The sequence below is a fragment of the Helianthus annuus genome, chromosome 3 (genome assembly GCF_002127325.2).
Source record: "Helianthus annuus cultivar XRQ/B chromosome 3, HanXRQr2.0-SUNRISE, whole genome shotgun sequence".
Lineage (NCBI taxonomy): Eukaryota > Viridiplantae > Streptophyta > Magnoliopsida > Asterales > Asteraceae > Helianthus > Helianthus annuus.
Window position 1 is genome coordinate 62,032,073 of NC_035435.2, and position 72,089 is coordinate 62,104,161.

The 72,089-nt window shown below is 41.3% G+C and overlaps 1 protein-coding gene and 1 non-coding gene across 2 annotated transcripts; both read left to right on the top strand.

Moving 5' to 3' along the window:
• Positions 1-35,454: 35,454 nt before the first annotated feature.
• LOC118490912 lies at positions 35,455-35,561 on the top strand. Its single transcript, XR_004890137.1, has one exon. It is a non-coding gene; the product is annotated as a small nucleolar RNA R71 (small nucleolar RNA).
• A 15,278-nt stretch (positions 35,562-50,839) lies between these two features.
• On the top strand, positions 50,840-54,901 carry LOC110929298 (uncharacterized protein YacP). The gene is made up of 10 exons (XM_022172431.2): positions 50,840-51,001; positions 51,496-51,567; positions 51,749-51,876; positions 51,969-52,129; positions 52,238-52,307; positions 52,386-52,440; positions 52,573-52,656; positions 53,416-53,454; positions 54,143-54,189; positions 54,634-54,901. Exons 1-10 carry the CDS (start codon positions 50,891-50,893, stop codon positions 54,731-54,733), a joined length of 867 nt encoding a protein of 288 aa, XP_022028123.1. The 5' UTR covers positions 50,840-50,890; the 3' UTR covers positions 54,734-54,901.
• Positions 54,902-72,089: the final 17,188 nt, after the last annotated feature.

Below are 72,089 nucleotides of genomic sequence, written 5' to 3' on the forward strand. Positions count from 1 at the left end.
TTTGAACTTTAGTACGACTTACCATCCCCAGACAGACGGCCAGAGTGAGCGTACTATTCAAACGTTAGAAGACATGCTGCGAGCATGTGCTATCGATTTAGGTGGTAGTTGGGATAAGAACCTACCCCTAATTGAATTTTCCTACAACAATAGCTACCATACCAGCATAAAGGCTGCGCCTTTCGAGGCATTATATGGTAGGAAGTGTAGATCGCCTGTTTGTTGGGCGGAAGTGGGAGAGGTCCAATTATCAGGACTAGAGATTGTTTTCGAGACAACGGACAAGATTGTCCAGATTCGGGAACGTCTCAAAGCTGCCCGTGATAGGCAGAAAAGTTACGCTGATCCGAAGCGTAAGGATTTTCACTTTGAGGTAGGTGAAAAAGTGTTACTAAAAGTATCACCCTGGAAAGGGGTGATGCGTTTCGGTAAGAAGGGTAAACTGAGCCCGCGATACATAGGACCTTTTGAGGTTATCGAACGTGTCGGGTCAGTTGCCTATAAGTTGAACTTACCGGAAGAGCTCAATGGAATTCATAATGTGTTCCACATCTGCAATCTAAAGAAGTGCTTCGCTGGTGAATCATTAGTGATCCCACACACAGATGTGCATATAGATGAGAGCTTGAAGTTTGTGGAGAAGCCTTTGTCGATTGAAGACCGACAGGTGAAAAAGCTCCGAAGAAAACATGTGCCGATAGTTAAAGTTAAATGGGATGCCCGGAGAGGTCCCGAATTCACGTGGGAAGTTGAATCCATGATGAAAGAGAAGTATCCCTATTTGTTTGAGTAAATCTCGGGTCGAGATTTATTTTAAGGGGGTGAGGATGTAACACCTCGAAATTTTGTGTCCAATAACGTATTGACACGTGTCTTAAGTTTACACGTGGCGTTTCATATTTAATAAAGGACTAATGTTGACAAACCTTGAAAGTATATAAATTCGAGGGTTATAAATGTCAAACAAGAGTAAATATACTGTACAGTAACCCTAATGATGCTCGTACCTTCAAACGAATAAATCATGGATCGTACGGAAGCAAAACGCGGAAGAAAGTGAGAGATTACAAGTTGCGGGGGTTAACTGTGTCAACATGTTTAATTATACCTCTGAGTGACCCTTTGACGTACCCAAGGCTTTGTAACAGTAAAATACGCTCACTGGAATGTACTGTATAAATTCCGCGAAGTTCCGTTTTAAAACGAGAAAGATATGATCAAATTCGTACGAGAAGGGTTAAAAGCGTCAACAATGAAAGTTAAGGCTTTTCGAATAGTTAATAAGATAACCGGGGGCTTGATAGTACGGGTAAATAACACAAGGCCCTTAGTTGTAAATAATCAAGGGCCAAATCGCAAAGTTACCCCTTCAAACCCGAAAGGTCAGGTTATTAATTACCAAAGATTTCGTTACTAATTACAAGATTTTGTTAATCATTTCAAAAGATTGAAAAAGATTTAAAAACATCCTTTACGGACCGCAAGGGTCCTGCCTTACGGACCGTAAAGGGGTGAATGATTAAGTTTGTCTCCGCCACAGGCTTACGGACCACAAGGCCCAAGCCATACGGTCCGTAAGCGATGCCCAGCGACAGAAACTTGGCTGTTGGCTGTTTAAAGCGGTAAAACATTTAAGAATGGGTTTCCCAGAGGTATGGGTGTCCCCTACTCGACCCATAGCACCTTAGGACACATGCCATTCATCCATACTCATTTGTAGTGTGTGTTGTAATGATCTAGAGGCAAGTTATGTACTATAAATAGGCATCCATAGTTCACTATTAGAACACACCTCAAAACACATTCTCTTGATCATCTCTGGAGCTTCCAAGCTTTATTCTACCATCCTAAATCGTGCTCAAGCTTCTGTAAGTTGTTTAAATCCTTTGTGGTTTAGTTTTACTTAGTAATATAGCTAAGAATCAAACCGTCGTAACTACGGTTTGACTTCGAGATTAGTCTATAATGGCTCAGCCATATCTCGAATCAAAAGTAGTTATGTGTTGGTATTTATGTGGGTAACAAACCTCTAAAAGGGTTCCCCCTGATCACCACTCTAACTAGTTCAAATATCGAGTCAAACGTATGCTTAAAAAGTCAACAGAAAGCCGTTTTGCGATTTTGTACATAATCTGTAATGTATATGCTATGAAACCTGTTTGAACACTCATAAAACATGATATTAAGTATATTAACTTGTCTAAGCTCGTTTGATTCGGCCATTTGCCATATTGACCCGGTTCGGAGCCGAAAGTCGCAAAAGTTTGACTTTTGCTTTGACTTCAGTTCTGACCCGTGTTAGTACAATGTAGATATGCCTCAGGACTCTCTTAGGACCAGGTCACGTGATGGTATCACCCTCTGTGACCGGTTCGTTGTTTGTCCGAGTCTTTTACGCATTTCCGTTAATTACTTAAAAGTTGACCGTAACGCCCTTCTTAAAATAAAACGAGTATTTCGGACACGTGAAGGGACCATAACCTTGCTTACTAAATTCTAAGCATGTCCCTAAAGTTTCACGCCAATCCGAGGTCTAGAATGAGAGTTATGCTAAATAGCGCATTTATAAGAAACTTTTGTAATAAACGGCGCAATTAGCATAACGCCTACCTAAACCAAGATTTCGTCACCAAAACTTTTACCCACTGTAGTAAAATAATATTTTGGGATTTTTAGAGATTTTTAATTAATTTTAACCTGCTCATAACCTGCGGTTATGGCTACGGTTCGGTAAATACCGAATATGCCCTTTTCGGCCAAAACTCGAGTTCTACAAGGTCTTTTGACCCGATTCCAGTTGCTACTGATTTTAAATAATAAATAAGATATTTTAGACTTATTAAGCTGATCGGGAAACTCAGGTTTCCTGTAGAACTCAGAAATCCCTTTAAAAGTCTTTAAAATGACCGGAAAACCCCTACGGGGCGTATAATGAACTAAAACTCGTTACGGGAATTATGGAAGGTATCCTACTGATACCACAACCTCTTTAAAGTATATTGACTTAGGAAAACAGTGTAGGACTCCTACGGTTACCAGTTGCGCCTATTGCGCGTACGGTTCGGCTTATGTAACTAGTTTACATAAATTAGCCGATACGGGTCAAACCATATCATTTTGACCCCAAGATTCAGAGTATGAATATTAAACCCGTATAAAACAAGTCTCCGAACTTGTTGGGTCAGAATCACATTCCATTCTCGGTTTTCGCCTTTCACGCGATTAAACCGTATCTATCCCTCGAAACTAACCGGTCTAGGCTACGGCTAATATAAAGACCCGTTAGGATTCTAATAGGTTATTTTAAAACCTTCGTTCCAGAATAGGAGCCCCAGTAAAAGATATCTGTGATTTAACTGATTAAGGACAATACTTGCAAAGGTAAATACTTTTAACTTATTTTCCCTTATACGGGCTTGGGTTACGGTATATAACATACCGCTTGATTGAGCATCAAATCTTCCATCGCTTAGGTGGTTAATTGAATAATTTGATCGGCTCATTTAAACAGTCTTGTTACTTAAAAGCCTTTGGGGGGTTAATGACCATGTCCCGGATATCCTTGGCATCATTCAAAGAAATGACCACGACCTTGACAGTCGGGTGTAGGCGTACACCCAGTATTATGTCTATACTATTAAAAGACGTAGCCGATGGTTCACCCACCTCGGTTTTACGCAATGTGGTGTGTCTATTGATCTTTAACCCGGACAGGATCCGGGCTACTGAACGCATAGAAGGAACATGTAATTCGTTCACAAGATTATAATTTTAAATAATTCTCCCAAGTTATAAAAGAATTTGTGCCTCGTGCATTCAAATCAATTTTATTAAACATTTTACAAAAGTGTCGGTTGAATGTATTTACCAGTGTAAACTGACGTATTTTCCCAAAAAGATTAAGTGCAGGTACTACACGTAATCGGCTGGCAATAGCTCCTTAGCATCTTAAGAAGTCTCGCAAGCTTGATGTCTTATCTGTTGAACAACAATTTTATTTTATTTTGATCCCTCCTGTGGATACTATTCAACTATATGTGATACACTCGATATTACAATAAATGGTTGGGATAATATTTATCTTTATGCTTCCGCTGTGCATTTATATATTGTGGTTTGACTATATTGTTGCCAACTACGTCACGGTAATCCCCCACCGGGCCCACCGGTGATACACGTGGAAATCGGGGTGTGACAGCTCCGTTCTTGTGTCATCGACTTTGGTGGTAATTGGGATGTACATTTACCATTGATCGAGTTCTCGTACAACAACAGCTACCATTCCAGTATTTAGATGGCTCCTTTCGAAGCTTTATACGGTCGCAAGTGCCGATCTCCCATCAGTTGGCATGAGATTGGTGACAAGCAACTTACTGGCCCTGAGATCATTCAAGAGATGACGGATAATAAACCATGTCACTTCCCCTTGATTGTAGAATGGTGTTCCACCACTCTAAAACTTCATCCTTGAAAAGATTAGAAGCATACATGATCTTATCCTAATCTGCACACTTACTTATTTTTAAGACTGCTTCAGTCTTTTCTATACAGCGTAAAGCTGATATGGCTCCTTCATTACCTGATAATTCTATTGGTTTGCATGATAAAAGTTCCTTGTAAGAACAACCATGTGAGATGGTTCTCTTTCTTTTTGGGATTGGAGCTTTGATGAGAAGTTTGTGGTCTCCATTCACACTGTGACTTGGCTCGTAGTGAGTACGTTTACTACCTATTATGGTATTATTATTTTCTACCTTTTTATTAAGAGTGTCGATAATAAATGACATGGCATCTATGATTCCTTGAGCTAGTATGTGTTCTATAGCACTTTTATCCACTTGGTTCCCGTTATCATTATTTTTCTGGACTTCCTGATTTACTTTGTTTGACATCTGAATTGTAAACATTATCAGGTATTATTATCACAGAATAAATTAAACAAATAGATACTCAAGCATATTGAACCAAATCGTCGAGCATTGCGACGTTTACTCTTTTTCATAAATATGCATCTAGTACAAACTATAACTGAAATTTAAACGTTAGTAATTATGCATCGATACATATATATATGTGATATATATTATATATTTTTAGTGGATATCTTTATATATATACTAGTAATTTACCTGCACGATGCGGCGGGAAATATATCACTTAGGTTGGTGAGTTTAAGGCTATGTACGGGGGTTTTTTATAGTTAATTTATCAATCACTTCGTAATTTACTGTATAGTACGCCCGTATCTTTTTGGTTCCTTAGAGTACTTTGCCATGTTCAGATACTTCTTATGAATTTTCAGTGCTTCTGTCAAAGCCTTTTTTGCATTCAAGCTTCCGGTTATATCACCCATGAAACAATAAACGATTATAAATTCCAAAATACCAAAAAGAAATAAGAGTCCTTTTGTTTTAGTGGTTTTAACCACTTGAGTCCAAAATCAAAATGTTTAACGCCCTGAGTCCCTATAGCCACTTTTCTTAACCATTTGAGTCTAAATTTTTAACACTGTTAGAATTTTTTTTGTTAACTATTGTTAAATGACTAAATTACCCCTAGTTATAAAAAGTAATTTATTATCTTTTTCTCCCTTTTCTCTATACAAAAACCTGCAACTTTCTATCTCATTTTTCTCTCTAAACCACCTTCATCTTCCCACCACCACACCTCCACCATTAACATCACAACTTTCTATCTCCTTTTTCTCTCTAAAAGACCTCGTATCATCTGAGCATGTCTAGAGAGAGAGTGTGCAATGTGAAATTGATTTAAGAGTTATACTTTCAGTTGCATAAATATTCATTCATTCACACTTGATATCTGCATATCGAACCAACAAATCTCCTTCAAAATCCAAATCAAAACAACAACTCACCCTCAATTTTGTCACACAAAAGGTATGTCAACTCAATTTTGAATTCAACTTTGACTTTGTATATGTTCCCACTATGCTTAATGTTCTGCACCTTTTTCCGGTCCCGTTCTGGCTCCTTGAACGCCTTGATTACCAACGCAGCGGCTGACGGCATCACCGAGACCTTCGCTTGACAGTTTTGGACGGTCAGTTTGACAGTGACACGTAGGCCTTTCCAGTCTTTTGTAGTTTCTTTTGCTATGTTTTCTATGATTCTCTTTGGGGAGAGACCGAGTGGGCTAATTTTTGGGTCGAAATTTGGCAACACTGTTGTTGGTGAGGAGAGATGTTAGGGTTTGCAGGTGGAAATAGAGGTGTACAAAAAAACCGGTTTTAGAACCGAAAACGGTTTATCTTAACCGGTTTTTTTTATAACCGGTTTTACAACCGAACCAAACCACCAGTTGTAGACCGGTTAGGATTCTTGATCTGAAAATCTGATTAATAACCGAAACCGGTTTTAAAAAACCGGTTAAACCGGTTATTGTTTTGGACTTGAAAAACTGGTTGGTAACCGAAACCGGTTATAAAAAAACCGATTTTCGTTTTGGATGAAAAAAACCGGTTTGGTTAATAACCAAAACCGGTTTTTGAAAAAAACCTGATTTGTACACCTCTAGGTGGAAATGAAATGATGGAAAGTGTGGATTTCATAAATGTTAGGGTTTTGCAAAATTGGGGTTTTCATAAATCAGAAAGAACATGGTGGTAGGGTTGGTGTTACTGTGGAGGGGTTGGTCTGGTGGTGGTGTAGTTGGTGCGGTGGTGGTGATGGTAGTGCGATGGTGGTGCAGTGGGGGTGTGGTGGCGGTTACTGGTAGAATGTCTAGAGAGAGAGAAACTCCAGTGTGATTATGTGAAATGTGTGTACACTTTGTTTTATATGTATAATATTAAAATCCTTATACATTAAAGAGTTGTTTCTTATATTTTTGTGCATATAGGAGTTGTACTTTATGTGTAAATGACTAAATTGCCCTTGTAGTTAACTGACTTTGTGGATGAAGTTAGAAATTTGGACTCAAATGGTTAAGAAAAGTGGCTATAGAGACTCAGGGCGTTAAACATTTTGATTTTGGACTCAAGTGGTTAAAATCACTAAAACACACGGATTCAAAAAGTAGTTTACCCTAAGAGTAAAGTTGAGGTTTGAACCAAGTGCCCCTGCTATTATAACATCTCAAATTTATTAGCACATCGGGTTGGGTCAAGTGGGGTGGCGGGTCAGGATGTGTTCAGGCCAGGATAGGCCTGGATATAAAAAACCATCTGTTTGGGTGCCTCGCCGTGAGGCGCTCCTCAAGGTTCAAATTGCAAGTTTAAATTCAAGTCAACAATTTTTAGTCAAAGCCTATTGTAAATAAAATCTACACCATGCTCAATAACAGTTTGATTTGTAACCTTAATTGCCAAATAGGACAGATAAGATCAAACAATAAGATAAAAACGATTGATCGAAAACAATAAGATCAAACACAATAAAAACGAACACCAAACCGGCACCAACGTTGTTCGGTTTGTATCTGTCTGGTTCGTTTCATTACTTCTACGGTATCAGCAATCGTTATATTTGACAAACGCACATGATTTAAAGTATAAGGGTGTGATAAGGTTATATTAACAATTGATATAGTTAACAAACACAAAATTTAAGTAAGGGAGAATGAAGCATCATGCACTATTAAATATTTTCAAATAGAATTGAAGCCCAAATAGAAACATACTACAAAAGTCAACATTCTGTTTGGGCATTACATGACCCATTAAGGTGCTCCATATTCTGATTCTAATCATTAATTCCTAAGCCTCAAACTTGCCATTGTCAAAAGAGCTCAAACTTACCATTGTCAAAAGAGTTTCATCTTGGTGTTGATCTTCCTTTTGGAGTTGGAGTAACCGGCACCGGGTACTGTAAAAATTTTAAAAAGGTTAATTAACATTTTTACTGCTAAATGCTAATTGCTGTATATAAGATGATGAAAAAATCTTTTTGAAGACAGAAACTTTGACCCATTTACTTGTGAACAGGTCAATGTGTATTATGTTTTCTCTCTAAAGGGTCAACTGGATAAAACAAACAAATATTAGCATAAAAACAGTTACAGGCATCAAAAGTCCTAAATTGTTATTATTTTAAAAATATTGGATTATCTCTGGTATAATATTATTTTTGTAATTATAGTTAGACACCACAATACCTTGAAAAATCTAAAATATTGTATCCAAAAGTGTTTTGGTTGAACTCCACCAGTCCATACCATAAATTACCTGTTAGTTTGCCTGACAAGCCCGTTTGCCAGCTTTACTATACGTGTTTACTTTTTAAGGATTAAGGAAATAGAGCAAATGTAAATATACATTACCGGCATTGTCGGGTGTTCATCGAATCGAATATCGAATTTTCGAATTATTCGAATAATTTTTATTTTTCCTTGAATTCGAATTCGATTAAAACCTGCCCAATTCGATTCGAATAAAAAACCCAATTCGTATTCGATTAAAAATTCGAATTCGAATCGAATTCGAATAAATTCGATTTGATTCGGATTCTTTTAAAACATGTAGAAAAACTATGAAAATGAAACATTAATTTTAAAGCAGCCATAAAGCACAATATCAAAATAAAAAGTTTCAAGTAAAGTACCATAAGTCTAACACTCAAAACGAGAAGTCGGTAATAACCACTCCATATTAGAAGTTAATATTTTTAGCGTTAGAAATCTATTGATAGATTTGTTACTTAGGTTTTAATTATGAGTCATATAGTGGGTTTGGTATTGGGTAATTTTAATACTTGGAATAAATTTTAAAAATAATTTATAATACAGCCGAATAAAAGTTATATATGTATTATATATAAAAATAATAAATAAAAATGTATAATTTTTATTCGAATTTCGAATCGAATCGAATTTGAAATTATAAATTGGTATTCGATTCGTATTCGATTTACTTGACTCGAATTGAATCGAATTCGAATTCGAATTCTTATAATCAAAACGAATTCTAGATAATCGAATTTAATCGAATTTTGAATTTTTTAAATTCAAAACGAATTCTGAACACCCCTAGTATGGAGAACTTTGTGCCATAAAACCAAGAAAGTCTTGCTTCTCGACTTAAAAATTGTACTTTACATGGGATAACAAGGCTTCTTCCCGTTGTATATCTTCCATCATTCTTTCCCTTTTCCATTTAAGCTCTTTCATTTCCTTTTCAACTTCAATGCAGGCCACGGGCAGATAAGAAACCCCAGATGTTATCGGGAATTTCACATCAATCTCTTCCCTAGAAAAAAGATAATTTAGGAGATTCAAAATCAAATAATCACTTTGATAACTCAGAATAACAATATTTAGCTTACCGGGTGCCAAGGGAATACACTCCGTTACCCTTAATCATTCGTCCATCCAACGAGATGGCTCCGTCATATATGCAAGGAAGGGCTTGAATCATTTCTGTCCTTCTATTATAATTTATAAACTTGCAGCCTCGAAAAGAGAGTATAGAAAATGGTCTCTCTTAAGCCATTGCCATCATTTGTGAGATGGAACAAATTTGTATCATCAATATGAATCATATTCACAGCAAACCCGATAAACCCTGCCATAGTTTCTCCGTTTGGTAATCTTGGTTTCGAAAGATCAAGCCCTCTTTGTGGGTCGTTAGGCATAAATTCGCCAACATAAGGCCTAAATTCATACTCGTAAGTAGAAAGAAAGAACAATCCCCCACACATACCTCAAATTTTCAAGACAGATAACACTAAATATTCCGTCCAAAGGTTGTCCTATGGCAGTTCCAAGACCATAAAGACCAGAATTTTTATTTATAGAACCATCTTTATCATAGGTTACCAATGCTTTAATACCGTCATATGTTATGCAAACTAATGACAACATATTTTCCAACCCAAGGTACTCTGATAGAAGCCTGCACAAAATAAAATTAACAAGAACAAATAAGTGTTGTGAAGATCATATTATAAATCCATATCAAGGTGTTATGTTTGGTTCTAAAGGTGAGAAATTTTAACCATTTACCTAATAATGGGTTGACTATGGCTGTATTTCAGATCAAATAGGTAAAGTTTATAGACTTGACTAAAACTGGAGTCTGGAACACGGGATCAAATAGGTAAAGTTTATAGACTTAAGCGCCGCTATTCACCACTGTTTTTGACATCTCGAACCACCGTCGCCTCCAGCTTGTGTGGTGGAACCACTCAAGCATACGGACCAATCAACATTTTAAGAAGTTGTACCACATGTTTTTTTTTTTTGTTTAAGAGGGCATGGAGGTCTCTATATGATGAAGGTGGAATGATCATATGATTCTACTTCACTGCATATGCCTGCCATGTACTTTAAAAGTATCCTCAAACTCCTGAACCAAAGTAAAAATCATTTATTAATCTAACTGGAAAAGTGTAAATCCTTATGAATTGGTCGATTTCGGTTATGGTTTACGGTTCAAATAAAAAAATGTAGCTAAAAAGGGAACCCACATTATTCTTTTAATGTATACAACCTCTCAGGTCTTTTATATGCAAATTATTCAACCCACTTGACCTGAGCCCATTTTAACTCCACCTACCGACAATCACTCTTGCTGCGGCTGCGCTAGCTCGTTCGCTGCAGCTGCGCTCGCTGCGGTGTTGCTCAAAGTGGTGACACATAGAATTCATACTAACAACAGAGGGCGCGGCAGAAGAAAAACAAAAGAAAAAAGTTGAAAACGAATATACCTGCATATCTGATGCGTATGACGCCTTTGAATCTTCCTCATTGGCAGCATTCTTGTCAACCACAACTTCTTGCTTTACAGCGTCTCGTTTCGGCCTGAAGGTAACCGTTTATTGCAAAGGCTCCACCAATGTTAAAACATGTAATAAAAATGATCTATTTCAACTCAAATCTGTGTTGACCCAAGCTATCAAAAGAATAGTCCACTTACCTCAAAGTGGCTATGGAGCCATTTCCTGAAAAAACAACAGGGAGTTGAATTTACAAAGAAAGACATGCAACAAAACTTGACTTGTTTGTTTATTTATTAAGATCTTCTTCCCCGTTTGTTAATTTTTATTTAACTAACATCCCGTAAGGAATAGACACAACTATAAATCTGATCAGGTCACTGATGAAACAATGGTTAACCGGGCAGGGTTAACACACTGGTCTCGTCAAGAAGGGTTAATCCCTTCCTCCCGAGGATCGCTTGCTGGATCGTCCGCCGGTTGATCTCCTGCACAAGTAAACAAGCCGTGACTCGTAACAAGGAGGATGGGGTGGGGGGTGCTCCTTGTTACCACTCTCCGGCGTGAGAATCAGTAATCTGCTCGGGAAGCAAAGTGTGATAGTAGTAGTAGTGAGAGAGTTGTGAAGAGATACCTCAAACCTGGTTTGGGGTTGGTATTTATAGCCGAGGAGGGAAGGAGGAGTTGAAAGGACAGACTGACGACGTCCAGCCCTTATGCAGGTGTGTCAGACTTGTCGGTTGTGGGGGTGAAGCCACATCCTACTGCAGTGTCAGTCTGTTGCTTACGTGTGGTCTGACAGGCGACTGTCATTGGCGCCACTTGCTCTGCGATGTCAGTCCCACTTGCCTCGTGGGCAGGATGCGGTGCCGCGCCGCCTCGCTGCCTGCGGTAATTGCTGTCGTTCCCGCGTTCTCACTATGGCGAAGACTGTGGGATGCGGTGCCAAGCCGCATCGCCACTTGTGGTGACTGTTGCTGTTATCCAGCTCCCTTGTATTGATAGAATTGTTCACTGGATGCGGTACTAGGCCGCATCGCTATGAATACTTCCGTTCTCATACACCAGATGCGGCACCGCGCCGCATTGCTATACCGTTCTCATATTCCAGGTAAGTCCTCTTCCATCATTGGGCAGATTGGATTCGACCGCTGTGTTCGCGCGTACCCGCACGAACACAGATAGATTGTTAGCTAGTGGGGGTTTTGATAAGGGTAATGGTCACTTGCGGTTGTGCTGACGCGAGATCTGGGACCATACCCCTTCAAGTCCCCCCAGTCTAGTGTTGCTGCCATATGCAAGTTGCATGTGGGAGGAGTACTGGACTATGGTGTCTAGAAGGTAGTTTGGAGTCTGGAGAACATTCTAGGCCATGTAGATAGCTCTTGTTCTTCGTAAATCAAGCTGGAGATCTGGTAGAGTCGTGTGACGCCTCTTCCGTACCGGTGAGAAAGTTTCGTCTGATGCAAAATTCTCAGCCTAGGGTTTTGATCTGGTAGCATGGGCTACCTGTTTCTGATGTCATCAGGGTTGGGTGCCACCTGTTGGTGTGTCGAACCAACCTCTGAGATCTTGGTTGGAAGTGTCCACAAACTTCGAACCAACCTCTGAGAGCGTGCTGAAGATGTCCACAAACTTCGAACCAACCTCTGAGATGGTGAATGAAGAAGAGAGTGGTCTTCGGACCAACTTTTGTAATGGTGACGGAAGGTATCCGCAGCCCCAACTCTAAACTCTGCGGCAGCTGATGCAATGGTATGAGTACCTTTGCTCAAGCTCTATGTTCAGCAATTGGACATGTAATGATGATCTCTGTTTTGTGGGGTGTTCATGTTCTTCCAATTAGCTCTCAAGTAACCGCACGTCCTTTGCGGTTACCTCGTTGCTTGGCATTGTTGGCCGCGTTTGGCTGAACAATGTGAGATACTTGCGTCATTGTTCGCTGTGTTTGGTCGAACAATTTGAATCTGGATAATGGTCAAATAAACATGGTCATAGGCATGGTTATGCCCACCATTGTTTATTCTATCCGTCTCACAAGTGGGCAAATAAAGTCATAAGCAGACTTGTTATCACTATGTTGTGCGCTTGTTGCTCGACGAGATCTCTCTATATGATTGGAAATCTCGTTCGCGCTTGTCTTATAGCCACTTTCCTTCACGCTTCAATAGAAAACAGTTTTCTTTGAAGTAGCTTTATTCATCTGCGTGATGACTTAGTCGTGGCTCTTCCGTAGCAACCATTTGCGGGGTTGCGTTTCGCCGCAGCTACTCGTGAGTGTCTGCGGTCTTTTTCAGAAGACTTGCTTCGAAGGAAGGTGTCTCTTTGATGTAGCTCTTGAAGGATCAGGAGTCAGGGTTGCTGATGTGCGGTTGCGTACATTCCCATCCTTTTTCCCTATGGAGAAGCTGTTTGCGCACCCTCTGTGGTTGTGAACCGGACACGAGGGATTTGAAGCTTGAAGAGAATGAAGGCAATGCGGTTTTCCTGTTCCTGAGATGCGGTTCAGTCCAAAGAACAACGCTGGTTCTGAGCATCTGACACACCTGTGCGGGCTCGTGTGTGTCAACTCCGCATATTCCACGTGTGCTCGTGGGTATATGAGGATATATTTATACCCCTTTATATAATGTAGGGATATATTTTTTGCCTTTTTTGAGGGGGTGTAAAAAAACGACATGCGGTACAGGTTATGGTGCGGTATACCAGAGAAACCGCATGCCGCTTGTGTTTGGATAATGTTGTCGCTTTTTGTTGCATACGTGGCTGAGCGCACGTATGAGTTGGTGGAAGTTGGTGAGATTTCCTGGCATGTGCTGAAATGAAAGGACGTTTGCACTGCCCGAGGTCATAAATGCACTGTAGCAGGAGTGTAAACGTCTCCTTTGTTAGGCGCGTGTGCGGCCACGCGCGCGTGGTAACCGTCAACGGAACCGTCGCTGAACACGTGGCGCCGCATAATTCGTTCTTTTTGGACGTGATGATTCAGTTTCCCCTCCGCATTTATTGCGATGAGTATATAAGGGGAAACTGTTTGTGGTTTCCCCTCACTTGTTCCAAAATTTCAAAAATTTCCCGGTGAGAGAGAGAGTTTCTTCATTTTCTCCGATCAGTTTCTTTGAATTTTCCGGTGAGGTTTCCAAGTTCTTTGGGAAGTTGTTGTTTATGGCTGAACCATCGAATCCTCATAATGTGGAGGGTGAAAACCCTGAACAACGGTCGCCGGCGATGGCTGAGGAAGATGAAGATGATGGTGGTGCACCCGGCGGTGGTCTACCGGTACTGAAGTGGTCCAAGGATCAATTTGAGATCCTGATGACCAGTATCCAAATGCCCAAAGAGTTTGGGGCCACTTACCCACAAGAGGGTGACACCGGTGCCGATGCTCCGGCGGGATTCATCACCCTGTGGGTTGAGTTTTTCTATGATGGCAACCTCCGACTGCCATTGACGGTGTTTGTTGCCGAGGTGTTAGAGCATTATCATCTTCATATCTCCCAACTGAGTCCGTTTGGGATGTTCCAGATCAGGAACTTCGAGTATAACTTTCGTGCTCTTGGCTTAGAGGTTTCTGTTGAAAATTTCCGGCGGTTTTACGAGCTGACGGTGAATACCGGCTTCTTCTCCTTAATCAACGGTATGGGAGTACCAAGCTGATGACACCTACCAAGGGTCTGACAAAGTGGAAGAGGAAGTTTTTCTACGTTTGAACTTAGAAGACTGGACAACAATGAACTGTGGGTGCTGCGGATGATGCTGACCAGGCCTGATAGGAGGCCAAGGCCCATTGTGCGGGAAAAGAGTGGCGGTCAGTAAGTTTAGTTTTGCGCAGTTTTTCTCTCTTCTTTGTCGCATGTTACTGAATTGTAAATGTATTATCAGAGGATGCTGCCCTATGGAGGATGTTTGATCCGGATTTCCAGGGAAAGGTCGAGTTGCTTCCGTGCGGGGAACGCGAAGGATTTAACCTGGAGATTGTTGGCAATTTCCGCGTTCCCACACGTGATGTGTTGAATGCACCCATGCCACAAGGCAAAGGTATATTCTAAGACTTCCTTGTTATGTAAAGTTCACCCTTGTGATTTGCTTGCTTGATTTTTCAAACGCATGTAATCTTGGGGCTTTGGGAAAGTTTGAAGCCAAAACTGCCCCCAAGAAACATGCGGAGAAGAAGCATGTGGAAAAGGCCGTGCAGGGTCGTCGCAAGAAAAACCCTAAGGCTACTGTTGCTCCTACTTTGGTGTCGCAGGCAGCAGGTATCTCTCGTTCTCGTTACCGCAGATGTATTTGTAACACCCCGTGTTTTCGAATGTCAAAGTCAAAGTCAAAGTCCAAGTCAACTTTGACTTTCTTTGACTGTAAATAGTCTATTTTATGTTTTATTTGTATTATGTGGAGTAAGTGTTGTAAGCAAGGGAGGATCGAAGTAATCGAATGTGTAATCGACGCGAACCGACTTACGACCGTGAATAGCAGGAAGTAACAATGCGATAAAGTTAACTAATCAGTAATCAAACCGATCTAACTATCATCGAACTTGAATCTCGAATAACGCGAACTTTGGTTGTTGTTATACGTGTGTGTGTGCTTTATGTGTTATCTGTGCGTGTTTACCTTATGTTTTGTGCTTTGTATGGTGATCAATCGAAACTCGAATCGAAACTCGAAACTCAAATCGAATACAATCGAAATCGAACTACGACGAATGGTAACGTTAGGATTAGGTGAATTATAGGTGATTGTATGTTAGATATAGTAGTTGGGACTGAAAGTAATTTGAATAGGAAACTCTAACGTACTCGTAACGCCTTCGATCGAAACCGAAATGTCGAAAATCGTCGCCCGAACCCTCGAACCAGGCTGTTGATCGATCAGGCTATCCGCCGATCGAATAGCCCAGCCGACCGAACAGGCTGTTCGATCGAGCAGGCTATCCGATCGGGGAAGCCTGGCCGATCGGCCAGCCCTTTCCTCTTTTGGAGCCTATAAATAGGGTTGTTATTGTCACTCTTTACCACTTTTGGAAAGTTCTGACCGACCAGCTCGTGCTCCTCCTCTTTCCTCAGATTTCTTCCGATTTCGGTAAGTTTCCAACCTAAATCTTGTACTTTCCTAATCAAAACATGCTCCTACACCTATCTATCTTTCAATTTTTGATTTCTAACTGTGAAATCACCAAGATCTAGGCATTCTTGGGTGATGTCATCATGGTGTTCTTCAAGAACACCATGTCCTGACTTCAATCCACCATGAATAGCCTGGATCTAACCGATTTCCACATAAACAAGCTAAGATCTACCGAAGATCTAAACATTTCCACGATGTGAATGATTGAAAGAAGGAATTCCAAACTTTCTTTCAACTCTTTTACGCTCAATGCCTTCAAACCGGTAGAAACGGAGCTTGAGTCAACTCACCAAATATTCTAGTGGATGAGTGGTTCAAGATTCGGATTCTATTTACGAGGTTCACCGATTTCGGGTTAAACATTAAACTACCGTTCCGAACCGTTCATTGGCCGGATTTGGGTGATTCCTGTCCGAACAGGCGAAACAAGTAAGAATGGAAGTTCCATGGTTTAGCTCGTTGCCAAACTACCTCAATATAACGTCAATTAACCAGAACAGCCAAGTGTTAGACGAACAGGCCGACCAGGTCAGGATGCTGACCGAACGGTTAGGCTGTTCGAACGAACAGCCCAACCGATCGGACAGGTCAGCCGATCGACTAGGCCAGCCGATCGGCTAGCATGTGGCCCCACAACTTGACAAGGTCATGAGGTATGGTATTGAACGAAGTAATGTCCGATCGAAAGACGGATTGGTAAACATTACTCTTCGGATCATGAGATACTATGCTTCAACACTTAATCGATTTTCAACTCGTCCGACGCATTGGAGTGCCACCCGATCGAACATGCTATCAGAACGAACAGGCTGTTCGATCGAATATGCTGCTCGATCGAGTGACATCCTGGTGAGGACTACTACTGAAGTTCCTAACCGATCGGTTAAGCCGACCGATCGAACAGGCCGTTCGATCGATCGACCTGAAAGGTAAGCACACTTCAGTGTTCTCCAATGCTACAACAAAAATGTCAAAAGTTCAAACCATCATACACAAACACATCCTACTCAAAGGAAGAAACAATCCACTCGAACAGTCCAACCGATCGAGCCTACCGGCCGATCGAGCAGGCTGTCCGAACGGATTGCCTAGCCGAACGAACAACCCACTCGAGCGAACCTGCCGTTCGATCGACTAGGATGTTCGACCCACTTACACTTGTTCCCATTCTACGTGTATTCATCGTTATGCTATCGAACTGTTCAGGCTAACCCTACACTCAAGCGCTCCCTTCAATCCACCAATCAACCGCTGTGAGTATACTCGATCCCTTTTTGCTTTTAGCACTTTTGGGTGTTACATACGTTACTTATCAAAATCACCATCGAACACACTACGCAATTATTTAAACGCTAACCGATTTGCATGTATTACGTGACTAAATGAAGGCTTGTTGATTGTGTTTACACGTGGAATGCTGTCTACCTGCCTTAACGACGTAGTACTATAGTTTGGACTCAGCACCCGTTCACACGGGGGTTGTTAAGGACAATTACTTGCATGGATTACGGTGGTAATCATGTATTGCGAACCGTCTCGGACGGTCAACCCGTAGTCATTGGTATCGATAGATCCATGTCGATAATTAACATGCTTCGTTTTCCTCTGTGTACGTGCTGGTTATGCATAAACTATTCGAACTCTATATGCTATTATCAAACTTGTATGCTCACCTTTACATCATATGTATTGACTTTATTTTAACGTATGTGGCAGGTGTTTAAGATGTTTGCTTGCTAGGAAAGCGAGGCTAGAATAAAGCTCTAGAGGCCCCCAACAAATAGGTGTCTGTCAGGAAAGAGCAACTAGAGCATAGTTGTCTGTAGATCTTGTCAGACTGGGTCTTTTGGAGCATCTGAACAATATTTAGTTGTTTTATTTAAATCTGAGTTGTCGGAACAGAATTACTTGACTAGATGTTATTTGTAATAATTTGTTTTGCCATTTAAGGCACGGTATGGGACATGTTACATAAATTGAATGGTATTGATAGTTGTTATGGAAACTTCTGGACAATCTGTTTCGCTCAGTGCCATGCCCCGATGATTCCGCCATCGGTGGGGTGTGACAGATTGGTATCAGAGCCATAACTATAGGGAATTAGGCAGGACACGACCTAGTCCGGCTCGCTGTCTTAGAGACCTAGACTATAGTTAGGAACCAATAGACCAAGCTTATATGCCTCATTATTCTTGATTTGCACTGCACTGCTATCGCCTAATCATCTAACACCGAACAAGTAATTTGGTCGGGATTAGGTGTGAAAGCCTCGAACTCTCGACTAAATTATTTGTTCAGTCTGCAATTTATTCACAATTGGGAGGAGACTATTCATCGAGAATAGGTGTGAAAACCGCAAACTCTCGACAGAATTATCTGCCCAATCCCTCAAATTTTACTAAACAAGGAAGAAATTGCCAAGCCAAGGGTGAAACCTGAATCTTGGCAACTTATTCCAACTTTTACTCATCTCACCAAAGCCTCGACGGACTCCAACGACCTGAACTCACGAGTATGACCAAGGGAATACGGGTTGAATGCCCAAGAATCGAGGCAGAAACGCGATCCCAAAGGTTGGAAAGTGACGACAAGTCCATTGTGAATAGTCGAATCGCCTTGGGTAGTCAATGTCTATTAGCCGCAGACAATCTATTTCTCGATTTTATGTGTTTCGATTCTGAGCCCGCAACCGCAGACTCTGATGATTTGTTGATTTTATGTGTTTTATGTGTGATTACCTGTTTATGTGCTTTATTTTGATGAATCGTTCGATTTTTGCTATCACTTCGATCGACACACACGACTCGCATTGCTCTTCTATCTCGAAACGGTAACAAGTCGCTGCAATTCTAGACGATACTATGCTAGGATATACACTACACTATGCTGTACTCGACATGTTATACGAATATGTGCTACTATTCGATATACTATACACGGTCGCTATATACGAACGACGCACGAGCTGTGAATAATAGGTTTCTGTATTTTGACTGCATCCGCGATTAAGTGCCTATGTGCTTATGTGCTTCTGTGTTTGTGTGTCTCTGTGCTCTATGTGCCTATGTGCTTCTGTGATTACGTGAATCTATGGTTATGTGCCTACGTGTTTGTGTGATGCGTGATTCGACGTGTTTCTAAGCTTTAGTAAGTAGTAGACGTGTGAGGTGAGATTCGATTTGTTGTGTCTGAGACATACGACGATGTCTGTTGCAGACCATGTCGTCATCTGGACATCGAACCCCACTCACTCGCCAAGAGAAGAGAGACAGGCGTCTCGCTACTATCATCGCCAAGAGTGTGGCAAAAGCTGTAAGCGATGTCTTTGAAAATGCCAGCAAGTCGTCTGAAGAGTCGCGAATCGACGCTCCTAAGGATGCCAACAAGACTGGTTTCAGCTTCAAACAGTTTAAAGCATGCGGACCCAAAGAATTCACCGGAGAGGATGGCCCTACCGCCATGTTTCAATGGTTCGATTCAGTTGAAGTCACTCTGCGCCAAAGCGGTTTTCCTGAGAATCTCGCACCCTCAATACTACAGGCGTCTTCCAGTCCCGAGCTCTAGACTGGTGGACGGCCGAACGGAACAAGCGCGGAAATGATGCAGCTTATGAGCTGACTTGGGAGGAGTTAAAGGCAATTATGATGGACGAATTTTGGCCTCCCCATCAACGCCAAAAGCTGGAGGACGAGTTTTGGAATATCAAGCAGAAGGATGGAGACAACGCTGCTCTAACTGCACGCTTTAAACAGCTCAGCATCATCTGTCCCGATCAGGTCAAGACGACAGACATGGCCATCAAGAAGTATATTCGAGCCCTACCCGATTGTGTTGCCGATTTCGTTCATGCCGCCAAGCCATCATCGATTGAAGAGACCTATCTGCTTGCCGCTGAGATCAATGACAAGCGGGTAAAGTCTGGATTTTGGGATAAGCATACCAAGTCTCTGCACCAAGCCACCGCCACGTCAACCGTCGACACCACCACTGCTCAACCCTCCAAGTCGTCAAGAAGAAAGAAGAAGCACAACAACAACAGCTCCAGCAACAAGAACTGTGCTGTAACAACGACTGCTGCCCCTCTGCAAGCCGTACCGGCACAGCAGCAGTATCACCACCGACAAGCTCCAGTGATCAACGCGCCGCCAGCTAAGTGCGCTTACACAGGTCTCCACCCGCTCTGCCCGACATGCTCATACCATCATCCAGTGGGAATCGCCTGTCGTTTCTGCACCCACTGCAATCTTTATGGGCATTTCACTGCAAACTGCCGCTATGGTCCCCGTCAAGCCCCAGTTCAAGCCGCCGCTCATCAAGCTCTACTTCCAGCCCCTCAAGGCCAACCTGCAGCTCAAGCACCCGCAGTCAATGCTCGAGTCTGCTTTGCATGTGGTGACCCTAACCACTTTGCAAATATGTGCCCGAACAGGGTTGTGAAACAAGAACCCCAGCAACAGCAGCAACAACAGCAAGCAGCCCATGCAAGAACCTTTAACATCAATGCCCGTCAAGCCCAGGCTGACAACAACGTGGTTAATGGTACATTCCTTGTGAATGGTATTTATGCATCCTGTTTGTTTGATACTGGAGCCGATAACTGCTTTGTGTCGTTTGAATTCGAGAAGCTCCTTAGTCGTAAGCGTTCTTATCTTCCTTCGTCATTCGAAGTCGAAGTTGCTACTGGAAGAACCGTCGCTGTTAACTCTGTTCTCCGTGATTGTACCCTCGAGCTCAACAATCACCTCTTTCCAATCGATCTCATTCCGATGCAACTCGGAAGTTTTGACATCATAGTAGGCATGGACTTTCTTCGCGAAAACCATGCTGAAGTTGTATGCTTTGAAAATATGATTCGATTCTCACTCGCGAATGGTGATTTATTGTGTGTGTACGGTGAAACAGCTTCGAAAGGTCTTAAACTTATGTCATGTGTCCAAGCTAGCAAGTATCTCCGCAAGGAATACAACACTTTCTTGGCCAATATTGTAGTAGCGGAGAAGGAAAAGAAAAGGAAGGTTGAAGTCAAGGACGTTCCAGTGGTTCGTAAATTTCCTCAGGTGTTCCCTGATGATCTTCCTGGACTACCGCCAAGTCGTGATATCGATTTTCGTATCGACCTCATTCCTGGAGCTAACCCTGTTGCCAAAGCCCCTTATCGACTCACGCCATCCGAAATGAGGGAACTCTCAAACCAACTCCAGGAGTTACTTGAAAAAGGCTTTATTCGCCCGAGCACCTCTCCTTGGGGCGCGCCAGTCCTTTTCGTCAAAAAGAAGGATGGGTCGTTCAGGATGTGCATCGACTATCGGGAATTGAATAAGCTGACCATCAAGAACCATTACCCTTTGCCTCGAATCGACGACTTATTTGATCAGCTGCAAGGTGCCAAGTGTTTCTCGAAGATCGATCTACGTTCAGGTTATCATCAGTTGCGCATACAAGAGGAAGATATACCTAAAACAGCCTTTCGCACTCGATACGACCACTATGAGTTCGTTGTTATGCCTTTTAGCCTAACCAACGCGCCCGCGGTTTTTATGGATCTGATGAATCGCGTGTGTAAGCCTTATCTTGACCATTTCGTCATTGTGTTCATCGATGATGTCCTGATTTATTCCAAGTCGAAAGCCGAACACGCGCAACATCTACGTTTGGTCCTCGAGTTACTCCAGGGGAACCAACTCTATGCCAAATTCTCCAAGTGCGAATTCTGGTTGGAGGAGGTTCAGTTTCTGGGTCACATCGTGAATAGTCAGGGTATTCATGTCAATCCCGCGAAGATTGAAGCAGTTAAAAGCTGGATTACGCCAAAGAACCCGTCTGAAGTCCGATCATTTCTTGGATTAGCGGGTTATTACCGACGATTTATCGAAGGATTCTCTAAGATCGTTGTGCCGCTTACCGCTCTTACCCATAAAGACAGGTCTTTTGTTTGGGGAACTGAACAAGAGTCTGCTTTTCAAACCCTTAAGCGCAAGCTCTGCAATGCTCCCGTTCTCACATTGCCGGACGGAAACGACGATTTCATTGTCTATTGTGATGCTTCTAACCTTGGTCTTGGCTGTGTCCTCATGCAACGAGACAAGGTTATAGCTTACGCATCTCGTCAGCATAAAATCCACGAGAAGAACTATACAACCCATGACCTTGAGCTAGGCGCAGTTGTTTTTGCATTGAAGATTTGGTGACACTACCTGTATGGTACCAAGTGTACGATCTTCACCGATCACAGGAGTTTACAACACATATTTAATCAGAAAGAACTTAACATGCGTCAACGCCGATGGGCAGAACTTCTTAACGATTACGACTGCGAGACTTGTTATCACCCGGGCAAGGCAAATGTTGTAGCCGACGCACTCAGCAGACGGAGTTATTTGCTCAGTATTCACAATACCCAAGCCCAGCACAATCTCGAAGCTCTCATCCGCGGAGCCCAACATGCTTGCTTTAACGAACGCACCTTGAAGAAGGAGAGAATCTACCATGATGGAGCTCAGCACATGCTTGCTTTAACGAACACACCTTGAAGAAGGAGAGAATCTACCATGATGGAGCTCAGCTTGTAAGCAAAGCAGATGGGATTTTCTATTATCTGGACCGAATCTGGATCCCTAAGCGGACCGATCTGCGAAAGATTATAATGAACGAAGCCCACAAGTCCCGATACTCTATTCATCCCGGTGTCGATAAAATGTACCAGGACCTTCGTTATAAGTACTGGTGGCCGGGTATGAAACGGGATATCGCTCTCTATGTTGGAGGTTGCCTGACTTGTGCAAGAGTCAAGGCTGAACATCAACGATCTTCCGGCTTACTCGAACAACCTCCAATTCCCATATGGAAGTGGGAGAGTATAGCTATGGATTTCATAACCAAACTTCCACCCACGCCATCAGGTCACGACAACATTTGGGTTATAGTAGATCGTCTGACCAAATCAGCCTACTTTCTGCCAATACGGGAAGACTACAAGGTAGAACGACTAGCTCGAATCTACACCGACGAGATCATTCGTAATCATGGTATGCCTCGTGACATCATTTCAGACCGTGACGCTCGGTTTACTTCGCGACTGTGGGAAACGTTTCAAGCGGCCCTTGGTACGTCGCTTAATCTGAGTACTGCATTCCATCCTCAAACTGACGGACAGACTGAAAGAACGATCCGTACTCTTGAAGACATGCTCCGCGCGTGTGTTATAGATTTCGGTGGTAGTTGGAACAAACATCTGCCGCTAGTCGAATTCTTGTACAACAACAGCTATCATGCCAGCATACAAATGGCACCATTCGAGACCCTTCACAATTAACCGGTCCCGAGTTACTACAAGAAACGACTGACAAAATCCTCCAGATCCGCAACAACTTGGCAAAGGCCAGGGATAGACAGAAAAGTTACGCCGATAGAAGACGCAAGCCCCTTGAATTTGACGTTGGCGACTACGTACTCCTAAAGGTATCCCCTTGGAAGGGTGTAGTCAGATTCGGCAAGAAAGGGAAACTAGCGCCTCGATATGTTGGACCTTTTAAGATTCTAGAAAGGATCGGAAAAGTCGCCTACAAACTCGAACTACCGGAGGAACTCAGTAACGTCCACCCGACTTTCCATGTGTCGAACCTCTGAAAATGCCTAGCTGACCACGATTTGATTGTACCTCTCGGCGATCTTCAGGTCAACGAAACGCTACACTTCGTGGAAAAGCCTGTCGAAATCATGGATCGCCAAACCAAGCAACTCAGACGCTCACGCATCCCTATCATAAAGGTCCGATGGGAAGGCAAACGAGGCGCGGAGTTCACTTGGGAACTCGAAAGCGACATGAAGGCCAAGTACCCGCAGTTGTTCAAATGAAGATCTGAAGCGTCAAATTGGTAATTCACGGTGCTGTGCAGCTTCGAGCCTAATTTCGGGACGAAATTCCCTAAACAAGGGGAGGCTGTAACACCCCGTGTTTTCGAATGTCAAAGTCAAAGTCCAAGTCAACTTTGACTTTCTTTGACTGTAAATAGTCTATTTTATGTTTTATTTGTATTATGTGGAGTAAGTGTTGTAATCAAGGGAGGATCGAAGTAATCGAATGTGTAATCGACGCGAACCGACTTATGACTGTGAATAGCAGGAAGTAACAATGCGATAAAGTTAACTAATCAGTAATCAAACCGATCTATCATCGAACTCGAATCTTGAATAACGCGAACTTTGGTTGTTGTTATACGTGTGTGTGTGCCTTATGTGTTATCTGTGCGTGTTTACCTTATGTTTTGTGCTTTGTATGGTGATCAATCGAAACTCGAATCGAAACTAGAAACTCAAATCGAATACAATCGAAATCGAACTACGACGAATGGTAACGTTAGGATAAGGTGAATTATAGGTGTTTGTATGTTAGATATAGTAGTTGGGACTAAAAGTAATTTGAATAGGAAACTCTATCGTACTCGTAACGCCTTCGATCGAAACCGAAATATCGAAAATCGTCGCCCTAACCCTCGAACCAGGCTGTTGATCGATCAGGCTATCCGCCGATCGAACAGCCCAACCGATCGAACAGGCTGTTCGATCGAGCAGGCTGTCCGATCGGGGAAGCCTGGCCGATCGGCCAGCCCTTTCCTCTTTTGGAGCCTATAAATAGGGCTGTCATTGTCACTCTTTACCACTTTTGGAAAGTTCTAACCGACCAGCTCGTGCTCCTCCTCTTTCCTCAGATTTCTTCCGATTTCGGTAAGTTTCCAACCTAAATCTTGTACTTTCCTAATCAAAACATACTCCTACACCTTTCTATCTTTCAATTTTTGATTTCTAACCGTGAAATCACCAAGATCTAGGCATTCTTGGGTGATGTCATCATGGTGTTCTTCAAGAACACCATGTCCTGACTTCAATCCACCATGAATAGCCTGGATCTAACCGATTTCCACATAAACAATCTAAGATCTACCGAAGATCTAAACATTTCCACGATGTGAAGGATTGAAAGAAGGAATTCCAAACTTTCTTTCAACTCTTTTACGCTCAATGCCTTCAAACTGGTAGAAACGGAGCTTGAGTCAACTCACCAAATATTCTAGTGGATGAGTGGTTCAAGATTCGGATTCTATTTACGAGGTTCACCGATTTCGGGTTAAACATTAAACTACCGTTCCGAACCGTTCACTGGCCGGATTTGGGTGATTCCTGTCCGAACAGGCGAAACAAGTAAGAATGGAAGTTCCATGGTTTAGCTCGTTGCCAAACTACCTCGAAATAACGTCAATTAACCAGAACAGCCAAGTGTTAGACGAACAGGCCGACCAGGTCAGGATGCTGACCGAACGGTTAGGCTGTTCGAACGAACAGCCCAACCGATCGGACAGGTCAGCCGATCGACTAGGCCAGCCGATCGGCTAGCATGTGGCCCCACAACTTGACAAGCTCATGAGGTATGGTATTTAACGAAGTAATGTCCGATCGAACGACTGATTGGTAAACATTACTCTTCGGATCATGAGATACTATGCTTCAACACTTAATCGATTTTCAACTCGTCCGACGCATTGGAGTGCCACCCGATCGAACATGCTATCAGAAAGAACAGGCTATTCGATCGAATATGCTGCTCGATCGAGTGACATCCTGCTGAGGACTACTACTGAAGTTCCTAACCGATCGGTTAAGCCGACCGATCGAAGAGGCCGTTCGATCGATCGACCTGAAAGGTAAGCACACTTCAGTGTTCTCCAATGCTACAACAAAAACTTCAAAAGTTCAAACTATCATACACAAACACATCCTACTCAAAGGAAGAAACAATCCACTCGAACAGTCCAACCGATCGAGCCTACCGACCGATCGAGCAGGCTGTCTGAACGGATTGCCTAGCCGAACGAACAACCCACTCGAGCGAACCTGCCGTTCGATTGACCAGGCTGTTCGACCCACTTACACTTGTTCCGATTCTACGTGTATTCATCGTTATGCTATCGAACTGTTCAGGCTAACCCTACACTCAAGCGCTCCCTTCAATCCATCAATCAACCGCTGTGAGTATACTCGATCCCTTTTTGCTTTTAGCACTTTTGGGTGTTACATACGTTACTTATCAAAATCACCATCGAACACACTACGCAATTATTTAAACGCTAACCGATTTGCATGTATTACGTGACTAAATGAATGCTTGTTGATTGTGTTTACACGTGGAATGTTGTCTACCTGCCTTAACGACGTAGTACTATAGTTTGGACTCAGCACCCGTTCACACGGGGGTTGTTAAGGACAATTACTTGCATGGATTACGGTGGTAATCATGTATTGCGAACCGTCTCGGACGGTCAACCCGCAGTCATTGGTATCGATAGATCCATGTCGATAATTAACATGCTTCGTTTTCCTCTGTGTACGTGCTGGTTATGCATAAACTATTCTGGTTAGAAAAAATGTCGGAGAATTCAGACCAAAAGGTCCACTGGTGCGACACAAAAGAAGCCTGCGGTTGTTGCTAGTAAGTGGTTCATAACTTTTACAAGTGTTTTGCCATTGGATTTGTAATTGATAGCTATTTTTGCTCTGTTTGCAGAACCGCAAGACAAAGATTTTTCTATATTTGACGCTCCTCCTTCTCCCCCGCGTGCCACGGCTGCGGATGCGGATGCGGGGGTTAGTAAGGAATTTTCACTTTCTTTTGTCAAGGTGGTGCCCGACCCCTTTGTGCAGGTAGAGGATACTGTGGAGAAGACTGCGTCTTAGATTTTTGACACTGTTGATTCCTCTGATAACCTGATCACTCCAAATGATGCGGATGATTTGGACTTACGGTTTTCGGATGGTGACAAGAGGAAAACTGATGCTGAAAAACACAAGTCTCCTGCCACCGAGAAGGTTTCTGGTTCCGCTTTCGGGGGTGCGGGCTATGAAGGGCCTCCTGTTCAGCCTGGAGAGTCTGAATTGGAGTACTATTATCGCACCTATACGGAGGACCGGGCTGTGACCTATCATCGCCCCCCTTGGAGTGTTTTGCAGGGGGATGATATTTCAAATAATCCTTCTTTCTGCATGGAGATTTTGGGTGGTGTAGGTACCCCTTTCGAAGTTAACCGAGCTCGCGCCTTGCCGCGTGAGCTCCGGGTCAACCAACTCTCTTCTATGCTCGTGGGGAGTTCCATACTGGCGAATGCCATTATGGAGGACTACCAGGCATTGGGTCGCAAGGAGGAGGAAACTGCGCGCCTGCGGGCCGAGGCGGAAAAGTTGGTGAAAGCTGCTCGTGAGGGTGCGGAGCAGCTTGAAAAGGATAAGGTTGCCTTTGAGAAGCATAAGCAGACCGAGGAGCGGGCTGCAACCATTTAGCTTAAACAGGTTCGTACTCTTGCCAAGTTACTTTCTGATGAATGCAAGAGTTGGAATGAAAAACTTTCTGATGAGCGCAAGAGCTGGAAAGTATCTTGGGCCAAACAGAATGAAACGTTGTTTCGTGTTCGTCAGGAGCTGATTAATGTCAAGGCAACGAATGCTGCTTTGGGCAAGGAGAAAGCTGCGGCTGAAGCGGTTGCTGGTAAGGCCCGGGAGGCAGAGGCCCGGGCTGCAAAGGCTCTTAAAGAAGCCAAAGAGGTGGGGCCCGTGCTGCAAAGGTTCTTGAAGAGGCCAAGGAGAGGGAGGGCCGCGTTTCTAAGGCTCTTGAAGAAGCGAATGCTGATCGCACCCGTTTGAAGCAGACCGCTGGGAGCCTCCATGTATGAGTTGCCTTTTCTGTTGAATTTTTCTTTTGCTTTCATGAGTATGTTTGATAATTTTTGTACATACTGTGTTTTTTGTTTTCGAAAGGCTGAAGTGCAGACTCGCGAAGCCATGCTTGTGGACGTTACTGCCCGCGCGACTGAGGCTGAACGGCGGGCTAGCGAGGCTGCTGAGGCTAGAGATAGCCTTACCTCTTCATTCAATCAGCTTGAAACCGACCATGAGTGGATGCAGTGTCACGGTATTGGGCATGTAAGTATCTGGTATCTTTGCTCTTGTTTGGATTTGCTTGTGATAACCTTATTGTCTGTATGTTGCAGATTGTTAAGGCTATCCTGGATGCGCCTGAGACTGCAACTGGTGTAGACCTGATTAAGCAGCGTGCCCGGGATGCTGGCTTTAAAGCTGGTTATAACCGATGCATCAGTCATATGAACATTCTGGCTCAAGGCAAATACACCGATGAACGGTCTGGGTTCCATGGTGTGGATACCGAAGGGCTTCTTGACGCGACCCTTGCATCGTTCTATGATATGTCTATCTCTGCCCTTGAAAAGCTTGACGAATGCTTGGATGCGGAAGATTATGTAGACCGTTTTCGGATGTTGTATGCTGATGCTAAAGAATCGGAAGAGGAAAAGGCTGCTGGTGACGGCAAAGATGGCGCGGGTACCAGCGGTACAAAGTAGGACTAGGTTGGCCTGCGTGCCCTTTTTTGTTTTCCTCTATGTAAATGTTAGAACTTTATGTAAATCCTTTATACACAGCATGGGTGTAAGACTTTTTTGAATATAAAGTTCAATTGTTTTTTGTTCAATTTGTACAAGTGTTTATATTACTTGCGTGTTTGAACTTGTATGAGTTAATGTTATTGTGAATAACACTAAGTCTGAATTTGCCTTTTACATATCTAGGTGATATGCAAGTATGCGCGGCTCAAAGTATGTAACAAACTAGTACTTTCTTTGTGTGAGCGCGTACTTGGATGACTCTGTTGGCTTTGTGAAGCGCAGTTGAGTATACTCTATACCTTTGTCGTATGAGTATTAGTCAATTCCTGTTTTTATCCTGTTAGGATTTAGGAATTGTGTAGGCTTTGTTAAACCCGTATGTGCGTACCCAGCTGGGTAGACATTTGATGTTTTGCCATTGCGGGCCTATTACAATATTTGTGTGTGGTCACCACTTTGTGTAGGTATCGCAAATGAAGATTTTGCCAATCTGTTTTTGTGGATACCGCAAAGTGGAACACGCATTTGTAATAGTAGTAATAAACAATATTGCATTTGAATTGCTTATTTATTTGCTTGCAAATGGCCTGCGGCCTGAACTGTTACATAAAAAAATGTAAAAAACACATGGCTTACATGTAACAACGTCTAAGCTGTTGTGCATTCCATGTGCGTGGGATAGTTTCGCCCTCTAACGTTTGTAGTTTATACGCGCCTTTACCTAAGACCTCTTGGATGAGGTGGGGTCCTTCCCACTTGGGGGCAAGTTTTCCTGGGCGTTCCGCGTTAGATGCTTCATTATCGCGAAGGACGTAGTCTCCCGGGTTAAAGGTACAAACTCGCACGCGTGAATTGTAGTATTTTTCAAGCTTGGTTTTGTACTTGGCCTCGTTGATGGCAGCGTTTTCACGCCTTTCTTGTAGGAGGTCCAAGTCGAGCCTGCGTGCTTTATTGTTGGCTATTTTGTTGATAGCCAACATCCGAGGTGAGGGAAGACCTACTTCCGCCAGGATCACCGCTTCCGAACCATACACCAGGCTGAAGGGTGTCTCGCCGTGACTTGTCTTTGGGCTTGTTCTGTGGGCCAATAAGATACTTGGGAGTTCATCGACCTAGCCGCGTCTGGCTGTTCCCAACCGTGCTTTGATGCCTTCGACTAGGCTCTTATTGATACTCTCAACTTGGCCATTCCCTTGCGGATGCGCCACCGAGGAGAATATGTGTTCAATATGTAGCTCTTCAAGCCATTTTTGAAATTCGTCGGCAACAAAGTTGGTGCCGTTATCGGTAACGATGCACATGGGTAGACCGAAACGGCAGATGATGTGTTCCCAAATGAATTTCCTTGTTATCATAGCAGTGGTTGAGGCGAGTGGTTTTGCCTCTACCCATTTTGTGAAGTAATCGACAGCTACTATGATAAATTTGACCGCACCTGGTGCGTCTGGGAAAGGTCCGACCACGTCAATTGCCCATTTCTGAAAAGGCCATGCGGTGGTGACCGAGATCAAGTTGTTCTTGGGGCACAAAGTCTTGGGAGCATGTCGCTGACAATTAGCACACTTGCGCAATTCTTTGACTGCATCCAGGTGCATGCCGGGCCAGTAATACCCATCATTCATAATTTTAGCCACTACCATGCGTGGACCTGCGTGTATGCCACATATTCCCTCGTGTATCTCTCTGATAAGGTATGTAGCATCTTGGGGATCGACGCAGCGTAGGAGTGGGCCCAGGTATGATTTACGGTATGGGATACCATCTCCCATTTGATAATGGCACGCTTTGTATTGCAACTTACGTGCCTCTGACTTGTTTTCGGGAGTAACACCTGATTGCAAGTATGCAATGATTGGTGTCATCCATGATGTTGTACCGTACTGGATGACATTGACTTGGCGTAGGGGTACTGAGGGATTCTGCAGAATCTCAATGCGTATCTCTTTTTCCAGGTGCTGGAAGCTGGTGGATGCGAGTTTTGACAATGCATCCGTGGATTTGTTTTCACTTCTGTTGATATGACGGATATTGATGGAAGTGAATTTTGATTTTAGTTGCAAGGCTTGCTCGAGGTAGAGGATCATGATATCCCCTTTTGCGGCATTGATGTGCGTGAGTGTGTATATATTTTTAGATATATATTTAAGCCCTTTTTACACTTTTAGCCAAGTTTTAAATTTATAAAACACGATATTTACTAACACTAAACACACATATGGGCAAGTGCACCCATCGTGGACGTAGTATAGTGTTGGTAAGATACCGAGGTCGTCCAAGGACACAAGAGCTTTTAATACCGGTTTATCCTCAACGTCTAATCAAATCAAAAAGTTAGAAAAATGATTTTAAACTAAGAAAAATAAAAACTAACTAAATGCTGAAAAATAAAAATAAAATAAAAACAGATAGACAAGATGAATCACTTGGATCCGACACGTGTATTAGTATAACCTTTGATTATTTTCGCACTTTTGCATTTGTTTAAGAGATTATCTTAGTTATTGTAGTAGGCCCCTCTTTTGAAGGCGACGTTACCCTCAACCCAGTAGTTTGAGTCAGCAAGGATACAATCCTAAAGGGTCGGATTATTGAAAGATAATGAATTAAGTTATTAATGCAAATTGTGGTAGGCCACGCTTCTGGCGGTGACGTTACCCTCGGCTAAGTAGTCTGAGTCAGCAGGGATACAGTCCTAAATAGCCGGGTTATAGTATTAATAGTAGTTAACTTATGAGGGGGTCAAAGAGTTTGGATCCCCGCCATCCAATACCTATGGGCATTGAAGGAGATCCTACTAAATTTGACCCAGGTCCCAAGCAGGACCTCTAAACGCTGAACAAGGGCAAGACCCTTACCAAACCGTTCCCTTAACCCCCGACCAGGTAGCCAACATACCTCCATATAGACCGTGGAGATATGAGTGGTGAAAATCTTTTATTTTATATAGACAGTAAAATAACGCCAAGACACCACGGACAAACGATAAGGAAAGATCACCTTCAACATAAGTAACTAGTTATTAAAGTCATTAATACAAAACCAAATAAAAAGTGCAAAAGATTAAAAATAAAAAGTATTATACTAAACACTTGTCTTCACCAAGTGATGTAAGAGACTTAGGCAAACATGGCCTTGATTGTCAAGAACTCTTACGATCAATCTTGGATCCCGAGACGACTCACACACTCTACGATGGACAATGGATGATGGTGGTGGATGATGGTGTTATGGTGGTGGTGGGTGGTGGATGAGGTGTGAGAGAGGTGGTGTGCCAAGGGATGAGAGAGAATGAAGCCAAGCTCCTCTATTTATAGGCTGAACAGAAGGCTGGACACGGCCCCGTGCCCGCCTGACACTCTCTCTCCTCATTAATTGTAATTGCGAATTACAATTAATGCGCCTGCTGTACTTTCACCACGCCCCCGTGCTCGCTGGACACGGCCCCGTGGTGGGCAATGGAAGCTTCTACTGGTTTGTCTTTTCTGCTGCTTCCTGGGCACGCCCCCGTGTTCGCTGGACACGGGGCGTGTTCAGACTCTGTTTCTTCCTTTTTGCTTTGGGAGGTGCCGTTGAGGGTCCGGGCAGTCTACTTTTGTTCCTTTTCTTGTATTTATGGTAGAATTAGTGGTCTTTTTGCTTCTTTTGTGATTTTGAGCTCATTTCATCCTGAAAATACAAAAGGAAGACAAAAACACTCTTTTTCCAACATTAGTACTTAAAAAGGGTTAGTTTTATGCCTTAATTGATGTGTTTTATATGTTGCATTTTACACACATCAAATACCCCCACACTTGAACTTTTGCTTGTCCTCAAGCAAAACTCTTTAAATGTGGCTTACACTCCCAAATGGAATAGGTAGAAGAGAAGTTTTTTTTTTTTTTTTTTAGCTTGTCCTAGAGTGTCGGGAATCCAAGGTTTTTATAGGTTTTATTTTTATTTATTTACAATCCTATTCGTTATGATTTATTTTTGAACTTTTCATAAGATGAGTTACTTATTTGGGCATAGCATGCCTTATTAAAATTCCATTTATATACAAGTTCACATACCTCACGGGAGATCACTCAACACTCGGCCGAAGGTGTATGTTTTAGTGAATCACTCGAGAGCGGCACGGAACTTATGTCTTCCATAGGCTTGCCAAGCAATCAATCCTCCTCCTTTTTAACTTTTTACCTTTGTAAATATCAAGAGGACTTTTTGGGTGAAGGCTTGGGTTTAAAGGTGGGTGGTTGGTTAGTGGTTAGTAAAAAGGGCGAAAATCGTAACAAGCGTCGGTTTTCGTGAAGTACCTCTTTTTTTTTAGTGACTTTTTATTTTGAAGTATTTCTCCAAACAAGCTTTTATAGCTTTTGTTTGTTTTTGACTTCATCATATATATATATATATATATATATTTTTTTTCGTCACATAAAAAGGTGAGTTTACGAAAAAGCGAACTTGTTACTAAAAAAAAATAAATAAAAAGGTTTTTGGTGGGTAAAAAAGGGTTTTGGGGTAATGAAATGAAAGGTTTAGGCTCAAAGGGGCTATCTAGGGGGATTTTGGGTAGGTAAAAAAAATGAAAAATAATGGTTTTGAAAGAAAAATGGTTAGTCCTAATGCCTCCATCATTTACTTACTTGGGTTTAAGTTGGTAAGGACCGGGAATGTATCGTCGTGGCAAGTTCTAGATTCGTAAGGACCGAGCGGCTATTCACACAAGAAACGAAAAATGAGCATTTGATCTAAATATGTGTATTTTTATGCTCAATAAAGGCTCAAAACTCACTTTTGTGGGAATGGGTTTTTAATGTGACCAAGCATATATAATCGACTTTTAAACTAGACTTGTTATGCCGTTTCATAATTTTCTTATATTGGTTCCTTTTTTATCACGACGCTATCGGTTGTAAACTTGTAAAAATATAACCTTTTTAGAACTTGTTCTTCCCAACTTAAACTAAGACAAGTAAATAAAAAAAATGAAAAAGTTTTTTTTTTAAAAAATTTGGGGTGTTTAGCGGTTCCAATAGAGTTTTGTGTAAGGCTTGTGTTTAGGATTTTGCAAAATTTCAAGGTTTTAGCATCCCCCCCACACTTAAATTACACATTGTCCTCAATGTGTCCAAAAATAATGTTTTTGGTTGATTAGAATGTATAAAAGTGGGTTAAAAAGCAAAGATTTATGTTACTGGCATCCTGGACATGGCCCCGTGCTCACCGGGCATGGCCCCGTGGTCAAGTGCCAGTAACAAAAATTACAGAATTGAAACAGAAGCCTGGACACGGGGGCGTGTCCGCTGAACACGGCCCGTGTCCAGTTACCTGAACTGGGTGATTTTCTGCAGGGGTTCAGCACGGGGCCGTGTTGGTTGGGCACGGCCCGTGTTGAGCCTTCTGTAATGGAGATTTTTGTCAGGTTGCTCTGTTCTTCGTGCATGGTTCCATTTTTCTCGTTCCCTTTTTCATCCATTACCACCATGAGTGTGTTTTATTCTGCAAAAACTAAAAGATTAAACTAAACTAAACTACGGATAGATCCGCGGAATGCCTCCGTGGTGCGCCACGTTTATAAGGGTCCTTGGCTAGACCCGATTTCTGGTTATATATCTTCTGGGTGGAGTGCCTTGCTTCCCAAGTTACACCGTCGGAGAGCGGCATCCAAGCTTGAATCAATAACCTTCATGTAATTGACTGGGTCGTCGTCCTCTATTTTCTTCCCAACTCCGAACTTCACCTTATCGTCCCCATACCTTAAAGTCAGTGTCCCTTCATTCATGTCTACCACTGCTTGTGCTGTGGCAAGGAAGGGTCTCCCTAGGATAAGGGGGACCTCGGTGTCTTCCTCCATGTCAAGTATGACAAAGTCAACGGGATAAACGAATTTGCTTACCCTTACCAAGACATTCTCGATGACACCTTGTGGGAACTTGACTGATCGATCAACGAGTTGTATGCTTATTTTTGTAGGGCTCGTGGTTCCCAAGCCAAGCCTTTTGAACATCGATGAGGGCATGAGGTTAATGCTAGCCCCTAAGTCGGCCAAGGCATTGCGAACGGGTGATTCCCCTATTGAACATGGAATCGTGAAACTTCCGGGATCGATTTTCTTTTGGGGTAGTTTATTGAGTACGAGGGCAGAGCATTCTTCGCCTAAATTAACTAGTTGCAAATTTTCAATTTTCTTTTTATGTGTAAGGAAGTCCCTCATAAATTTAGAGTATTTGGGCATTTGGGTTAGGACTTCGATAAAAGGAATATTGACATGCAATTGTTTTAACAGACTTTCGAATTTTGCGAATTGCTCATTGGTCTTTTGACGAATTAACCTACCGGGGTACGGAACTCGAGGAGCCTTGGTAGGCTCTGGTGGAGAGTTCTTTTCCTGCAGATGTGTTGGCATTGTTTCTTCCGTTGGTGGAGGTACTTCTGCAGGCCCTACGGTGCGGTTTCGTAGTGTGATGAGGTGAACTTGCGCCTTTGGGTTTGTTTCGGTATTGCTAGGTAATGCGCCTTGTGGTCTCTCGGAAAAATTTTGTGCTAGTTGATTTATTTGTTTTTCTATGTTTTGAATGCTAGCTTGTTGATTCCTAAAATTAGATTCTAATTGTAGAAATCTTTCCGAGTTTTTCTTATCAGTGTCGGAGACGAGGCGAGATATAGTATCTTCGAGCCTTTCTCGTCCACCTTGTTGTTGAGTGAAATTTTGTGACTCATTTCTTGATTGCTGAAAGTTTGTTCGTTGGGTTTGTTGGTTACTACTATTGCCGGTTTCCCTCCAACCAAGGTTTGGGTGGTTTCGCCATCCTTGGTTGTAAGCTCCCGTTGGAGGACCCGACGGCCTAGGTCTATTATCAATGTAGTTTACCATTTCTTGTTGATCGTCCGTTTCTTTCATGCAACTCCAATTTTCATGTGACCCACCACACCCTTCACAAGCCATAACCGAGACTGTTTTTGTCATTTCTAATTTTTTTATTTTTGAAGAAAGGGCCTCGATTTGGGCTTGTAAAGAGGTGCTTTCGTCGACCTTATGGGCGCCCGGGGCGATAGACTTATTTCCCCGGGGAGTGTGCCATTGAAAATTGGTTTGAGCAATTTCCTCAATCTGATTATATATTTCGTGTGGGCGTCGATTACCTAAAAGTCCCCCGGAGCTAGAATCAAGTGTCTGCCTAGTGTGTGGCAACAATCCATTGTAGAAAGTGGATACTTGTTGCCATATTGCGAGGCCATGATGGGGACACTTGCGTAATAGCTCCTTGAACCTTTCCCATGTTTCATATAAGGATTCCCCGTCCTCTTGTGAGTATGTGTTAATTTCAGCCATTAATTTAGCAGTTTTAGAAGGAGGGAAATACTTATATAGAAACTTTTGGGCTAGTTCATCCCAGGTGTTTACCGAACCAGCTGGGAGGGTGTTGAGCCAAGCTTTCGCTCGGTCTTTTAGTGAGAACGGAAACATACGGAGGCGTATGGCGTCGTTTGATGCTCCATTGATCCGAAAGGTATCACATATTTCTAAGAAATTAGTTATATGTAGATGAGGATCCTCGTCCGCAAGCCCGTGGAAGGTTGCGGAGTTTTGGAGCATTTGTATCAAATGCGGTCGAAGTTCGAAGTTATTGGCTTCGACATTCGGAGCATTGATAGCGGCGCCTAGATTACCTACGGTGGGCCGTAGATAATCCATAAGGGTACGTTGGTCCGCCATTGGGGGTGGATCACCCGAAACCTTCTCTTGGTTTTTGGCTTTTAACCTTTTTCTGAGAAAGCGTTCGGGTTCTTCTAGCGGTTCTTTTATGTCTTTATTGGAACTGGAGCTCATACACTACGTGAGGATGGTGTCGGGTTCCAAGTCCTGTAATAAAAATAAAAAAAAATGTCGGTCAGAAGGTTCACCACGGCCCCGTGTTGAGTGAACACGGCCCCGTGGTCGGAAATACAGTGATTTGTTTTTCAGATCCCAGTTACTGGAAGTTGGACACGGCCCCGTGTTGCACCAGCACGGCCCCGTGGTCAGCCTTCTGTATCTTGAAAAACAAAAACTGCCAGTAACTTTGCTGAGCACGGCCCGTGTCCGACCAGGCACGGCCCCGTGCTGAGCTCTGCAGAAGCTGAAAATCTAAGAAAAAATCCTAAAAAATTAAAGAAAAATAAAAATATGATTAGGCCGTTGATTCCTAACTTTCTTAAAATCCTTGTGTCCCCGGCAACGGCGCCAAAAAACTTGATGTGCGTGAGTGTGTATATATTTTTAGATATATATTTATGCCCTTTTTACACTTTTAGCCAAGTTTTAAATTTATAAAACACGATATTTACTAACACTAAACACACATATGGGCAAGTGCACCCATCGTGGACGTAGTATAGTGTTGGTAAGATACCGAGGTCGTCCAAGGACACAAGAGCTTTTAATACCGGTTTATCCTCAACGTCTAATCAAATCAAAAAGTTAGAAAAATGATTTTAAACTAAGAAAAATAAAAACTAACTAAATGCTGAAAAATAAAAATAAAATAAAAACAGATAGACAAGATGAATCACTTGGATCCGACACGTGTATTAGTATAACCTTTGATTATTTTCGCACTTTTGCACTTGTTTAAGAGATTATCTTAGTTATTGTAGTAGGCCCCTCTTTTGAAGGCGACGTTACCCTCAACCCAGTAGTTTGAGTCAGCAAGGATACAATCCTAAAGGGTCGGATTATTGAAAGATAATGAATTAAGTTATTAATGCAAATTGTGGTAGGCCCCGCTTCTGGCGGTGACGTTACCCTCGGCTAAGTAGTCTGAGTCAGCAGGGATACAGTCCTAAATAGCCGGGTTATAGTATTAATAGTAGTTAACTTATGAGGGGGTCAAAGAGTTTGGATCCCCGCCATCCAATACCTATGGGCATTGAAGGAGATCCTACTAAATTTGACCCAGGTCCCAAGCAGGACCTCTAAACGCTGAACAAGGGCAAGACCCTTACCAAACCGTTCCCTTAACCCCCGACCAGGTAGCCAACATACCTTCATATAGACCGTGGAGATATGAATGGTGAAAATCTTTTATTTTATATAGACAGTAAAATAACGCCAAGACACCACGGACAAACGATAAGGAAAGATCACCTTCAACATAAGTAACTAGTTATTAAAGTCATTAATACAAAACCAAATAAAAGTCATTAATACAAACCCGCACCTGCACCTTCCTCGTTAGATGCACCATCAGTGAATAGTGCCCAAGTTTCTGAAGAAGATGTTGGTGCAGGGTTTTGTTCTTCTTCGCATTCTTGAATGCGATTTGCCGGTACTTCGGCAACGAAATCAGCTAGGACCTGGCCCTTGATTGCGGGGCGCGGCTTGTAGTTCATCGTGAGTGCACCCAGCTCAATTGCCCATTTTGCTAATCTCACAGAGATGTCAGGTTTTGATAGGATCGGGCCTATCCTGTAGTTGGTTAACACTGTGATGACGTGATTTGCAAAGTAACGTCGCAACCATCGTGACGCGTGTACCAATGCTAACACCAATTTTTCCATGATGGAGTACCTTGTCTTTGGGTCATTGAGCATTTTGCTGATATAGTAGATGGGTGTTTGAACTCCCTCTCGCTCCACTATGAGTACCGCACCTACCGCGTTGTCTGCGGCAGATAGGTACAAGATAAGTGGCTCATCTTTGCGTGGCGCGGTCAGAGTTGGGAGTTGTATCAAACACTCTTTCATCTCCCGGAAAGCGTCTTCGGCCTCTGCTGTCCATTGGAATTGTTCTTTCTTAAGACAGTTCCGCAGGGTCTTAATGAAAGGATAAGACTTTGCTGCATGATTGGCCAAGAATCTATTTAGTGCAGCTAGCCTGCCGGCTAGTCGTTGCATCTCTTTCATCGTGGAAGGCGATGGCATGCGCTCGATCGCCTGAACTTTTTCCGGGTTTACCTTGAATCCATCTTTGGTTACGATAAATCCAAGGAATTTGCCTTCTTCCATTCCAAACGAGTATTTCCCTGGATTGAGCTTCATATTGACGCTTCGCAGAGTTTGGAATGTTCTTTCGATATCTGTGAGCATGGTATCTTCTTCCATGCTCATGGCGACCAGATCGTCCATATAGATTTCGACACTTTTGCTGATTTGGCCGCGAAAAGTGTCGTTCATCAACTTTTGGTAGGTTGCACCTGCATTGCGCAACCCGAATGGCATTTTTGTATAGCAGTAATTCCCGGTAGGTGTGCGGAATGCCGTTTTGTCTTCATCCTCGATTGCCATTTGTACCTGGTGGTAGCCTTTTTAACAACCGAGGAAGCACTTCCATCAAAATGGTGCGAGGTTATCGACCTTTTCGTCGATCTCTGGAAGTGCATAAAATTCCTTGGGACAGGCTTTGTTGAGGTCTTTATAATCGACGCACATGCGCCAGCCCCCGGATGGTTTTTCCACCATGACTGGGTTGGACAACCAAGTCTGGTACTTGACTTCTCGCAGGATGCCTGCGGAGAGCAGCTCTTCGACTTGCTCATGCATCGCCTGGTTCTTTGCGGATCCAAGGTGGCGTTGGCCTTGGATCACGGGCTTGATACCTGGCAAGGTATTCAAGAAGTGTTGCGCAACTTCGCGTGGGACCCTAGTCATGTCTGCGGGTGTCCACGCAAAAATATCCTGGTTCCTGAAGAAAAGCTGCTTCAGGTGCGCTTTGATGTTGGGGGACAAGGCATGGCCCAAAGTGACCTTTTGCTCTGGGTATCTTGCGTGGAGAACCCATTTTTCTGGTTGGTTGCCGGGGGTAGGCCTTGCTATCTTGGTCGGACGCAGCTCGTCCGACGACATGACTTCTCTGCGTGCATAGATTATCGGGACCCCTGTTTCGGTTGGGAAACCGACAGCAGAGTGGGGTACCGTTGTAATCATGTTGAAGTCGCCTTAGGATTCCCTCCCGAGAAGCACATCATATTTGGAGGTGTGAGGCAAAACCATGAATTTCACCTCCTCCGTTCTTGTGTGCCTTCCGCTGGTGAGGCGCACAGGAAAAGTAATTTGGCCCAGGGGGAAAACAGTTTCCCCTGTGAACCCGGCCAAAGGGTAGCACACCGCTTGCAATCGATCCTTTTCTTCCTGATCGAATTGGTTGAAGAATTGCTCATATATGATGTCAGAAGTACTGCCCGGGTCGATGAATAATCGCTCGGTGCAGTAGTGAGCTAGGTGGCCTGTAATAACGACGGCGCGCCTGTCGCGCGGTCCGTCACGGACTTTTGGAAAGACAACTTGCTCGTCTTTCCAGTCATTGTCCGGCCATCTTCCCGCTTTGCGTGGCCTTCCTTTTCCTCAATGAATCATGTGGGTTGAGGCCACGTACATGGTCCTCTTACCCGTGGAGGTGCCCTCGTTGTGGGGGGTGATGCGCTTGGTTGCTTTTTGTGCGCCCGTCAACAGATGTTGCAGCTTCCCCTCCTTTAGGGCCCGCTCAATCTCCAGCCGGAGACTGATGCAGTTGTTTGTTGTGTGCCCCGAGTCCTTGTGGTACTCACAATAGAGTGTGAGATCCTGATTCTTCTTGGACTTCATTGGTTGGGCCAGTCGCAGGTATTGTGCGTCCGTAAGAAGGACATCGCTAAGCGACTGGGTGATCTCGGTCCAGTTGCGGTCCCGAGATTCTTTCTTTGACGCCCGGTTTTCACGCTGGGCGTTGATTATTGCCCTTGCATCGGGCTGGCTGTTACGCAGGACATATAGTTTGGGATCGTTGCTGCGATTCCATGTGTCCCGGTTGCGCTTGTTGTTGCGCTTAGGTTCGTGGCGGGAGGACTGGCCTTCCGCTCGGGGCTGTGCCTTTACGAGGTGCGGTTTAAGGGACCGCTGAGTCTAGGCGTATGTCTTGACTGTAGTTATGACATCTTCCCATTTCTTTGGCAAGCCGTCCTTGCCGGAGATAGTCATAACCATCTGTTCATCTTTGACAGCTACGATGAAGTGGTTACGTGCCATTTGGTCGCAAACGTCACCTATCTCTAGGCATTCTTTGTTGTATCGGATGACGAATGCTTCAAGTGATTCGTCGTCCCTGCGCCAGATGTTCATGACGTCCATGGAATCACGTTCATGGCGTCGCTGCTGGCTAAAATGCGCGAGGAACTTCGCATGTAAGTCCTCGAATGAGGCCAGTGATCCCACTGGCAAAGAATCGAACCAAGCCCTTGCCAGACCCGTAAGGGACTGAGGGAAAAAATGACACCAGGTCGGCTCATCCCACTTGACGTTGCACCCAGCGCGCATGAAGATTTCATGTGATCGTCCGGGTCGGACGAACCATTCTATTTCCCAATGTTTAATGGGAATTTTGTGGTAGTGACATCTGCGTGGGCAATTTCTGGGACAGACTTGGAGTTTTCGGCTGCAGCCTTTGGTCTGTAGGGTTGGCGCTGGTGGCGCTTTGCAGCGCGGAGGTATGTGGTACGGGGTTGAGTGGGAGGGACGTGGTTGTGCCCTCCCGGTCTGCTGCTAGTAGCGTGTGACTCCCCGACATACGTATGGTCATCCGGATCGGTGCGGCCATATCCCGCTTGGTGGGGTTGTGGTCCCAGTCGGCTCTCGATTCTGGAGCCGCGGTGGGCGGTGGATTCTCGCCTGTTTTCGTCATAAGGGCCTAGGCGGCTACGCACTGGGCCCCTGCTGCGAGACCCATATGAGGAGTCATCCTCATCAATCGTGCGGACCTCGCAGTAAGAGGAGCCACGGTCATCACGCCTGCTTCTGGAGGTTGGGCATGTGGGGCCCTACCGTCGTATTGTAAAGTACGACCCGCAGGGGTATGCGGAGCCGGGGTGTGCCCGGCCGATACTTGAGCTTCTGCACAAGCTCTGTTGTATGCTGCGGCCAGCAAAACTGTTTGCTGGTCATACCAGGCATGAAGACTCATTCCTGGAGGAATCGCAGGTGCAAACTATGATAGGTCGTGTCCAAACGTAAGGGATGCGCCCCCTTGCGTTGATGTGCCAATGTGGCCAGGATTTGGGGCTGGGGGAGTAGTCCTTGTAGGCCCTGAGTTTGTGGGGCTTAGGTTATCCCCGGTATGGATGTTCAGATGATCAGACATGATCTTTTTAGAGGGAGAGGGATGGTTGAAAAAAGTGCTAAGAGTAGCGGTGGACGCCAATGATGAAACAATGGTTAACCGTGCAGGGTTAACACACTAGTCTTGTCAAGAAGGGTTAATCCCTTCCTCCCGAGGATCGCTGGCTGGATCGTCCGCCGGTTGATCTCCTGCACAAGGAAACAAGCCGTGACTCGTAACAAGGAGGATGGGGTGGGGGTGCTCCTTGTTACCACTCTCCGGCGTGAGAATCAGTAATTTGCTCGGGAAGCAAAGTGATAGTAGTAATAGTGAGAGAGCTGTGAAGAGATACCTCAAACCTGGTTTGGGGTTGGTATTTATAGCCGAGGAGGGAAGGAGGAGCTGAAAGGACAGACTGACGACGTGCAGCCCTTATGCAGGTGTGTCAGACTTGTCGGTTGTGGGGGTGAAGCCACGTCCTACTGCAGTGTCAGTCTGTTGCTTACATGTGGTCTGACAGGCGACTGTCATTGGTGCCACTTGCTCTGTGATGTCAGTCCCACTTGCCTCGTGGGCAGGATGCGGTGCCGCGCCGCCTCGCTGCCTGCGGTAACTGCTGCCGTTCCCGCGTTCTCACTATGGCGAAGATTGTGGGATGCGGTGCCAAGCCGCATCGCCACTTGTGGTGACTGTTGCTGTTATCCAGCTCCCTTGTATTGATAGAAGTGTTCACTGGATGCGGTGCTAGGCCGCATCGCTATGAATACTTCCGTTCTCATACACCAGATGCGGCGCCGCGCTGCATTATTATACCGTTCTCATATTCAGGTAAGTCCTCTTCCATCTTTGGGCAGATTGGATTCGACCGCTGTGTTCGCGCGTACCCGCACGGACACAGATAGGTTGTTAGCTAGTGGGGGTTTTGATAAAGGTAATGGTCACTCGCGGTCGTGCTGATGCGAGATCTGGGACCATACCCCTTCAGTCACTTTTAGTGAGTTTAAAATAAATTATTGATTTAAGCTCATAAGGTTTTAGTGGTATAACAGTGGGTAACAATTTTAGAATTTTACTTGGTGTTTGAGTAAAGAAGAAAACTGTAACAATCTTACAAAACATATGAAGAAATTATGAACATTCCTTTCTTCGCATCCCACATCCTAATTCCATCACTACTCGTTCTTTGTCCTTCCTTTGAAAAACAACTTACTACGGTTCCAAAAAACCTATCAGTCATTGATCAGTCATAGAAATAAAGGACCACTTATCAAGATTCAAGAACATAAAATAAAGTTTCACCATGGATATAATCCATAGATTTACTAAACAATTAGGATTTCTCTAGTGGAATCGGAATGGGCTAACCTGTGATGATACATCTGGGTTCAGGACTTCTGTGATAAGTCATCGTCATCAAATTGAGCCCCAGAGCTAAAACGTTTGAAATTGACACAAAAAGTCTAAAACATCAAAACCCCTTGGAGTGAAACTTTTCTTACCGCCTTAGCCGTATGAGGCGCACATTGGTGTATCGTTTTTAAAACTAAACCCAACCCAGCCTAGCTGGCCCGAAAATTCTAGAATTTGGTTACTGCATATATACATAACATGACCTATGTTATCAAAGGCGCAAGGCGCATAGTGGTCGCCCGGAGCCTAGACACAAGTCGCTTAAAAAGGGATGGCTTTTTTAAGTGAGGCGCATAGTATATTAACACCAATTTTAGGGGTTTCAGACATGTTTTAGACTTATTTAGGGCTAGTTTAATAATAAGCATCAACAGTTATTACATTAATACTGTTTTACAAATATAATAAAATCTAGTATATATATGTATATAAGAAAAATAAAAATTGTTAAAAAAATAAGAAAATAAGTTCTAAACAAGTCAGTAGGTTAACTATTTACATCTGATCTGGGACAGTTGGATCAGTTATTTAGTTTACACATGGTTTCAAAGACTTTTATGATGGACGATAAGCCATGCATGGCTTTATGACTTCCATTAGTGGCTTAAAACAAATAGTGAGCTTACAAGAAGGCAAGCAAAAATTAAGGAGTCACGACAATTTGAATTATGGGGGTGACATAGGATTATCTTCTAGTTTAAATTTTAAAAGCTTATTTTCTGTTTTCTCTTTTTATTGGTGGTTATCTCTAAAGTGTAGCATGAATATTGTTTCGTAGGAACGTTTATGTTAGTTTTAGTTTTTATGGTTATGTCCGAACTTTTGAGAGGGATGTGAGGGTTGATATTTTTACTAACACACCAAATAATACAGAAAAGTTACCATGATGTGGATATAAGTGGGCTTGATGAATTCCAAGAGTCGTCGGTAATGAGTAATCATCAAAACAGAGTTTGTGGGAGTCATTAGAGCATTGACTGCTTTTGAAACGTCTCTTAGCGCGTCAACATCTAATCCAGAATCAATTTCATCCGATATCGCCAATTCTGCCCCAAGAACCTTTTCAGAAATAAAACGATCAAATAACAGAAATAAAAATATAGGGTTTCCTCAACATTATCATTTGAATTTGATCAGAAAAATATGAGAAACAGAATAGCACTTATTTAAGCCTATAATAAACTGGGCATTTTTTTGTTAATACTAACGAACAAAAAATAAAATTAAGCAGACAAGGGAACAAGTGATAATGACATCACGCATAAGACTTGGGTAACCGCACTTGAATCAAAACGAAGAAAACCATTTAGTATGTTCAACCGGTCATATGATGACCTTGATGACGAAATGGAAATCTATATTACATCGGAAGAACAACGTATATGGGATTTTTTGTTCGATGTGAAATACTCAATGTAAGCTTCCATTTAAATATTGAAATGCTAGGTGTTACATTATGCAAAGCTTTGTCCTGTTAGATTAGGGAATGTTTTGCTCCAAATAGTATGTTTTTTTTCCGAATAGTCTATTTTGTTTTAAATGTATAACAACATTTGTCACACCCTTAAAATCCACATGCGGAGTACTACCGCGAGGCGTGCGACTGACCAGGATCCAGCCATCAATCATACTGAACAAGCAATTATAATAATAGTAAAGTCCACCAACCATGAGGATTAGTGAACACCATAGTTAAAGTTCAAAAGTTTTTAAGTTCAAATAGCAAATTAAGTAAGTGGCGGAAGCATAGTAGGTAGTTCAACAGAAGTTCAAATTTCTAAATTATTTTAAGAAACCCAACACACGGGTTTAGACGCCCACTACACATCCCCAAGCTGCAAGCTCCCGAGTCACTGTGTACCTGCAAAGCATGCAGTAGGGTATTAACATAATGTTGGCGAGTTCACGAGTTGTCCAGTTTTAACTTTTGAAAACGTAATTTGTTTAGATAAGACGTTTATAATCACGTTATGGGGAGCTACCCCATCTGAAAGCTTACTAAACTGGCGATACTGAAACTGTTGAAGAAAAGTTGTTGAGCCCCAAGTCAATGTCTATCATCATTAACCAAGATGCAAGGTCTACTAGTTCACACCCGATCCCCTCGGTCACGGTGTGAGGTTGTCAAACCTAATAGCGCTATCAACTAATAACCCGTTCGCCCCCGGCGATTAATCGATATTGTAAGCAGGGACTTTTCTGGATAGAGATTCGTTTAGTTTTGCTAGTTGTGATTTATGAATAATATCCAAACGTATCCCCCCCCAGAGATAGTAATTTAAAAGTACCCATTTATATTTCCCCTGGAAATAATAGTTCGAAAGTATTTTTCCCAAAGATGGCAGTTTGTCCGTGTCCTCCCTGGGACGCATGCTTTTAGTGTGTCAACTCACCTTGGGTTGCTCGGCAAATGGTGTACTTGGTTAGTGTATTACATTTAATGTTGATGTAAACATGTAAACAGTCTAATTAAATTATCTACATAACATCATTTGTTTGTCTATAAATTAAGGTCAAATGTAAACATTTGTTTCATCACTTGTTCACCATAAAAAAGTGAAAAAAAAAACAACCTTATTATGTCTAGTCCAACATCACCATCTGACTCAAAACGGGTTACCAAACGATTGTGGAGAACTCTTTCATTCGAACTCCAAACTCCGAGATCGGATGGCATACCGCGAGTTGTAAAATTTTGTTTCGCTTCTTTTCACCACCACTAAATCCTTCATTCACATTTCTATTCAGAAAGTCCACCTTTATATTGACCATTTCCAACTTTGGCATGATGTAACCATAAAACTGCAATGGCATATTATTAGTACAACCAAAATTTACTCACCTAGTGTAGAAAAATTCAAAACAACCTGTAAAACTATACAGAACTAAAACATATTTGTAGTTCAAATGGATCTTGAGACAACAAACTCGATAAATATGAGGCCTATCAGTTTCCTTTGCTCAGAAATATTCATAAGTTCCAGTTTACAAGTTCTCATGAACAAGTTTAGAGACCATATAAAAATTAAACTGTTGTCAAGACTAAAATAACTGAGTTAGAAACTATGAACCTGAAGTGGATCAAGCTCACGTTGACCAAGTTTCCTTTCTGGCATTGTACGCCATCTGCAGAAAGTCACTATGCTGACTCCAGGAATTTCAACAGGAGACTGAAAGCTTAGAAAAAGACCAGCAAGTGATCGGTCTTCAGGTTCCATCTCAAGCAAATTCTCTCCCTTGAAGACAACCGACCCTCCGGTAACTTCATAGTCTTTGTGACCAACAAGAACCTAACAAACAAGTAAACATTATATCAAAATATCACCAAAAAGAAATTCAACTGGAAACCCTCAAAATACATGGAATCGATTGAAAGTAACAGAACTCAAATCCTTGTGAATCGACAACGCGGGTCACCTGCAACCCTAGACAGCTCTGTATCAAGGCGGAAGATGAAGATGAAGATTTTGATTCCACTCTGTCTCTAGTTCTTTTTCCTTTTGGATCCACAGATCCAAATCCAGATCTTTGAGGGAGAGGGAGAACAAAAATGAAAAAGTCTCCCAACTTGAAATTTGAAATGAAATTTGGGGTTTTTGTTGCCTCTGATTGTACCTGTGTGTTTTCTGTGAGGGAGAGTATAATGGGAAAGTGAAATTCTATTTTTATTTCATGTGCTTTAAACACTTGTACATCATGCTTTAAAGATGTTTTAAGTAAAGTGGTAAATTACCTTAAGTTATCCTTCAGATATGCTTTAAAATATAGTATAGATATATGTTTATTAAATTAAAATAAAAGTACGTATATATATATATATATGGTATACTAGGCGGTGGTTTTCTAGTATTGCATTTCTCTCCCGTCGTATTTCCAGACGAGATTCTCTCCGATACGGCGTATCCTGTTTCCTTCCTCAATTAAATCTATGCCATAGTGGCGAAGTTCTGCTATGTTCTCCTGATTCATGGGTGGCATTTGGGCTGGTATGGGTTCGTTGTAAACTGATTCGGGTTCTCCGTATGGCGTGTAGGGATATGGGTCATTCATCAGATCTTGAAATGCCCAGTCATTGGTCCACCATTGTTCTAATGGGTTTGGTGCTGGTAACATGGGTATTTTGTTTGGGTTGAAAGCTAGGATTGGTAACTGATTTTCTTGGTTTTGTTCTGGGTACATTGGTACAGGTGCTATTGGTTGTTCAGGGTATAAGGGTAATAACTGTGGTTCTGGTGCTACAACACAGTTAAGATCAAGAATATTTCCTGTAGTTTGGAACATATCAAGGTTGGCTAATCTCCTATCCAGTTCCTCCCACAGAGGTAAAGTCACTGGAATTTGGGCAGTTCCTTCAGCTATGGTTATTGTTGCTTGGTGTTGGATTTTCCTTATTCTTTTTCTCCTTTCCCTTTTCTCTTTACTAAACCATCCTCTTTTCTTAGGTGGAAAAGCTTCCTCGGATTTAGCTCTAAAAACAAAAGGTTCTTCGAAATCAGCTACGTATCCAGATGCTGAACCGGATGGTCCTTCATCCATGGGAGATTGGGACAGGTGACGATAAGCGTCAGATGTATTCTGATCACTCATACTGTGAACTCAAAAATTGTTAAAATAACATAAAATCCTAATATAAAAATTAAGATTTATTTACACAAGATAACACAGAAGTTATATAAATTTCCTAATATAATGGTTAAAATTTAGGTATTTAAAAGAACACCCAAATGACTTAAACCAGTGGCTCTAATACCACCTTCTGTCGCAGCCCCCGACCCCATCTCGGGAGCAGGCGCCGCGAACGCGAGCTGGTGGTATCGGTGTTTATTAATTTTTGCAACGGAATTAAAACATCAGGACCGTAGTTACGAAATAATTTCAGAGTTTGCAAAACACCAAATTTTTATATCAAACAAATGGGCTAAAACCCAGATTTCATTGAGAATGTGTTTATAGGGATAAACCCTAGTTTGCTGAAAATATAACTTCTTTTCTTATTCAGGTAATTTATAGCCACTTTATTTAAGCCTTCAGTGCTCCATAGCTGGCTTCTAATAGCTTCACATCAAATTACCTGAAACGCGTTTAAAAATATTTTATCGGCAAGAAATACTGGCGAATACATTCCATTTTTGTAAAAGACACATTTGTTATATTTTATAGTATCAAGATGGAGATTACAATGTTTCTATCAAACAAATTCTCCAAAGTACTTGTCACCCGATGGATCTGTGACTATGGTCATATCACACATTGGCTAACCCATTGTCCAATTGTGAAGGTTATCAAGTAATGTATACAAAACCCTATAATACTGGCAATAATTTGTAGAATACAAAGACTCGATCACTGTAAGTATAACTAAAAACATTTAGGGTTTTGTAAAGTAATCCTAAGACTACTCATGTTTGGGTCCCTAGAAAGGTTAGACTAGGTTAAAGGCATTCTAATAACCTATGGCGTATAGGGAGAACCCGAATGAGTTAGAAACTATGAACCTGAAGTGGATCAAGCTCAGGTTGACCAAGTTTCCTTCATCTGGCAGTGTACGCCATCTGCAGAAAGTCACTATGCTGACTCCGGGAATTTCAATAGGAGACTGAAAGCTTAGAAAAAGACCAGCAAGTGATCGGTCTTCAGGCTTGAGGAATTTATTTAAAATAGTAAACGAATCACAAAAATTCCAAATAAATTACAACGCATGTCATTTAATCCACTAATGCTTGTGGATTTTTCTCATGCCCTAAACACTTGCATAAAATTCACCAAAAATCAAATAGTACACCTAGGTCTGATTCGTCACATTCTGGTGACAGTTTACGGTAAAAATTATTTCAAAATTCTCGTTAACTCTTTTAATGAAATTCCAGTTGGAGAATTTTGTAACTTCCTAGCACTACCGACTGTATAAATTTCACATATAATTTCCAGACAAAAACTAAGTTATGATATTCGTAATAGGCTGTAATTTCTACCAAAAAACGCAGCCTGCACCTTTGAAACGGAAAAATTCATTTAATGTATCAAAACTAATCGAAAAATTATGATTCCAGTGGGGTTTGAAAGCTATTTCTTGGAATTACATTTTAAACTTAAGAAACACATGTTTTCATCAAATTTTTGCCCACGTTACAGCTGATACAAGTCGGCTGTAAATTCGGATCAGGTTCTGTTTGAATTCAGCTTTCAAGTAAAACATGTTTATGACATTTTAACACTTTTTTTAGCAATCAAAAACCCCATCAACATCACATACACGAATTTAACATCAAGTTTCATTACCAAGATCATACATAACCAAAACCCTAGCATGCATGCATGATCATAGAGTTACTAAACTAACAAGTATCATCATCTAGACATTAAAATACATATTTCTAGCAACCCTAACACATAGAATCCATGTTATCATGCATCAAGAATCACAACAAGATCAAGAACTCATGTAGAATCAAGAAACGCAGTCAATATGCAACTAAAACTATACATAAAACCTTAAATAGATTACCTATAGATATAGATGAAGATCAAACAAGTGAGATTATGGTTTACTTGGCTTCTTGAAAAATCGTCTGGGAGAGATGAGAGGGAGAGTGTGCGTACGTGAGTATGGGGGGCGCCCTAGGGTTGTGATTTGGTTTTATTATTATTTTTCTTAAAACGAACTTTTAATAAATGCACAAATGGTCCTTCATGTTTCCCAAGTCTCAAACTTGAGCAGAAAGTTATCAAAATAACTTTATAAAATGACACACAGGGCCTTTGTTTTGCCAAGTTAATCAAATTAACTCCGTATGTTTGTTCATGCGTTACTAAATGTAATTAACAGAAAGGTTAACGGCGTTAACCTGGAAATACAGGATGTCACTGGTTGTAGTTATATACTGAACGACGTGGAGTGAACACATGAAGTGCATGTAGCTCAGCTGGTTACGATGGTGCTTGATTTCACGGGTGGGCCGGGTTCGAATTCCGTCCCACACTAGCTTCTAATTAAGATAACATCAATATCCAATCTAGTTAGTTATCTTCTTAAAAAAAATCCAACTAAGCTAGCTAGGTTTACTAACCTAGTTAGTTGATGTGTCCTTCCTTTTTCCTTCATTAAATCTGAAGTCTCAATAATGGCAACTTGGTCCCTGTTGTTTTCTAGTTAGTCTACACATCAACTTTCAAAATATGTCCACCAGGCCCCTCAGCTTCTAATTAAGCTAACTAGGTTTACTAACCTAGTTAGTTGATTTGCGTTTTTTTTATAGTTCCCATTTATTAAAAAACAACCCATTAACATATAATTTTTTTTTAAATAACAACTTAACTCTTTCATTTCTAATGGGGCCAGGTGGTACGACGCTTTAGCAATGGGTTGAGCATCAAGTAGTAAGTCAATCTGAAAATCTATCTCCTGTCAGGCGCGATTCTAGAAAAATTCTCAAGGAACACATCTTGAAAGTTGAACACCACGGGTACGTCCGGTATACTCTTCATTCGAGCTTCAACATTGATGACATACGCTAGGTAAGCTCCACACCCTCTGTTCATGAACTTTTTCGCCTTGATCATCGGGATGAACTTCAGCACTATACATTCCTTCTTACCATGGATCATAACCAGACTACTATCAGGAACTTTAAGATGAATCATCTTCCTTTTATAAACCATCAGTGCGTCGAAAGCAGCTAACCAATCCATACCCAACACTACGTCAAAACCTCGTAAGGTTATAGGAAACAACTTTACTGAAACTTATGACTCTCCAATTCTATCCAACAATCATCTATAGTCTTTTATCCTTTCGCGTTCCTACCAATAACAGTTTCTATGTCTATCATACTAGCGTTACATTTAAGTAAAGGAACAAAGGCGGTAGCTACGAAACTCCTACGTGCACCAAAATATAAAAGAACCAAATCATAAAAAGCAAGTCATGATAATTGGAGAACAGTTGTACATGTATTTAGTGCACAGAATGATAGATCTTTCTTTACATGTGATTATTATAGATCTGTGTTATGATAACCGGAAGAAATATACATACAATCCTCCCTCCCTCCCCTACACAGTTGGATAGTTGAAAACTTTAGAGCTAAATATAACAACTGGTGGATAGTTAAGGGATGAGTTATGTAAATTTGTATTCTAAGCAGATAAATGGGTGCGAGAACAAGCGGCATTATTGACGCCACGAAGAAAGGTTATGGAATTCAAGTAGCATGAAACTAATCGCAATCTCAAACTCAGCTTCTGTATTGCCGTACGTTAATTGTGGTTGTTCATCTTCCAAGATTGTTGCCCAGAAGAACAAGAATTCCCAATCTGCTAAGGTCAATTTCCCCCCTTTTTTTCATTTGTTTGGTACTGCTTATATAGTTTCCAAGATGGAAATTGGTTCAAACTTATAATCCATGAAAGCATGAGGTGTATGTATATATGTACGTATTGTTTCTTCACTTTTTAAAAAAATTATCATTCCTCTTCTCACACGAGATACAAGAGTACCAAAGAAATTATTTTATAATTCAAACGTTTTTTTAGTAATTACATTAGCAATTCATATGCCCCAGCAACTATTGTTACGTGCTTTAAAATGATTAAAGCTATATGGTGTTTGTTGACTGTTGAGTGTATTTTTTTTTTTTTTAATTCTCTTTGATGTCAAATGTTTTGACATGTTTGCTACTTTGATGTCCAATTTAGACATTTTTCATGGTTTCAGTTTTTTGTGTGAATGTTATTGAATGTACATGTAAATTATAAGAATTGTGTAACATGTCATGTACTCATGTGTCACTGCAAGTTTTTCTTCTTTTTTTTACAGGGTTCTGAGCCTCCTCCAGCCAGGATTACATCAAATGTCAAGCAAAACTTGCAATTCTTGAAGTTATGGAAGGTGAATTAGTTAACTATGCTCAGCATCAACGGTTTGTTAAAACTTAGAGCTGACTATACTGATCCCTTTACTTATGAGTGGGCGTCAGAAGTTGAATGTTGTCCAAAGTGCATTTTAATGCGTACAACTTTTCTAAATCCTTGTATTTTATTAATCATTTTTTTTTTGTATTTTATGACAGGAATATCAAAAGAGAAAATCTGGCGCACCCAAACCTGCTACTAGTTACCGTAGGAAAAAGGTGGAAAAAGATGACCTTCCAGATGATGATACCGAGCTTTATCGTGATCCTACTTTGACCCTTTATTAGTAAATTTCTTCCCCACTTTTTGAAACGGCTACAAGTTAAACTTAAATAATTATTTTCTAAAGCACCGAGTATTTATGAATTTATTGAATAGTACAAATCAGGGTATAGATACTGCAGTCCCGGTGTTGCTTGTTGATGGTTATAATGTCTGCGGCTATTGGCCGAAGCTCAAAAAACATTTTATGAATGGAAGACTCGATCTTGCTCGCCAAAAGCTAGTTGACGAGCTTATAACCTTTGGAATGCTAAGAGGTTTGTGCCATTTAAACTCCTTAGAATGTCCTAAACTGTTCTAGTATAAAATAAATAATCCTATTATGAACGCATTACTCTAATTTGTTTCAATTTGGACATTTTCAGAGGTGAAAGTGGTAGTTGTTTTTGATGCTATGATGTCTGGTCTTCCAATGCACAAAGAAAATTTTGCTGGGTATTTTTCGTAAGCTAACATTTAGTATTTCTCGCTATCTCTTTTCAGATAGTTTAATGGTCTTGTAGAATATTGCAGTGTCGATATCATTTATTCAACTGAAACATGTGCTGATGCCTGGATAGAGAAAGAGGTAAGTATTAAGTTCATTGACATAATCAACAAAATTTGGTATCTAAAGGGTACATATAATTATTACCCATTTACTCTGTCTCTAAACCTTTTTTTTTTATAATTAATAATATAATCCTGAATTCGTTGGTAGGTTGCAGCCTTGAGAGATGATGGATGCCCAAGAGTATGGGTTGTCACATCTGATCGTTGTCAACAACATGCAGCACATGGAGCAGTATGTCACAAACACATTTTACTAATAACATTTATTTTCTGAACTTAATTATCATCTTTACTACTTAATGTGCTAAAACTATTTATCATTATTATTATTATTCTTTTATACAAAGACCGTCCCATAGTCACAGGAAACGCAGACCCCCCCTCGAATCCCGAATCGGTTTGGCGGTACCAGAATCGGGTACAGAATCAAACCATTCGGCCTGGGTTCGCGAACCAGATCGGAAAAAAGGTCTTACCCGATTATCACAATACTCGTTCCGAATCACTGAAAAAATGTGTATCCGATTGAAAAATTCGCCGTTTCGGAACGATTCGATTCACGTACCAGTCAATAGATGAACGAATTGCAAACGTGTTTAGACACTTTTCCCGCCTTTTTAATGGAGCCTAATTGCCGACCTATAATAATGTAACAGATTGCATTATTTTAGGAGATATATTTGTAATTGATATTATTATTTAATGAATTTTCTGTTATGAACTTATGAATTATGATTATGGTTATGAAATGCTTTTGAATTTTGGATATGATTATCAAATTTGTTTTTCAGATTGGATTTTTTTTATAAACTATATTGTAATAATTGTTTTATATACGATACCCCCCCCCCCCCCCCCCGCCCCCGTAGCGAATTTTAAAATTTCACAAACTACGTACCTGTTTTTGTTCCGCGAAACGCGATCCATGTGACTATGGACTGTCCTTTGCATTACTTTGGGTGACTTGTGATTAGTATAGTTTTATTTATAGGGAGCTTTCGTTTGGAGCGCAAAGGCATTGGTTTCAGAGGTACAACACATTAATATACATGCTGTTTTAATTATGTTGTTTCATAGGTTATAAGTTTTCTATAAATGCGTTCATTCTTTATAGTGATGAAAAAGAATATTTATCTTGTAGGTTTTAAGTTGTAACAATTTCATATTTGATAGTTGGATTCTTGTGCTTACACATGAATACATGAGAGCAGAATGGTAAAATATAGGAGGGTGAGGCTCGTCTTCGTACAATAGGCCCATAGCACAACTGGTTTTCTGAGCAAATGCTGATCTGATTTCTGTGTTCACCAACGCCTGCTGTTGCCAGAAAATTCGTTGATTTCCCTGTTTTTCTAGTTGCAGAGTTGTTTTCCAAAGTTATTTGGGTTTCTCTCATCTTTTACTAGTTTTACGCAGTATTCTTTTATTATAACAATAGAAGGCGTTATAAATCCTCCATAATTGGGTACTGGTCCTTCACTTACTTAGAATTTGTTATGCCAATTGTCAACTCGCGCGCATAAAAGATGGCACCAAACGTAGTACGATTGACACCTTTAGAGGACTACTGAATATGACTCAAACCAGTTTTGCTCTAATTCAACTCCTGTATTTAATGGATAAATGTTGTATGAAATACGGTTAACATCCTCAGTATCAGTATCGATACATACTAAGCTATTAAGCTTGCTTATTGATTAATTGTTTGTGCATTTCAGATTAAGACTTCACAAAAAGAGGTGGAGAGAATGCTGGAAGAACACAAGTGAGTGTACTTCATCAACTTATATGTTTCTTATAAGAATCTTGAAACTAAGAAAATGAATTTTTTTTTTTTTTTTTAACAGACTGTTATTGTGATAAGACTTGGGTAGCAAATATGCAGAAATTGAACAACACTAAATTAAAAGGAAAATGTATGATTGATTCATTGGCTAACTTTCAATTTCACTGCCAGGGCCAACGGAAAAGTAAATTTGTCGGCCTCTATTAACAATTGGCTGGTTTTTATCCCAGTCAGAATTTTGTTAAGAGTGAGATTGCAAACAAAAATGAAAGTTGAAGTGTCATTAGTTACATTGCCACTTGGAATATCATCGGCCAATTTGTCATAATTTGGATGTTAATAACTGAATTTCGCATTTGCCAAATTAAAATAAATGATGAAAAGGAACAGTGTATTGAAATTTAATATCAACCTGTTTTGCAGATCAACCTCAGTACAAGGTAAACTGTTGAAGCACAATCTTGATTCTGGGGTAGTGGATGCCCTTAAAGACCTTAGAAACAAGCTTTCCGAACTCGGTTGAAGTTGATTCTTTTGTCACACATTCGATTCGAATTTATGTCGGTAAATTACAAAGTTGTCTTTGTCATGCTTCCGTTGATTCGTCAAAATCTACTGCACTGAAATTTGAAATATCATAATCACATGTGTTAACTGAACTATTAGTTCACAAGCAAATAACCTTTTCATAGCAATGCCAATAATAGACATTGAAGCCAAAGTGTGATAGATGACACACAAAAAAAAGCAAAGCTAATTGTACCACTCTTCATAAGCTTCATACCTATCCTACGCAGCGTTTAACTACTTAAGATGATGCGTAGGCTAATAAATCGAGTCAAATGACTAGTTAATTACTTAAGATCGGTTCGTTAAAAACTCGAATCAAATCAAGCTTAATCCTGAAAGTAAGCTTGTTTAATAAACGAGCATGACCTTCACTTATTGATGATGCGTAGTAGCAAGCATAAACAAACCTATCATTTGTATATTTTTTTTATTTAATACATAAAATATATATATTTATATAAGAATTGTTAATTCTATATAAAATATACGATAAAAGTAACCAAATACCATCTACATTGCTGTATTATAAAATTATAGTTATAATATATATTAAATAAATTATTAATGTGTACAAATTAAATAATAGTTAAAAAACGAGGCGAGCTTGAAGTAGAGTTGTAATCGTGTCAGCTCGGCTTGTTTATTTTATTGAACTGAAAAGTCAAGCTTGAACTCGGCTCGTAAGATATTCGAGCCAAAAAGTCATAAAACACTATAATGTCAATCATAAAACACACTTAAAACCCACAAATAACAAAGTGAAGATTACTAAAACATCATATTTGTGGGTTTTGTATTGTGTTTTGGATGATAAAGTTTTGATTATCGAATGACTAACATTAGTGTGTTTTATGTTGATTATCATGTTGTGTTTTATATTCATAGTTCTACGATGATGTGTTTGAAGTTTTTATTGATTATTAGGGTTTGGATATTATGTTTTAATGATCTTCACTAATTTATTTGTGGGTTTTGAGTGTGTTTTATGGTTGAAATTGTGGTGTTTTATGACTTTGTACACTTTGTAGAAAAAATGGGCTTTGTAGCCGAACTCCACCCTATGTATATATAGAAAGTGTAAAATACATTACGGCTTAACGTACATCACGTACGCGACCAAATTACGCACGTTCATTTGAAAATCACGCACGTTATAAACTCGAAAAAACCTAATCACGCATGTATGAAATGTAAATCAGGCACGTTATCACGCATGCCTTACCTCCCAGTTCAAAAATCGCATCCCCTGTTCTACGCTCTGAACCCATTGTTACTGTCCTCTGACTCCAATCGAATCAAAGCTTGGTCATGTTCCTTCATCCTCTGTTCTACGGTCTGAATCAAAGCTTGGTCATGTTCTTGCATCCTCTGTTCTACGGTCTGAATCAAAGATTTGTCGTGTTTCTTCATCCTCTATTTTACGGTTTGATTTTGAGGTTCGATATTTTGATGAAACTTTTCAAAATCAATGATGAATTTGAACCCAATTCGATGAAATTGACCGAACAATAGCCAATTTGAAGTGAAACGAAAAGGAATTTGAACCCAATTCGATGAAATTGATCAAACCCAGGCTAAATGAAAATTAGCGTAAGAAAAATATCAACACCTGTAAGAAAAATAGCGTGGTACCAATATGCAACATGTGGTAGCCACATCAACACCTCAACACCTGTAAGAAAAATTGTGTGGTGCCAATATGCGCGGAGTGGGATAGGGCGTGGAAGAGTGGCATGGTGTGACACATGGCATGCACTTTTTATTATTATTATTTTATATCTAAAAAATAAAACAATACAAATAAAAATAAAAAAAAACATTAATACTAATTATAGAAATAACATTAATAAAAAAACTTTACATAAACTTAAAAAATAAAACATTGCATAATCTTAAAAAAGGAAACTAATAAAAAACGAAACTAAATGATATTTTGGCTTGATTTCTTCTTTCGTTTTCTTGTACATTTATCTTTCTTTGCTTCCAAAGTGATTGGTTAACATAGCGAGGAATTTCATATCCGCTCATTTTTCTTTCGCCAACTCCTCGTTTTTCAAATTTACTTTTCTTTTCTTTTAAAAAGGTCGATAACCTTATCTTTTTGAGCATTTCTTTGTTGTTGAAAGCTATTGAACGTACTAGTTTGTTCATTTAGGTCAGCCAAACCTTCGTTGTAGTCCCCACTCGAAGTATGTGATTTTGAGCCTTTTTTTTTATTTATCTCTACCAAGTGGGCGTTCAAATTCAATCTCCTCGTACCAAGTGATTATTAGAGGAGCTTGTTTTCGTCCTTTTAGACGACAATTGCCCCGCTTATATTTAAACGCCTATCCTTTCTTTCCGTTCCTTTCTTTCCGTTCGAATACATACTAAACCAACATATCGACGTTGGTTTCACCACTCTTTGGGTTATTCTTTATGTTGTAGTGCTCATTGAAGACGGTCATGGCGGTATTTATTTCACGCCACTTCGACGAGAGATTATCATTTTTCCTATAGAACTCTCATTGCATCGTTGTGTGATAAAGCTCGTTTATTCGATCCTATAACTCATCACCGAGTTACTTGGTACCTATTTAAAAATAAACATATTATTGATATCAAGATAAAAAAAATAGATAATTTTTTTTAACCATATCTATATTTTTAAAATCATCATCATATTCAGTAAACCTCACCAATAGCAAAACTAAAATAGGGTCTGAGGAATGTAAGATGTAAACAACCTTACGTCTACCGTGTAGGAATAGAGAGATTGCTTCTAGTGGAACCTTCGGCTCGACAATAGTTTTGCATCAAGAATCAGACGTAAGACACATAACACTCAGCAATCAATTATTGAGACAAAGGCCAATTAGTGCATGATTAGTAAAATAATGTTAAGATTAGTGCACTTTCACCCCCCCCCCCCGAGCGCCCACACATATATACATTATATGCGCATACCGCAAGCGGGGCCCTATATTTTTAACACACACTATAAAATAAAATATGTCTAAAACCAAGTTCTCCGAAATAACAAGCCAAACTTTGGTTAACACCACTTCTTCCTTCTTTGTCCATGGAATAGCGACTCGTTCCTCTTTGGCTTTTCCCTTTTCCGTGTCGGTATTTTTTTCCTATGGTTTCTTTTTTTTTTTTTCTGTGTGGAGGGTTCAACGATATTTTAAGGTTGAGTTTCGGGTACAAATTTAGGTGTAAGGGGCGTTTGGGATATAGCAACTAGTGTTTGTTATTGAGGGAGGTTAGACATTTGTGGCGGAAAAAACATCGGTTGGTTGCAATAAGATTGTGGGGGTGGTTTTGAGGCGAAGTTGTATTCGTTATTTCGTCTCGACCATACAGGTTGGTCGGATTGAAAGAACGATTATGGGAATGCATTTTTTTTATATAAAAGTTAAGAGAGTTTATAAAATTTGGAGTGGGGTAGAAGAGCTTTTGGTAAAAAATGGTGGAATGGGTTGGATTTAAATAGAGTAACTTATTTTATTGAGTAAACTGTCAAAGTTGTCCTCGAGGTTTGGTCACTTTTGCTACTTTAGTTCAAAACTTAAACCTTTTGAATCTGGGTCCTTGTGGTTTCAATTTTGTTGCCATTTTCATCCGAAAGCAAAATCTGGTCAGATTTTTCAGTTAACAACCTGTTTTTTTTTCTCTTTTTCCTCTCTTTTAATGAAGGGTAAAATGGTCAGATTTTTTTTAATTTGTTATAACAAAACCTTAAAAGACCATTTTGCCATTTGTTAAAAGGGAGAAAAAAGATAGAAAAGTTAGATTTTAACTGAAAAATCTGACCAAATTTTGATTTTGGATGAAATGGTAACAAAATTGAAACCACAGGGACTCAAATTCAAAAAATTTGAGTTTTGGACTAATACGGTAAAAGTGACCAAACCTCATGGATCATTTCGGCAGTTTACTCTATTTTATTTCTTAAATTTAAAAAACTTTTTTTTCTAAAAAAAATGACCGGTGAGGTCCAACAGCTATAAGACACCACCAATCACAATTCGGCCAGGTCATTTCTCTTTGCCCCTCTACGCCGGTGAAAATTGGAGCGCCCTCTCCCTAACATCAACTCCATTAACAGGATAACGTAGTGGCATGATTGAGGCTTCCACGCCTCTTTCATAGCACCCACACCACACACCGTATGTTGTTAATTAGTCTTTAAAGTTACTTAAACAAGAAAAACCATTTAACCCCAATTTATGTAATAATTAATTAATGTTGTGAGAAAAAGATAGAGAAACAAGAGTAAGTTGACCTCGTCATCTGCTAAATATCAGAAATACAGTTAAAACAATAACTGAAAGAGACAAAAAGGAATAAATAAGAAAAGGTAGGGGCGGCGAAGTAGCCAAGTTGAATGGGTCCCCATCCTTCCTCCTGTCAAGAGAATTTTGTAGGCTGTGGTTATCCACATACTCCATTTCCATGGTCTGGATCATTTTGGCGGTCTTCTTCTTCCTTCCCCTTCCACTGTTCAACTTTTAACATACGCTTTCAATACACAATTTATAATAATACCATGATTTGCTAATAAATAATCACAACTACAAATTTATAACTTTTATATGTTTGCTTGGTAAAATGGACGGGCGAAGCCGATCGTTAACATGTCGGATAATAAGAGCATCTTTGGCTAAGCTTTTTCAACCAACTTATTGACTTATTGACTTAATCAAAAAGCCAATAAGGAGTTTTAGTGTTTATCAAATGCAAAAGTCTTTTTCAAAATGACTTTTTGAGAAGGAGAAAAAGTCATCAAAAAGTCATTTTTGAAAAGTTAGAATATTGTGATTTTTTGAACTAACTTATTGACTTATTAGCTTTTAGTCATTTTACATCAATAAGCTAAGCCAAACACTTTTTAAAAAACAACTTATTGACTTATTGCCTTTTCCCACCCCATAAGCTAATCCAAACATTTTTTTTTAAAAACTCCTTTTCAAAAAGTCATAAGTCAATAAGTCTTTTTTAACTTAAATAAGCTTAGCCAAACATGCCCTAACTATTAAACTTACTTGATGCTCATTTTCTACTTTTAAATATATATATAGAGTAAGGTTCACTTGAGAACCAACCTTATTGCGAGAACCACGAGAGTGAACAAAAAAAAAAAAAAAAACCTAAAAACTCAAAAAAACACACAAATTTTTTTTTTAATATTTTTCTAATAAAAATCGCTATATTTCGTTACCCAAAAAAAAAACTTTTTTTTCGAGTAATAGTTATGGATGCACATGTGTATATGTATCATTTCTTGAACAAATTCCATAATATATTACTAGTAGTAGAAAAATGCACTTTCATTTACATTACAATCTGCAATACACTAATTTTTACATTACCAATATTAAGAATGCACATGTGCATCATTATGTATAACCATCATATAACGCGTTTTGTTACAAAAAGTTTGTGATTTTAAATGATGAAGTAGACCCATATACATGTGTTTTGGTTAGTTATATCTTGTGGTTGATGGTTTGATTATATTTGTTACTTTATGATGTAATGTGTTGTTTGGATGATGAAAAGGGTGTTGATGTACATGTAATAAACTGAAATATTGGTAATAGGATTGTATTATGGATGGTAGGAGGCAATGGTATTGTATTACGGATGGTAGTGTCACACCCCGAAAATATCAGAGCTGGCATGACTGGACCGGTATCTTCATTGCACAACGGAAGCAAATAAGCTAAGACTTCTAGAAAGTGAACGCCACTAAATACTCGAATCTCCAATGGTTCTCCTATTCCAACCTGTAAACATACGAATATGTTTTGGGAATTGGCTAATTCTCCTTGATTGATTCCATGATACCGAATGATACAAAATTATATACAGGTCCAAAGCAAGACTGAAGGACCAATGAATGCTCTCCTATAATTATGCTTTCCTAATATACATGATTTGATATTAATATTGATATTATTATATTTCCTCTAATACTCCCCCTCAGTTTGAGCGGGGTCTTGGACAAACGGTCAAACTGGAGCGAAAATTTTCAAATAGCTGTCGAGACAAGCCTTTGGTGAAAATATCTGCGTACTGGTAGGATGACGGCACGTGCAAGACTCGAACCTGACTCAGACGGACCTTTTCTCTTACAAAATGTATATCCAACTCCACATGTTTAGTCCGCTGATGCTGAACGGGATTTTCTGAAAGATATACGGCTGAAACATTGTCACAGTAAATAATAGTAGCTTGTCGTATAGGGACATGGAGCTCGAGTAGGAGATTGCGCAGCCAAGTGGTTTCAGCGACAGCATTAGCCACCCCTCTGTATTCGGCTTCAGCACTGGACCTTGAGACTGTGGGTTAGCGTTTAGAAGACCAGGAGAGAAGATTGTTGCACATGTAAACACAGTATCCGGAGGTGGAACGTCTGGAGTCTGGACATCCCCCCCAGTCAGCATCAGAGTAGGCAGTGAGTGATGCACTGGGGGTGGCAGAAAGGCGTAATCCCAAGTCAAGGGTGCCTTTGATGTATCGCAAAATTCTTTTGAGGAAAGCAAAATGTGGCTCACGTGGAGAATGCATGAATAAACATATTTGTTGAACTGCATAAGTGATATCAGGGCGGGTGAATGTTAAATACTGTAGTGCGCCCGCAAGACTGCGATACAAAGTGCCATCGGGAAGTGGTTCACCATCAGATGCACTCAACTTGGACGAGGTGTCTACCGGGGTTGCACAAGGTTTACAATCGGTCATGTTGGCCCGATGAAGAATGTCACGAGCATACTGTGACTGAGACATAAATAAGTCATTGGAGTCTCGCTGCACAGTGATACCCAAGAAATGATGTAAGGCACCCAGGTCGGTCATGGCGAATTCTTTAGAGAGGAGATTGATAATGGACTTTAGTAATTCTTTGGAGGATGCTGTCAGAATGATGTCGTCCACATATAATAATAAATAAGCAATCTTATCACCGTGGCGATAGATAAAAAGAGATGTGTCACATAAACTCCCCCTGAAACCATGTGAAAGAATAAAGTTAGAGAACCGACTGTACCAGGCTCTTGGAGCCTGCTTGAGTCCATATAAGGACTTCTGAAGCCGACAGACAAAGTCGGGTTTTGTTTCATCCGCAAAGCCGGGTGGTTGGTGCATGAAAATTATTTCCTGCAAATCACCATGTAAGAAAGCGTTTTTAACTTCTAATTGATTAATATGCCACCCCCGAGTAATAGCAATGGATAGAATGGTCCTGATGGTAGCTGGTTTAACAACCGGGCTGAAAGTATCGGTGCAATCAATCCCAACCGTTTGCGACTTTCCATTCACAATAAGTCGCGCTTTATATCTATCCAATGTACCATCTGCTTTTAGTTTGTGACGGAATAGCCACATACACCGAATGACAGGATGGGATGATGGGCGAGGAACTAGTTCCCAAGTACCATTTCCTATTAATGCGTTGTACTCGCATAGCATGGCGTCTCGCCAGTTTGGGTCGGCCAAGGCTTTCACATGTGAGGTGGGTAATGGTGAGATAGTGGAAGGCGTGGATGTGTGAAGGGTGTATTTCGGGTTTGGTTTGGAAATACCATGTTTTAATTCGGTGGACATCGGGTGAGAGTTACGGGTAGGGGCGGTTTGGGTGTTCTCGGCTGGTGGTGGTTGGGTCGTGGATGGTGGGCCGTGCGTAGAGGGTGTAGGAGCCGAGGGTTGGGCAGGTTGGTTTGGTGGGGGCGGTGATGGTTGAGTGACAGGTGGGTTCGATGGTGTAGTTGGTGATATGGGAAAGTTAAAGTTTTGAGGTTGAATAGGTTCATCATCAAGGAAGTGGTATGCCTCAGCAGGGATAAGGTTGGTAAAGGGGAAGTGGTCTTCGTTGAAGTCGACGTGTCGAGAGATATGGACTTTTCCTGTTGAAGGATCAAGACATCGGTAACCTCTAAAATCAGGGGGGTAGCCAAGAAAGATGCACCGGTGAGAACGAGGGAGGAGTTTGTTGGATTGGGTGGCAGAAGCATTTGGGTAACAAGCACAGCCAAATACCCGTAGGTGTTCATACATGGGGTGACATAGGTATAAGGCGAAGGTTGGGGTGTTGTAATTAAGACGAGTGGTGGGTAGGATATTGTGTAGGTAGGCGGCCGTGTGAAGGGCCTCTACCCAAAAGGTCGGGGGAATGTGAGCGTGGGTTAAGAGAGCACGTACGATGTCATTAAGATGACGTATCAAGAATGCTACTGGTCAAACACCCTTCTCTTTAGTGTTTGGGGCAGAAGCAGTGATCCCAACAGAAATGGTGGTTCCAACTGCTAGAACAAGTACTCGTGATCCTGAAGGAAATGCTGCAAACTTGGCTCAGGACTTGGATACTATTGAGGAAATCAGGGATCTGGCTAGGATAAGGATGGCGAGCTACCAACAAAGAATGGCTGGTGCTTACAACAAAAATGTCAGGATAAGGAAATTTCAAGTTGGGGATATGGTATTGAGGAAAGCATTCCAAAACACCATCAATCCTGCTGATTGGAAATTGGCACCAAAGTGGGAAGGCCCTTACTTGATTGAAGCCGAAGCAGGAAAGGGGGCATATAGATTGCTAACCATGGAAGGAAATTTGTTACCAAGAGCCTGGAATGCTGTTCACTTAAAGAAATATTTCATGTGAGCAGGATCCTCCTGGCACATATGATCCTTACATTGAAAGCATCCTCAAAGGATCCCAGTGATGTCAATGATCCTTACTCTGGTAAAGTCCCAATCCTAAACTATTCCATTTTTCTTATTTTTACCTAAGGATAAGGATCATGTATCCTTCATCCTCCTCTCACGAAAATTTGAGTTCTGATAGTCCAGGTATCCTCAGCATATCACTAAGAATCTTCAAAAGCAACTCAGATCCTTGGGCTTGTCCCCAGTTATCCTTGGGCTTGTCCCCAGTTTTCGCCTGTAGCGCACGATGATCCTGGTATAGTTCACGTCTTTGGGATCAGTACTCGCTTTAGGGGCTGATAACCTCATCGTACTGGCTATACCTAGGATCCTACGTATAATGGTAGACGTACCTGTTAGGGCTGGATTTTTATGATATATGATCCTTACATGTGATCCTAACCAGTGATCCTTGTTTCTTTAGCAGATAGTGATCCTCAGCAGGACTTCAGGATCAGGATCATGGACCATTATAGGATCCTCATGCTAACAGTTACCTTCATTGAATTAAATGATATTTTGCAGGAACATCTAGCAGGATCCGCTCTTAGCATCACGATCAAAGGACGCGTCTTTACAATTATAGCATGTGCTTAATCGGAGATGGACGTTGCAAAGGATATGGAAACTTGGCATGATTTAAGGGCGACAATTTAGGCTAGATTAACTTTTATTTCTAAAGGGGTAATGAGCTGATTATTAGTCTTTTTACCTAAAATAGGTCGCCTACACTTGTATATATAACACTCTTCCCCATTCGGAAGAACACACAACACAATTCTCACACGCTTAGACACTCGAAACTATAGTGATCCTTGTACTCAGCTCATTATCATCCGAAGTTGTAATCATTTTTCTTATATTGAAGTTTGGTGATCGGTAGTTGCCATCACCCGAGGTTTTTTATGCCGGAGATCATACATTGATCAAGGGCTTTTTCCTCGTATAAATCGTTGTGTCTTTGTATATTTCATACTGAAGTGATCCTTTACTTTTTCAATAAACCAAGCATCATACCCCGTTTACATAGAGTTTGGTTGCATTATCCTTGTGTGATTTTTGACCAAAACAGTTTGGCGCCCACCGTGGGGCAATTGGTGCTTCATTCATAAGAAAACCTTTTGTTCGAAATCATTTCAAAGAGTTACATGGCTTCGTCATTGAAGAATACATCCGCAGCGATGTCGGCAGTCAATTCATCTACTGGCATTCCACCTTTGCCTCCACCACCAGCTGGATCTCAGAAAAATGCTGAGAAGAGACCAACTTCTATATCCTCTAAACCATCATCTTCTGCTCTAACTTCTTCTGTTCCCAGTACTAGTGATATATTTACTTTGATTTTGCAGATGAAGGATCGTATGCAGCAGCAGGATGAAACTAATGACAGGATCCTCAGAGAAATCGGAGATCTCAAAAGGCAAAAGAAAACGGCAGAGGATCATTCCCCACTAATGCCCAAATCTTTGAATTTTGATACTCCAATGATTACTTCTCAGCCAACAGAGGTCCCAGACATACGATATATGGGTGGATCAAGAGGAGTGCATTTCAGCCCAGCAACAATGACTCAGGCATCAGGATCATATTTTCAACCGGCGGGATCCTACGCCCAGCATTCGGGATCCTTCATGAGCTTAGGATCCTCCTTTGTCCCTGGATCATCCCAGGTTCAAGGATCCTCCTTTGTTCCAGGATCATCCCAGGTTCAAGGATCCTCCTTCGTTCCGGGATCGTCTCAGATACCAGGATCCTTCCAGATGCCAGGATCCCTAAAAAGTTTGTAAACAGGAAGTCTAGATGTCCATCAAGGGGACTTCATTCCAATGCAGACCATTGCTTCCACTGGTCCCTCCGTTATCCCAGAATCCCAGCAATATGGATTCACACCCAATGTTCCTAACTTGAACCCGATGGGAGGTAACACCTTGAATAATTATCCTACCACTAACCATGGATTCGTGCAGGATACAGGTATCAATCATGCTATGGCCAGGGAGTTGCAGAAGCTAAAAGATATGATCTCAAGTGTTCCAGGGGTAGTCAAGCCTATCCCAGAAATTGCAGATGGAAGCCATAAGGTATCTCGCTTTGCACCACCAATTTGTGATGAAGAGGTACCCAAAAGGTTCCATATCCCTACTATGAAGCTGTATGATGGTACAACGGATCCTGAGGAGCACATAGCACAATACAGGGAGAGGATGGAGATCAATCCAATCCCGGAAAAGTTAAAGGAAGCATGCCTATGTAAAGGATTTGGATCCACTCTTACTGGATCAGCTCTTAAATGGCTGCTAAGTCTTCCCCCTTACTCTATTACTTCATTTGCTAATGTAGTTAATTTATTCAATAACCAATTCTCTTGTAGTAGAAAATTTGAAAGATTAACTAGTGATTTATATAGGGTAACTCAAAGTCATAATGAATCATTAAGGGATTATATAACTAAATTTAGTAAAGAATCCTTGGACATTCCCAACTTGGATATGGCTACGGCTGTTGAAGCCTTCAAAATGGGACTGCTTAAGGATTCATTATTCTATGATGATCTTGTTATGACACCATGCAGGAATCTAGATGAAGTAAGAACTCGGGCACTCAGGTTCATCCGGCTAGAGGATGACAAGAGGATCCAGGAGAGACAAGTAGGATCCTCAAAACAGGAGAAGCAAGGATCCTCCTTCAAGAACAATAAATTCAAATCCTACCATAGAAATGACAACCAGAATGTGCATGCTGTTGACCAAGAAGAGGATGATGAAGATTATCCTCCAATCTCAGAATATTGTTTTTCCGTTGATAATCATGAACTAATCCTTGCAATGCAGAATCTAGGAGAAAAAGCTAGGTGGCCCAGGAAGAATGATAAACCATCCGGGACTAAAGACAAGTCAAAATGGTGTGCATACCATGAGGATTTCGGGCATCTAACTGAAGAATGCATAGCTTTAAGAAAAGAAATTGGATATCTGTTAAGCAATGGGCATCTAAAAGAATTGTTGGGAAGAAAAAAGCAAAGGACTCAGGATCCTGAAAGGATCCTTGAAAAGGCTCCAGCCCCTCCGGCGAATGCACAAGTGATCAACTTTATTTCCGGAGGATCAGACATCTGTGGTACATCCTTCTCGGCGGCCAAAAGGCATGCAAAGGAAGCAAAAATGGATAATGGAGAGAGACCTATTCGAACATCAAGTGTCTCGGAAGGAAAGACGATAACGTTTGATGAGAATGATCGCATTAACATCCAGGATCCTCATCATGATAGTTTAGTTATTACCCTCTTTATCTCTAACCATTTTGTCCGCAGGATCCTTATCGACGGAGGAAGCTCAGTGAACATTATCCAGCTTGATGTTCTGAAGAAAATGGGTATCCCAGAATCAGATATCACACCAAGATCCTCCGTGCTTGTAGGATTCAGTGGAGAAACGAAGAAAACTCTGGGGGACATCAAACTCCCAATCTATGTGGAAGGATTACATAATTATCAAAAATTTTGTGTTATTGACTGTTTATCTTGTTGCAATGTTATCCTTGGCAGGCCCTGGATACATGATATGAAAGCAGTCCCATCCACCTATCATCAATGTGTGAAACTCCCTAGCCCATGGGGGATAATCAAGATCGACAGTGATCAGCAGGAGGCTAAGGATTGTTATACCTCATCCATGAAGCCAACCTCGAAGCCAAGGGAGCAATAGCAATTACAGTATCCTCCGAGGAATGTCTTGGAGGCAAGGGAACAAGATGTGGACGAAATCCTCTTGGATCCTAGTGATCCTGAATCAAAAATCTGTATCGGATCTGGGATCCTTGGCAAGATGAAAGAAGACATGATATCCTTCCTCAAAAGAAGAAAGTCTACCTTTGCATGGAAGCACGAAGACATGACAGGTATATCTAAGGATATCATAACTCATAAACTTGGCATTGACAGGTCTATCAAACCAATCCATCAAAAAAGGAGGAAGTTTGCACCAGAAAGGAATGCCATTATCCAAGAAGAAGTAGAGAGACTACTTCGAGCAGGTATGATTAGAGAGGTAAAATATCCAAAATGGCTAGCCAATGTGGTTGTTGTTCAAAAGAAAAACGGAAAGTGGAGGGTATGTGTCGATTTCACTGACTTGAATAAGGCATGTCCCAAGGATCCTTTCCCATTACCCCACATTGACTCCATGGTGGATGCAACAGCGGGGCATGAACTGTTGACCTTTATGGATGCATCATCTGGATTCCAACAAATTCAGATGGAACCATCTGACCAAGAGGATACAGCCTTTATGACCCCAACCGGTTTGTATTGTTATATTGCCATGCCTTTTGGATTAAGAAATGCAGGTGCAACATATCAAAGGCTGGTGAATATGATGTTCAAAGATCAAATTGGACAAACTATGGAAGTATACATAGATGATATGGTAGTCAAATCAAAGAAAGCTGAGGATCACCTAAGGGATTTGGAAGAAGCATTTGATATCCTTGATAATTATAACATGAAGCTTAATCCTTCAAAATGCCACTTTGGTGTTAAGGCAGGTAAATTCCTAGGATATATGGTAACTCAGAGGGGCATTGAAGCAAGTCCGGAGTAAATTAAAGCACTAGTGAACATCAAGTCCCCTGCCAATGCTAAGGATGTGCAAAGGCTAACAGGCAGGATAGCGGCTCTGAACAGGTTCATATCAAAATCCTCAGAAAAATGTAAAGAGTTTTACGATATCCTAAGGAAGAACAAGAAGTTTGAATGGACTGAGAAACATGAGAATGCTTTACAAGCCCTTAAAGAATATATGTCCTCAGCACCAGCATTAACAAAACCCGAAAAAGGAGATGTGTTATCCTTATATCTGGCGGTATCCTCAACCGCTGTAAGTGCTGTCCTTGTTAAGGATCACGAAGGTACACAATATCCTATCTACTATGTAAGTAAGAGTTTACTTGACGCCGAATCCAGGTACTCACACCTCTAAAAACTTATTCTTGCATTAATCATGGCATCAACTAAGTTAAGGCATTATTTTGAAACCCATACTATTGTTGTTAGAACTAATTTTCCAATTAAGAATGTCCTCAGGAAACCAGAGATGTCAGGGAGAATGGCTAAGTGGGCAGTAAAGCTTAGTGCCCATGATATAAGATATGAGCCAAGAACAGCCATCAAATCCCAAGCACTAGCTGACTTTGTGGCTGATTTCAGTAGTGATCTACAAAAGGAAGCAGAATTGGAAGTCCAGCAGCTGGATGAGACCAAGGATCCTTGGATACTACACACTGATGGATCCTCAAATGTCAAGGGCACAGGGCTCGGGATACTACTAAAATCGCCACAGGGGGACATAATACCCCACTCCATAACCTGTGAGTTCCAAGCAACTAACAATGAGGCTGAATATGAAGCCTTAATTGCTGGCTTGCAAATTGCTAAGGATATGGGGGTGAAATATCTTAAAGTATATGTGGACTCATTATTGATCACCAATCACTTTAATGGATCCTATGCTGTTAAAGGAGAAAAACTAACCAAATATTTAGAGATAGTCAAGGAATTGGCACTCTCTTTTGTCTCTTTCAGCTTAACACAGGTACCAAGGGAGGATAACACGGAAGCTGATGCATTGGCCAACCTAGGATCATCCTTAAAGATTCCAGAAGATATAAGTATGCCTATCATCCATATCCTGGCTCCTGCCATTGAAAATCAGGTGGCCATGGAAATAGAAGAGGATACTGTAGTGATCCCTAGTGAAGAAGCTCAATCTTATTCAGGATCATGGATCTCACCAATCATGAGATACTTGCAATACGGGGAGATTCCGATGGGAGAAAATCCTAGAGCTTTCAGGATTAAGGTATCTCAATTCACAATTTTGAAAAATGTATTATATAAGCGATCTCTTGCAGGACCATATTTAAGATGTATCGAGGATCCTGAAATTGAAGAAGTGTTGAGAGACTTCCATGAGGGAGATTGTGGAAACCACACTGGGGGCAGAACATTATTCTCAAGGATCCTTAGAACAGGATACTACTGGCCAACTATGAAAAGGGATGCTGTAGAATATGCTAAGAAGTGTGATCCTTTTCAAAGACACAGCAATATCCTCCATCAGCCAGCTGAATTTTTACACCCAATACCATCCTCTTGGCCATTCATGAGATGGGGGATGGATATAGTTGGCAAGCTTCCTAAAGCACCTGGTGGAAAAGTGTTTATGCTCGCCATGACCGACTACTTCTCTAAGTGGATAGAAGCTGAAGCATTTGCTCAAGTCAGAGAAAAGGAAGTTATATCCTTTATTAAAAGAAACATTATAACTAGATTTGGCATTCCCTCTGAAATTGTATGTGATAATGGTTCCCAATTCATTGGAAGCAGAACCACTAACTTTTGTGACAGTTGGGGAATTAAGATGATAACATCAACACCAGTGCATCCACAAGCCAATGGTCAAGCAGAATCATCCAACAAAATCATCATCAACAATCTGAAGAAGAAGCTAGGATCCAAGAAGGGGAAATGGGCAGAGGAGTTACCTTATGTGCTATGGACTGATAGGACAACTCCCAAGAATGCCACTGGTCAAACACCTTTCTCTTTAGTATTTGGGGCAGAAGCAGTAATCCCAACAGAGATGGTGGTCCCAACTGCTAGAACAAGTGCTCGTGATCCTGAAGAGAATGCTACAATCCTAGCTCAGGATTTGGATACTATTGAGGAAATCAGGGATCTGGCTAGGATAAGGATGGCAAGCTACCAACAAAGAATGGCTGGTGCTTACAACAAAAATGTTAGGATAAGGAAGTTCCAAGTCGGAGATATGGTGTTGAGAAAAGCATTCCAAAACACTATCAATCCTGCTGACGGGAAGTTAGCACCAAAGTGGGAAGGCCCTTACTTGATTGAAGCTGAAGCAGGAAAGGGGGCATACAGATTGCTAACCATGGAAGGAAATTTGTTACCAAGAGCTTGGAATGCTGTTCACTTAAAGAAATACTTTATGTGAACATGATCCTTCAAGCATGTGATCCTTACATTGAAGTATCCTCGAAGGATCCCGGTGATGTCAATAATCCTTACTATGGTAATGTCCTTATCTTAAAAATATTACATTTCCTTATTTTTTACCTAAGGATAAGGATCATGTATCCTTCATCCTCTTCTCACGAACCATTTGAGTTATGATAGTTCAGGTATCTTCAGCATATCGTTAAAGATCTTCAAAAGCACCGCAGATCCTTGGGTTCAACCCCAGTTATCCTTGGGATTATCCCCAGTTTCCGCCAGCAGCGCACGATGATCCTGATATAGTTCACGTCTTTGGGACCAGTACCCACTTCCGGGGCTGACAACCTCATCGTACTGGCTATACCTAGTATCCTACGTATAATGGTAGACGTACCATACATCTGTTCCTAAGGTTTCTAACGTTTTCACGTTAGCTAAGGTTTTGGCATTTTCATGTCACTAAGATTGGATAGTCGCCAGTAAGGGCCATACTCTAGTTTACATACGATCCTTGGGCTTGTCCCCAGTTATCCTTTGGGCTTGTCCCCAGTTATCCTTTGGGCTTGTCCCCAGTGATCCTTTGGGCTTGTCCCCAGTTATCCTTTGGGCATGTCCCCAGCTATTAATTTATCTTTTACATTGGCTTAGTCCCAAGTTATGTTCCATTTTTCAGGTTCTCGAAGTTAAACAAATAAGGATCCTTAATCCTTGTTATCCGTTAAAATTTCACTTATGGTTATCTTGATTAAAGGTTAGGATCCTAACTTGGATCCTCAGGTATGATCCTTGACTATTTTGATTATACTAAACAACCCTTACACTTTGACAACTAAACCTATGATCCTTGAAATTGATTGCTTCAAAAATTTTCAGTGTCAGGATGTTTGATCTAGGATCATATCCTAAATTTATTAAACATGGTTTGCTCAACTCTTGTAACTCTAACAAATATGTTTCTAAAACAAACTGGAAAATAAGAAGACAAATAAAGGATAACGACACGAGATAAGCCAGTAAGATTAAAGTTATATTATTAACAAAAGGATCTTAAACCCTTTCAAAAAGTTGTCAAAATTGCCAACCCACATTTCTACCAGCAAAACGTGGCCCGTCCACATGGGTTGGCAAAGGGTGTCCATTGTCTGTGCGGTCTTAGCAGGTGCAGGAAATTAAAGGCGGCAGGATCACAAAGGCTTCATCCCCCAAACAGAGGATCCCTCCACCATTTGCGATCCTACCTATTGTCCAAAGGATCCAGGATCCTTAACCCTAAAAACTACTGTTTAAGTACAGACCATCATTGTTTGAAAACATCACAACCACAAAAAACCACTACCAAATTTTAAAAAAATTGGGCTCCGGCTATGTCTAGAAATTTCCATCATTGCCCAATCCTGCAGCTCAAACCTTCACTGCACCTTCACCACCAGCTCCACTTGCTTCCCCCTGATCCTTGCCAGCATCACCACCTTCAAGCATAGGGATCTCCTCGGCCTCATCATCATCCTCCAACTCTGCCAGCCTAGCCTTCCAGCCTTCCACGTCCCATGTGCCTCTGTCGAAGGAAGGATCCTGAGCCTCCACAGCCATCTGCAACCGAATCTTATAC

Excerpts from the sequence above, each read along its gene's own strand:
- LOC110929298 (XM_022172431.2), top strand. The coding sequence starts at position 50,891 with ATGAAACTAATCGCAATCTCAAACTCAGCTTCTGTATTGCCGTACGTT. Across the intron at positions 51,568-51,748 it reads AATTCTTGAAGTTATGGAAG|GAATATCAAAAGAGAAAATC; the intron begins GTGAATTAGTTA and ends ATTTTATGACAG. Across the intron at positions 52,441-52,572 it reads ATGCCTGGATAGAGAAAGAG|GTTGCAGCCTTGAGAGATGA; the intron begins GTAAGTATTAAG and ends ATTCGTTGGTAG.